Below are 72089 nucleotides of genomic sequence, written 5' to 3'. Positions count from 1 at the left end.
GTTGTGAAGAGGGCACAACAAAACCTATTCCCCCTCAGGAGATTGGAAATTTTTTTGACAGCTTCACCAGAGCATCCTGACGTTGCATCACCACCTGGTATGGCAACTGCTCGGCATCTGACTAAGGCGCTACAGAGGGTAGTGAGTAAGGCCCAGTACATCACTGGGGCCAAGCTTCCTGACATCCAGGACCTCTATACCAGGCGGTATCAGAGGAAGGCCCCCAAAAATTGTCAAAGACTCCAGCCACCCTAGTCATATACTGTTCTCTCTGCTACCGCACGGCAAGTGGTACCGGAGTGCCAAGTCTCGGTCCAAGAGGCTTCTAAACAGCTTCTACCCCCAAGACATAAGACTCCTGAACATCTAATCAAATGGCTACCCAGACTATTTGCATTGCCCCCCCATCCACTCTTTTACACCAATGCATAGTCACTTTAACTCTACCTACATGTACACATTACCTCAATTAACCGGGGCTATAATCAGGGGGTACCGGTACAGAGTCAATGTGGAGGCTATATACAGGGTATTACGGTACAGAGTCAATGTGGAGGCTATATACAGGGGGTATTACGGTACAGAGTCAATGTGGAGGCTATATACAGGGGGTATTACGGTACAGAGTCAATGTGGAGGCTATATACAGGGGGTATTACGGTACAGAGTCAATGTGGAGGCTATATACAGGGGGTATTACGGTACAGAGTCAATGTGGAGGCTATATACATGGGGTATTACGGTACAGAGTCAATGTGGAGGCTATATACAGGGTATTACGGTACAGAGTCAATGTGGAGGCTATATACAGGGTATTACGGTACAGAGTCAATGTGGAGGCTATATACAGGGTATTACGGTACAGAGTCAATGTGGAGGCTATATACAGGGTATTACGGTACAGAGTCAATGTGGAGGCTATATACAGGGGGTACCGGTACAGAGTCAATGTGCGGGGGCACCGGTTAGTTGAGGTAATATGTACATGTAGGTAGAGTTAAAGTGACTATGCATAAATTCTAAACAGAAAGTAGAAGCAGTGTAAAAGACTGGTCTGGGTAGCACATAGAAGTGACAGCACTCTAGCACTGCAGTGATTCAACACTGGGGGTAATTCACCACAATTAAGACAAAAGGCTACTTTCCATGCTGCCAGCGGCCCATGCATCTTTTCATCAGCAAATCTCACTGGCTGGGGATATATAGTTGAAGTCGGAAGTTTACATACACTCATTAAAACTAGTTTTTCAACCACTTCACAAATTTCTTATTAAGAAACTATAGTTTTGGCGAGTCAGTTAGGACATCTACTTCACGCATGACAAGTAATTTTTCCAACACTTGTTTAGTCAGATTATTTCACTGTATCACAATTCCAGTGGGTCAGAAGTTTACATACAATAAGTTGACTGTGCCTTGGAAAATTCCTGAAAATGATGTCATGGGTTTAGAAGCTTCTGATAGGCTAATTGACATCATTTGAGTCCATTGGAGGTGAACCTGTGGATGTATTTCAAGGCCTACCTTCAAACTCTGTGCCTCTTTGCTTGACATTGTGGGAAAATCTAAAGAAATCAGTCAAGACCTCAGAATTTTTTGTAGACCTCCACAAATCTGGTTCATCCTTGGGCACAACTTCCAAACACCTGAAGGTACCACGTTCATCTGTACAAACAATAGTATGCAAGTATAAACACCATGGGACCACACAGCTGTCATACCGCTCAGGAAGGAGACGCGTTCGATCGCCTAGAGATGAACGTACTTGTGCTAAAAATGCAAATCAATCCCAGAACAACAGCAAAGTACCTTGTGAAGATGCTGGAGGAAACAAGTACAAAAATATCTATATCGACAGTAAAACGAGTCCTATATCGACATAACCTGAAAGGCAGCTCAGCAATGAAGCCACTGCTCCAAAACCGCCATAAAAAAGCCAGACTATGGTTTGCATCTGCACATGGGGACAAAGATCGTACTTTTGGGGAAATGTCCTCTGGTCTGATGAAACAAAAATAGAACTGTTTGGCCATAATGACCATTGTTATGTTTGGAGGAAAAAGGGGGAGGCTTGCAAGCTGAAGAACACCATCCCAACTGTGAAGCACAGGGGTTGTGGGGGTGCTTTCATGTTGTGGGGGTGCTTTGCTGCAGGAGGGACTGGTTCACTTCGCAAAATAGATGGCATATTGAGGGAGGAAAATTACGTGGATATATTGAAGCAACATTTCAAGACATCAGTCAGGAAATTAAAGCTTGGTCGCAAATGGGTCTTCCAAATGGACAATGACCCCAAACATACTTTGAAAGTTGTGTCAAAATGGCTTAAGGACAAGCCCTGACCTCAATCCTATAGAACATTTGTGGGCAGAACTGAAAAGGCGTGTGTGAGCAAGGAGTCCTACAAACCTGACTCAGTTACACCAGCTGTCAGGAGGAATGGGCCAAAATTCACAGAACTTTTTGTGGGAAGCTACCCGAAACATTTGACCCAAGTTAAACAATTTAAAAGGCAATGCTACCAAATAATAATTGAGTGTATGTGAACCTCTGACCCACTGGGAATGTGATGAAAGAAATAAAAGCTGAAATAAATCACTATTATTATATTATTACTATTATTCTGACATTTTACATTCGTAAAATAAAGTGGTGATCCTAACTGACCTAAGACGAGGAATTTTTCCTAGGATTAAATGTCAGGAATTGTGGAAAAACTGAGTTTAAATGTATTTGGCTAAGGTGTATGTAAATTCAACTGTATATATACACACACTAGAATAGGAGCTATGTTGGGCCCAGCGATGAGCACAGTGACTGACAGTCAACCTGATGCCAGGCTTTGTGACACTCTTTACATTTACATTTAAGTCATTTAGCAGACGCTCTTATCCAGAGCGACTTACAAATCTTTAGTTGGCATTTTGATTGTTCTCCCTGGCTGTCAGAGGACCCTGGTTTGTATCATGGACCATCATCCCAAACTGTTAGAAATCAAACCAAATTGTCCTCCACTGATTTCTAAAATCACATTTTCACCAGAAAAACACTTTTTTTTTTACATTCTCAGAGGTCAAATGGCAGTGTGAGACCAGGTGAAGTGTACAAGTGTGAATATATGACATAAGCTAACAACATATTATGTTGTAATAGCAGCCATGGTAACAGACTATCAATAAACACATAGGTGCACGATATATGATAGGAGTGAATACTGACATCTACCTGGAAGCTGGAAGGGGCTGGAGGGCCCGGAGCTGGCAGGAGAGTTGGGGTAGGTGCCCACCCCTCCGCTGGAGGCTGGGGAGGAAGGGTAGGGGGAGTTGGGGGAGATTGGGAAGGAGGAGCCGCTGCCCCCGCTGTGCTGCTGGAAGGACTCTGGGAAGGTGGCGTTCAGAGGCATGTGGGGCTCGTTGTGAGTCATGTTCCTGAACTGGACCAGGAGGCTGTGTTGGGGGTTGAACTCACTGTGGCGAGGCACCAACACCGGAGGCAGCACTGGTGGAGAAGATTTTTTTTTAATATATACATTGAAGAGACTTTAAAAAGAAACCTTGAGACACTACAGTATTTAATCTGAAACCAGTGAAAACATGTGTTCTCATCAGCATGACCGGTCGTCATTTGGGACTGTCGTGCATGTCCATTGAAAGGACTTGCATCTAGCCTTCACATTTGAACAAACAATATACTATGATGTAGATCCTATTGATCGGGTCATTTTGAAAGTCCTTGTACTGTGCTCTGCTCCTCCCCCTCCCTGACTGACAGCTCTACATTAACCAATTCAAGGGTAGATATCACGTCACTCACGAGGAGACAAGAGAACACTTCCTATCTCTAAGGAAGCAGCCAGAATGTCCCATATTGTTTTGATGAAATCACCTTGAGGGATATTTATTGGAAACTAATCTATATGTAGCGTGAATAGTCCGTACTCTCCTTCACTTAACTTAAACGGTAACTTAAGACAGATTAGCCTTACTGTGTCCTACACATTTCTTGTTGAAAGACGTGGACAACAGCCACAATTTAATCACACTTTTAGACTAAGGTCTAGCAATGCATTAGATTGAGTCAATACTGTAATGGGAATGAACACATGGCGTACCTGGGCTCTCTACTCTCTTGTAGTGGTAGGGGTTAATGCAGACCTCCTTCTGCTTGGAGCCGAAGGGGTAGTCACACACCTCCAGAGGTTTGAGCTCGTGGTGAGACTGTAGGTCGGGCCACCTCCACACTCTGCAGTAGATTACGTGGGGGAGACCCTTCCTGTGAGACACCTGGAGACGACCGTCCAGAGACCGAGGAATGGTCACACACTTACCTGGCAGGGCAGGAGAGAGACGGGTTTTAGGGAAAGGTGAGAAAATATCTGGACCAAGTATTATGATGATCGCTCTTAGTCATCTAGAATACTCTATGATCTAGAGAGAGAGACACACACACACACACCTGGCCTGAAATGGACCAAGTATTATGATGATCGCTCTCTTAGTCATCTAGAATACTCTATGATCCAGAGAGACACACACACACACACACACACACACACACACACACACACACACACACACAGAGAGAGAAATGGACCAAGTATTATGATGACAGTCATCTAGAATACAGACAGAGAGACACACACACAGAAATGGACCAAGTATTATGATGATCGCTCTCTTAGTCATCTAGAATACTCTATGATCCAGAGACACACACACCTGGCCTGAAATGGACCAAGTATGACACCGCACACACAGACACAGTACACTACAGACAGACAGGTCACTCACTGGGTTGTCCTGGGCTACTGAGGGCTTTCTCCAGGTCCTCCATGGCTCCCTTCTTCTTCTTCAGTTTCTTGACCAGAGCGTCAACAGCCTTCTCAGCCCATTTCTCCTCCTCGTCCCCCTGCTTCCACCCCAGCAGACGCTTCACAGCTGGACTGGTGAAGGAGAACAGGCTGGACATAGAGGTCATGGTGCTGCTGTCCAGGGTGAGAAGGAGTGGAGGGAGGGAGAGAAATGTACCAGGAAGTTAAGGGTCCTCTTCTTGGATCGTGTACAACAGGGAGAGTGTGTGGGTGTTTGGGGAAGGGGAGTGTAGAGAGGAGGCTTAGCCTTGCACACCAAGGACAGGAAATAGAGGCAGGACGCAGGCAGGACACAGCTGCTGCTGCTCAGGAAAGGAAAGCCTGTCGTGAGGTGGGAGGTACCTTGGAGCTGGGTCACAACCAACCCCACTGAGGGGAGTGCAGTTCGGGGAACAAGTTCAGCTGAGATCAGGCCTCTGGGACACAACAGCCCAGAGGATTTACAAACGTAGCTAGTCAATAGGCATAAATAGGAAAAGGACCAATTATCTCTCCTCTTCTCCCTCTGGTTAGGTCCGTACCATATGATGAGGTGGCCAGAGCCTGGGTAAAGGTCTAGTGTGGAACCTGGATGGGGAAAAATAAGAGAAGCTGTGGGAAATATATTGCACAACAGAATCCTCAGATCAGGTGACATAATGTGACTTAATATAATGTTTACATACCCTACATTACTCATCTCATATGTATATACTGTCCTCGATATCATCTACTGCATCTTGCCATCTTTATGTAATAAATGTATCACTAGCCACTTTAAACTATGCCACTTTTATGTTTAAATACCCTACATTACTCATCTCATATGTATATACTGTACTCGATACCATCTACTGCATCTTGCCATTCTGTACCATCACTCATTCATATATCTTTATGTACATATTCTTTATCCCTTTACATGGGTGTGTATAAGGTAGTAATTGTGGAATTGTTAGGTTAGTTGTTAGATATTACTGCATGGTCTGAACTAGAAGCACAAGCATTTCGCTACACTCGCATTAACATCTGCTAACCAGGTGTATGTGACAAATACATTTTCATTTGATTTGATCTAAGACCGGGACGATACCAGTATCACCATACTCCTTAGTATCGTGGCAAGGAAACAAAACACTTAGCGGATTTGACTTGCTTAGGAAAACAGCACTAATGTTGGAAACAAAAGTCATCATGCAGTTGTGTCATTTACCAACCTATAGCAGACAATATTTCACATACAGCCGCTTTTTAAGGACCAAAGAGTTGGTCGACAAAGATGTTTTTTTGTCGAACAGTGGCAAATATTTAAGTAATAAGGCATGAGGGGGTGTGGGTTATGGCCAATTTACCACGGCTAAGGGCTGTTCTTAGACACAAGGCAATGTGGAGTGCCTGGACACAGCCCTTAGCCGTGGTATATTGGCCATATATCACAAACCCCTGAGGTGTCTTATTGCTATTATAAACTGGTTAACAATGTAATTAGAGCAGTAAAAATAAATATTTTCTCAAAACCCATGGTATACAGTCTGATAACATCACAGTTGTCAGCATTCAGGGCTCGAACCACCCAGTTTCTAAATAAAAATATTTTTAGATGCCTGTCTGAGTGGACTAGTCTATAGTGGAGGGCGCAGGGATGGCACACCAGTGAGGAAAGTTACAGTTTATTTCATTCCATTTATGACTTGTTAATTTATTAGTGGTCTTTTGTTTGGAGCGCTCCTGTCAATCTTGAGTAAGGATGTGCACCTGATTAGGCCTACTTCTACGCCCATCGGCTACCTGGCCCGCGTGCAAATGTAGGCCGATAAAAATGTGTCAATTTGGGGATCTGATACTGTTTCTGGATTGGCTTAACGCACCACCACTAATGAGTTGTGGAGCTTCTCAATGTAGTGTTTTCTTTACCTCAAAAACTGGCAAGTAAACTAAGTCGGTCTGTACACCCATTGAGAATGACAATAGTTCCTCAACGTAGCCTATTTGACAAATCTTTCCAGCTCTCTTACCCCTTCGATGACCACCCAGCATTGAAATGGGGGGGGGGGGGGTGTCACGCTCTGATCCGGTGGAAACGTCATAAAATAGGCCTACCTGATTACTTCTTATCCCTTGCACAAATAGCCTACAGCTGTGTCTGTCTGGGACACACTGGTGTTAATAGTTCATACAATGTTTCAGGTTCCGTGAAGACAGGCCGTTGCGTGGCCAAGGTTATTTATAGGATTTTTTTCTTCTATTTTTAAAAGAAAAATCAGGCTATTTTCTACCTGTTAGCTGCAAAGTTATTATTTGTTGGCTTTATGTAGGCTACTTTTACATATTGCCAATGGCAACAGACGTTACATTTAAATAGAATTTTGATTAACCACATGCCATTGATTTTGAGCTATGAAGACTATAAATTAAACTGTTCCACGAAAATGTGCATATGAAAATCATAACTGACACACAGACCAGCGAAAATGCTACGTTAACTTGGCACTCAGTTGCCTATTACCGGCAACTGCAGGAACATAAAAGGCAGAATCTGCAGAGGCCAGCAGCAGCAGGAGGATCGGGAAGAGGTTTATTTGCTATATTGATCTCTGGCTCCCTCTTTAGTCATTTGAGTCTTCATTTTCAATTCGCAGTGCTTAAAGCATCAGACTTGCTCAGTAGCCTACATATAGTTGATTTTATTCAAACACAGGGTGTGTCTACATATGGAAAACCATTATTATTATTATTTTTAATTGGTCGAATCGATTGGTTGAAAGAACAGACTCCCCTCGGTCGACCAAGATTTTTTTTTTGTCTGGGACAGCCATACTGGGTGGACAGAGAGAAAGACAGAAAATACAGGCATTGCTGCACAGCTGTTGAAAACAGCCCTAGCAGAGAGGATATGAGGCCACTGAAAGCTCCTTTCTCATCATATTCCTTCTCTTACGGCACACAGCTGTCCAACAGCACCAGGCAGTTTAGAGCTTCATGTTTCATTGTTACAATAGGGAAAAAAGCAATAGTGGAGTCCTATAGGGCATGAAATATACCCTACACTTCAGTCAACACAGGACAAAAATTGTGAGCTTTCCATGTGTGAAGAAGTGAGATGGCAGGGAATACAAGGACAACAAAATGTAGCAGATACTAGCTAGGCTATTCACAGACTCTCTACAGATCCATGTAGGTGTTTCATTCATGAATCTATGGATAACTTGGTAAGCAAGCTCTCTGGACACAGCCTGTCTGGTTTCTGTTGCTGCGAGGCTGTAATGCCAAGTGAGCGATGACAGCAATACAATAACATTAACGACAGGAAACGAGGTGCACAGAGCCCCGAGTCCAGTGACTGATAAAATCACTTCACACCTAAGTCTTTTCCTGCCTGGCTGGCTGTCCTTGTAAGCAGGGCCAGGAAGCAACAACACAAACAGTGTCTGGATGAAGAGTTTTTGACCATCACCATGGGTACCAGGTTTGGAGAGTGCCTCACTTCAATCACCATTGGGCAGAACAACATAATCTTGTTGAGATGAAGCTGAGAAAGCTCAGCAAAATGTATAGCAACATTCAACAGACTTGAGAAAGAAATAAATACTGAACGTTGAGACAAATCTGACATGGCCATGCTCTGGCATGTTTCTGGTAACTAAGCATGAGATGTCTCCCCATCCCCACCCAAGGTGATACTCGACCCATAATCACAACCATTAAACCACTGAAGCTTGAAATCAACACAACATGTCCCGATTCCCTGGAAGACACCTTTTTTTGTCGACGTTGAACAAAGTAGCCAACTTCCAACGTAGACATTACAGTAACATTACAGTAAACTAGTAAGTTTTCAATTTGATTCAATACACATAGCTAGCTAGCCGGCCATGTGTATTTCGTTTTTCAGATATTCTTCATTAATAATTTTACGTATGTATAGCTAAGTTTAAGTAATTATGGCTAAGAGTGGAAAATATGAATTTTTATATCCATTTCGCTAATTCGTTAGCTAAACTTAGCCAAGTAGCTCCCGTTAGCTAGCTCGACACGCTACAAGTGAAGTAAGTCGGCCAGTTGGGTTACCGAGTTGAACCGAATTGACGGTACAATCAAACGTTGTTCGTGTGGGTTTTATATGGCTCACGTTAACGAAAACACGTCCTATTTCGACCCGCAAATATCGTCTTTATCCCACACCCCCCAAATTCCTAGCTAACTAGCTAGGTTCTCCTTCTCCGACCATTCAAAGAGATAACTTTTTCAATCACTTTCTCCAGCTAGCTCTCTCTGGAAAAGTCCCCAAGCCTAGCTTTACTGATTAAAACTTGGTAATTGTGTCGCCTACCCATGGAAACATGCTTATCTAGTGCTATCATTTCATCGCATACCTTTCAAGAATTGAGGCAGGCTGGTCGCTTCCTTTAGTACTTTTCTCTATTTAAAGCCGGGGGGGGGGGTTTACTTTTTTGTGTGACTTTTTCTCCCCCTCCAAAGCCTTCGCCTAAACTCTCCCGACTCATCTGTCCCAGCGTCAAGTAGACTGGGAGGCGGAGCGCATATCCCTCCGCCAAATGAGTGATACGACTCTCAAATGTTCTTCATCATCTGTTTCTTCTTCTTCTATTTTACACTTTGTCACGAGTCTTCTTCAAATGAGGGCTATGATTCCATGTTAATAGAGTGATGCTGATACGTTTTAAAGTGAAACATCTTAGTATGTCAAACAAAAGCCGACGATTGGAAACATACACAATTCTATGTAAAATTATGACTTTTAAATGATGACTTTTAATTTCCACAGAACATTTTACAAAAACACATTTGCTTAAAGAACAGTGCAGATGCAAAGTTTGGTAACAGAATGACGGTTTGTGCTGTCATTCTGTTACCAGAATCTGCACTGCTCTTTAAGTAAATAATAATAATAATAATTTATTACATTTGTAAAACACTTTATTATATAAAATAATCTCAAAGTGCAGAAAATAACAAATAAAACCAAAAAAAATACTATAAAAATGTGTTTTATCTCAAATGTTCTGTGAATAATCATATTTAATAATAATAATTAAAAGCAGTCCTTGTGCATAGGGTTGTATGATTTGTTTAACTTCGCAATGATTTGTCTTTATTGCACATACATTTTAAAATGAAAAATCTGAGTCTCAGCATCACTCTGTTCTTGTGGAATTGCCCATGAGCAGCTTGTGTAAAAAAATATATTGTAAAGAAAAATGATCATAATCGTACATCAGCAGATGCTGTGATCTGTGGTCCACTGAAGCAGACAATACAGGACTGTTTCGCTAGCACAGACTGGAATATGTTCTGGGATTCATCCAATAAAATTGAGGAGTCACCGGCTTCTTCAATAAGTGCATCGATGACATCATCCCCACAGTGACTGTACGTACATACCTCAACCAGAAGCCAATGAATTACAGACAACATCCGCACTGAGCTAAACGCTAGAGCTGACCCTTTCAAGGAGCAGGACACTAATCCAGACGTTTATAAGAAGTCCCACTATGGCCTCCGACGAGCCATCAAACAGGCAAAGCATCACAAGACTAAGATTGACTACCTGACAATCACGTGTGTTCCCTCTCCAGCATCTAGATCACCAGGCTGCTCGTTAGGCGCACACCTGTCACCATCGTTACTGCGCCAGATTCACCTGGACTCCATCACCTCCTTGACTACCTGCCCTATACAGTGGGGCAAAAAAGTATTTAGTCAGCCACCAATTGTGCAAGTTCTCCCACTTAACAAGATGAGATAGGCATGTAATTTTCATCATAGGTACACTTCAAATATGACAGACAAAATGAGGGGAAAAAATCCAGAAAATCACATTGTAGGATTTTTAATGAATTTATTTTCTCTTTTTTTCTACTGTGTCATTGACTTGTTTGTGTTATTGGCTTGTTTATGGTTTACTCCATGTGTAACTCTGTGTTGTTGTCTGTGTCACACTGCTTTAGTTTATCTTGGCCAGGTCGCAGTTGTAAATGAGAACTTGTTCTCAACTAGCCTATCTGGTTAAATAAAGGTGACATTTAAAAAAATGTAAGACCCATCTCTTCAGTAGGTCCTATGATTGAGTGTAGTCTGGCCCAGGAGGGTGAAGGTGAACAGAAAGGCACTGGAGCAACGAATCACAGTTTCTGTCTCTGCCTGGCCGGTTCCCCTCTCTCCACTGGGATTCTCTGCCTCTAACCCTATTACAGGGGCTGAGTCACTGGCTTACTGGTGCTCTTCCATGCCGTTGTCATGTTTGTCATTTATTATCATGTCTTGTCCCTGTGCTCCCCATGCTATTCGTTTCCCTCTGCTGGTCTTGTTTGGTTCTATCCCTCTCTCTCCCCCTCCCCCTTTCACTCTCTCGCTCTCTCTTCTCTCTGTCGTTCCGTTCCTGCTCCCAGCTGTTCCTATTCCCCTAATCATCATTTAGCCTTCCCACACCTGTTCCCGATCCTTTCCCCTGATTAGACTCCCTATTTATTCCTTTGTGATCCGTTCCTGTTCCGTCGGTTCCTTGTTTTGTATTCCATGCTGTAATTGCGTTTCGCCCTGTCCTGTCGTGTTTTTTTGCCGTGATTGTGTATCACCCTGTCCTGTCGTGTTTTGTGCCTTCTTCAGACGCTGCGTGTGAGCAGGTGTCTCAGTTGACTACGGCCTGCGCCTACCCGAAGCGACCTGCAGTCTGTGGCCGCTTCTCCAGTTGTTTTCCCCTCTACTATCTAGAGGATTTCAGTTATTCGGTTTTGAGCATTAATAAACTCTGTTTCTGTTAAGTCGCGTTTGGGTCCTCCTTCACCTGCATGACAGAAGGAACCGACCAAAGAATGGACCCAGCGACTTCAGACGCTCGTTACACTGCCGTCGAGATCCAAGGAGCCATGCTCGGCAGACACGAGCAGGAATTGTCTGCTGCTCGTCATGCCGTGGAGAACCTGGCCGCTCAGGTTTCCGACCTCTCTGGACAGTTCCAGAGTCTACGTCTCGTGCCACCTGTTACTCCCTGGCCTGCCGAGCCTCCTGAACCCAGGGTTAATAACCCACCTTGCTACTCCGGGCAGCCCACTGAGTGCCGCTCCTTTCTCACGCAGTGTGAGATTGTGTTCTCTCTCCAACCCCACACATACTCTAGAGAGAGAGCTCGGGTTGCTTTCGTCATTTCACTCCTTACTGGCCGGGCTCGAGAATGGGGCACAGCTATCTGGGAGGCAAGGGCTGATTGCTCTAACAGATTCCAGAACTTTAAGGAGGAGATGATTCGGGTTTTTGACCGTTCAGTTTTTGGTGAGGAGGCTTCTAGGGCCCTGGCTTCCTTATGCCAAGGTGAACGGTCCATAACGGATTATTCCATTGAGTTTCGCACTCTTGCTGCCTCTAGTGAGTGGAACGAGCCGGCGCTGCTCGCTCGTTTTCTGGAGGGACTCACGCAGTGGTTAAGGATGAGATTCTCTCCCGGGAGGTTCCTTCAGATGTGGACTCCTTGATTGCTCTCGCCATCCGCATAGAACGACGGGTAGATCTTCGTCACCGGGCTCGTGGAAGAGAGCTCGCATCAACGGTGTTTCCCTGCTCCGCATCGCAACCATCTTCCTCTGGCTTTGAGACTGAGCCCATGCAGCTGGGAGGGATTCGCATCTCGAATAAGGAGAGGGAACAGAGGATCACCAACCGCCTGTGCCTCTATTGCGGAGTTGCTGGACATTTTGTTATTTCATGTCCAGTAAGAGGCCAGAGTCCATCAGTAAGCGGAGGGCTACTGGTGGCGCTACTACTCAGGTCCCTTCATCTAGATCTTGTACTACTATGTCGGTCCATCTACGCTGGACCGGTTCGGGTGCTACATGCAGTGCTTTGATTGACTCTGGGGCTGAGGGTTGTTTCATGGACGAAGCATGGGCTCGGAAACATAACATTCCTTTCAGACCGTTAGACAGGCCTACGCCCATGTTTGCCTTAGATGGTAGTCATCTTCCCAGTATCAAATTTGAGACACTACCTTTAACTCTCACAGTATCTGGTAACCACAGTGAGACTATGTCTTTTTTGATTTTCCGTTCACCGTTTACACCTGTTGTTTTGGGTCACCCCTGGCTTGTATGTCATAATCCTTCTATTAATTGGTCTAGTAATTCTATCCTATCCTGGAACGTTTCTTGTCATGTGAAGTGTTTAATGTCTGCCATCCCTCCCATTTCTTCTGTCCCTACTTCTCAGGAGGAACCTGGCGATTTGACAGGAGTGCCGGAGGAATATCATGATCTGCGCACGGTCTTCAGTCGGTCCCGAGCCAACTCCCTTCCTCCTCACCGGTCGTATGATTGTAGTATTGATCTCCTTCCGGGGACCACTCCTCCTCGAGGTAGACTATACTCTCTGTCGGCTCCCGAACGTAAGGCTCTCGAGGATTATTTGTCTGTGTCTCTTGACGCCGGTACCATAGTGCCTTCTTCCTCTCCGGCCGGGGCGGGGTTCTTTTTGTTAAGAAGAAGGACGGTACTCTGCGCCCCTGCGTGGATTATCGAGGGCTGAATGACATAACGGTTAAGAATCGTTATCCGCTTCCCCTTATGTCATCAGCCTTCGAGATTCTGCAGGGAGCCAGGTGCTTTACTAAGTTGGACCTTCGTAACGCTTACCATCTCGTGCGCATCAGAGAGGGGGACGAGTGGAAAACGGCGTTTAATACTCCGTTAGGGCATTTTGAGTACCGGGTTCTGCCGTTCGGTCTCGCCAATGCGCCAGCTGTTTTTCAGGCATTAGTTAATGATGTTCTGAGAGACATGCTGAACATTTTTGTTTTTGTCTATCTTGACGATATCCTGATTTTTTCTCCGTCACTCGAGATTCATGTTCACACGTTCGACGTGTTCTACAGCGCCTTTTAGAAAATTGTCTCTACGTAAAGGCTGAGAAGTGCTCTTTTCATGTCTCCTCCGTTACTTTTCTCGGTTCCGTTATTTCCGCTGAAGGCATTCAGATGGATTCCGCTAAGGTCCAAGCTGTCAGTGATTGGCCCGTTCCAAGGTCACGTGTCGAGTTGCAGCGCTTCTTAGGTTTCGCTAATTTCTATCGGCGTTTCATTCGTAATTTCGGTCAAGTTGCTGCCCCTCTCACAGCTCTTACTTCTGTCAAGACGTGTTTTAAGTGGTCCGGTTCCGCCCAGGGAGCTTTTGATCTTCTAAAAGAACGTTTTACGTCCGCTCCTATCCTCGTTACTCCTGACGTCACTAGACAATTCATTGTCGAGGTTGACCTTCAGAGGTAGGCGTGGGAGCCATTCTATCCCAGCGCTCCCAGTCTGACGATAAGGTTCATCCTTGCGCTTATTTTTCTCATCGCCTGTCGCCATCTGAGCGCAACTATGATGTGGGTAACCGTGAACTGCTCGCCATCCGCTTAGCCCTAGGCGAATGGCGACAGTGGTTGGAGGGGCGACCGTTCCTTTTGTCGTTTGGACAGACCATAAGAACCTTGAGTACATCCGTTCTGCCAAACGACTTAATGCCCGTCAAGCTCGTTGGGCGTTGTTTTTCGCTCGTTTCGAGTTTGTGATTTCTTACCGTCCGGGTAGCAAGAACACCAAGCCTGATGCCTTATCCCGTCTGTTTAGTTCTTTTGTGGCTTCTACTGATCCCGAGGGGATTCTTCCTTATGGGCGTGTTGTCGGGTTAACAGTCTGGGGAATTGAAAGACAGGTTAAGCAAGCACTCACGCACACTTAAAACGCGCGCTTGGGTAACCTCCTTTTCGTTCCTGTTTCCACTCGTCTGGCTGTTCTTCAGTGGGCTCACTCTGCCAAGTTAGCGGGTCATCCCGGTGTTCGAGGCACTCTTGCGTCTATTCGCCAGCGCTTTTGGTGGCCGACTCAGGAGCGTGACACGCGCCGTTTCGTGGCTGCCTGTTCGGACTGCGCGCAGACTAAGTCGGGTAACTCTCCTCCTGCCGGTCGTCTCAGACCGCTCCCCATTCCTTCTCGACCATGGTCTCACATTGCCTTAGACTTCATTACCGGTCTGCCTTTGTCTGCGGGGAAGACTGTGATTCTGACGGTTGTCGATAGGTTCTCTAAGGCGGCACATTTCATTCCCCTCGCTAAACTTCCTTCCGCTAAGGAGACGGCACAAATCATTATTGAGAATGTATTCAGAATTCATGGCCTCCCGTTAGACGCCGTTTCAGACAGAGGTCCGCAATTCACGTCACAGTTTTGGAGGGAGTTCTGTCGTTTGATTGGTGCGTCCGTCAGTCTCTCTTCCGGGTTTCATCCCCAGTCTAACGGTCAAGCAGAGAGGGCCAATCAGACGAAACTACGCAGCCTTTCCAGGAACCCTGCGTCTTGGGCAGAACAGCTCCCTGGGCAGAATACGCTCACAATTCGCTTCCTTCGTCTGCTACCGGGTTATCTCCGTTTCAGAGTAGTCTGGGTTACCAGCCTCCTCTGTTCTCATCCCAGCTTGCCGAGTCCAGCGTTCCCTCCGCTCAAGCGTTTGTCCAACGTTGTGAGCGCACCTGGAGGAGGGTGAGGTCTGCACTTTGCCGTTACAGGGCACAGACGGTGAGAGCCGCCAATAAACGCAGGATTAAGAGTCCAAGGTATTGTTGCGGCCAGAGAGTGTGGCTTTCCACTCGCAACCTTCCTCTTACGACAGCTTCTCGTAAGTTGACTCCGCGGTTCATTGGTCCGTTCCGTGTCTCCCAGGTCGTCAATCCTGTCGCTGTGCGACAGTTCTTCCGCGACATCTTCGTCGCGTCCATCCTGTCTTCCATGTCTCCTGTGTTAAGCCCTTTCTTCGCACCCCCGTTCGTCTTCCCTCCCCCTCCCGTCCTTGTCGAGAGCGCACCTATTTACAAAGTACATAAAATTATGGACATGCGTTCTCGGGGACGGGGTCACCAATACCTAGTGGATTGGGAGGGTTACGGTCCTGAGGAGAGGAGTTGGGTTCCGTCTCGGGACGTGCTGGACCGTTCGCTCATCGATGATTTCCTCCGTTGCCGCCAGGATTCCTCCTCGAGTGCGCCAGGAGGCGCTCGGTGAGTGGGGGGTACTGTCATGTTTGTCATTTATTATCATGTCTTGTCCCTGTGCTCCCCATGCTATTCGTTTCCCTCTGCTGGTCTTGTTTGGTTCTATCCCTCTCTCTCCCCCTCCCCTTTCACTCTCTCGCTCTCTCTTCTCTCTGTCGTTCCGTTCCTGCTCCCAGCTGTTCCTATTCCCCTAATCATCATTTAGCCTTCCCACACCTGTTTGATCCTTTCCCCTGATTAGACTCCCTATTTATTCCTTTGTGATCCGTTCCTGTTCCGTCGGTTCCTTGTTTTGTATTCCATGCTGTAATTGCGTTTCGCCCTGTCCTGTCGTGTTTTTTGCCGTGATTGTGTATCACCCTGTCCTGTCGTGTTTTGTGCCTTCTTCAGACGCTGCGTGTGAGCAGGTGTCTCAGTTGACTACGGCCTGCGCCTACCCGAAGCGACCTGCAGTCTGTGGCCGCTTCTCCAGTTGTTTTCCCCTCTACTATCTAGAGGATTTCAGTTATTCGGTTTTGAGCATTAATAAACTCTGTTTCTGTTAAGTCGCGTTTGGGTCCTCCTTCACCTGCATGACAGCCGTCCCAAGGAGGGTTGCGTCACTTGAGTGGGTTGAGTCACTGACGTGATCTTCTTGTCCAGGTTGGCACCCCCCTTGGGTTGTGCCATGGCGGAGATCTTTGTGGGCTATACTCGGCCTTGTCTCAGGATGGTAAGTTGGTGGTTGAAGATATCCCTCTAGTGGTGTGGGGGCTGTGCTTTGGCAAAGTGGGTGGGGTTATATCCTGCCTGTTTGTCCCTGAACGGGGGATTCATTACATTTTACATTTAAGTCATTTAGCAGACGCTCTTATCCAGAGCGACTTACAAATTGGTGCATTCACCTTATGACATCCAGTAGAACAGTCACTTTACAATAGTGCAGGATTCATCAGACAGGGCCACAGTATCTCCCGACCCCTCCTGTCTCAGCCTCCAGTATTGATGCTACAGTAGTTTGTGTCGGGGGGCTAGGGTCAGTCTTATATCTGGAGTATTTCTCCTGTCTTATCCGGTGTCCTGTGTGAATTCAAGTATTCTCTCTCTCTCTCTCTCTCTCTCTCTCTCTCTCTCTCTCTCTCTCTCTCTCGGAGGACCTGAGACCTAGGACCATGCCTCAGGACTACCTGGCCTGATGACTCCTTGCTGTCCCCAGTCCACCTGGTCGTGCTGCTGTTCCAGTTTCAACCGGTCTGCCTGTGGCTATGGAACCCTGACCTGTTCACCGGACATGCTACCTGTCACAGACCTGCTGTTTTCAACTCCCTAGAGACAACAGGAGCGGTAGAGATACTTAATGATCGGCTATGAAAAGCCAACTGACATTTACTCCTGAGGTGCTGACCTGTTGCACCCTCGACAACCACTATGGTTATTATTATTTGACCCTGCTGGTAATCTATGAACATTTGAACATCTTGGCCATGTTCTGTTATAATTTCCACCCGGCACAGCCAGAAGAGGACTGGCCACCCCTCATAGCCTGGTTCCTCTCTAGGTTTTTTCCTAGGATCAGGCCTTTCTAGGAAGTTTTACCTAGCTACCGGGCTTTCTTAGGGTTTTAGGCTGTGTTTCTATACAGCACTTTGTGACATCAGCTGATGTAAGACTGGCTTTATAAATACATTTGATTGATTGACGTGCACGTTCTAGCCGTGCAGTCTCTCCAGGTCCTGATTGGCTAGCCAGTCTGCCCCACACTCTCCAAGGGAGTAAATATGGGCTCCCGAGTGGCGCAGCAGTCTAAGGCACTGCATCTCAGTGCTCGAGGCGTCACTACAGATTCTGGTTAGATTGCCGACTGTATCACAACCGGCCGCGATTGGGTTGTTCCATAGGGTGGCGCACATTTGGCCCAGCGTCGTTATGGTTTGACCCGGGGTTGGCCGTCATTGTAAATAATAATTTGTTCTTAAAACCTCTTTGGGATAGGGGGCAGCATTGGGAAGTTTGGATGAAAAGCGTGCCCAGAGTAAACTGCCTGTTACTCAGGCCCAGAAGCTAGAATATGCATATAATTAACGGATTTGGATAGAAAACACTCTAAAGTTTCCAAAACTGTTAACATAATGTCTGTGAGTATAACATAACTCATATGGCAGGCGAAAACCCGAGAAATATCCAACCAGGAAGTGGGAATTCTGAGGTTAATAGTTTTCAAGTGAATGCCTATCAAATATCCAGTGTCTGTGGGGTCAGATTGCACTTCCTAAGACTTCCAGTAGATGTCAACAGTCTTTAGAAGTTGTTTCAGGCTTCTATTGTGAAAAGGGAGAGAATAAGACCTCTCAAGCAAGTGGCTCAGCTGAAAGCCATGAGTTGTTTATCGCATGTGGCTGTGAGCGCGAGCTCCATTCCCTTTCCTTACTAATGAAAACAGTATTGTCAGGTTGAAGCAGTATTGAATATTTATGATAAAAACACCCTAAGGATTGATTCGAAACATCATTTGACATGTTTCTACGAACTTTAATGGAACTTTTTTGACTTTTCGTCTGGACTTTGTGCCCGCGCTTGTGCATTTGGATTACCGGACTAAACGCACAAACAAAAAGGAGGTATTTGGACATAAAGATGTATTTGGACATTAACTTTTTCGAACAAAACAAACATTTATTGTCTAACATGGAGACCTGGGAGTGCCATCAGATGAAGATCGTCAAAGGTAAGTGATTCATTTGAACGCTATTTCTGACTTTTGTGACACCTCTCCTTGTCTGGAAAATGTCTGTATGATTTTCTGTGGCTAGGTGCTGACCTAACATAATCACATGGTGTGCTTTCGCTGTAAAGCCTTTTTGAAATCGAACACAGCGGCTGGATTAACAAGAAGTTTATCTTTAATCCTATGTATAACACTTGTATCTTTCATAAAATTTTATGATGAGTATTTCTGTAATTTGACGTGGCTCTCTGCAATTTCACCGGATGTTTGTTTGAGACAATGCATTTCTGAACACAACACGCCAATTTCAAATGAGGTTTTTTATTATCGAACAAAACAAACATTTATTGTGTAACATGGAGTCCTGGGAGTGCCACCAGATGAAGATCATCAAAGGTTAGTGATTAATTTTAGCGCTATTTCTGACTTTTGTGATACCTCTCCTTGGCTGGAAAATGTCTGTATGGTTTTTGTGGCTAGGCGCTGTCCTAACATAATTGCATGGTGTGCTTTCGCCGTAAAGCCTTTATCTTTAAAATGGTGTATAATACTTGTATGTTTGAGGAATTTTAATTATGAGATTTTTGTTGTTTGAATTTGGCGCCCTGCAATTTCACTGGCTGTAGGCCAGGTGTTCCGCTAGCGGAACCCCCTTCACAGAAAGGTTAATTGACTTGCCTAGTTAAATAAAATAATATTGCTGTACCTGAACGGTGTTATTCTAGTCTGTGAGTGTGGGTGGACATACAGTATGTACATGGGATGTGTGAACACAGATTAAGTTGTTGTTTAGCTTGTCTTTTATATATCACTACGTAGCTATTGCAATGTTATATGTTATTATTATTATTAGTTATTAGTATTGGTCATTAATACCATTTGTGTAATTCTTGCTTTTTAGTTTGCCCTTTTCCTTAGACTCATTATATGGTATTACGTAAGATGTTTACATTAACTCTGCTGTTATAATTGTAGTATTATCTAAAACCTGGTTATTTACAGTCCTTACCTATTGTGCTATTGCAGTTCTGTTCCATTTCATACATTCATCTATAACATCTCCCCCATTGAAATGTTCCTTATTGACTGACCTTCATGTCTTAAAGTAATTTTTATTTGATTTAATTTCACCTTTATTTAACCAGGTAGGCAAGTTGAGAACATACTCTCATTTACAACTGTGACCTGGCCAAGATAAAGCAAAGCAGTTCGACACATACAACAACACAGAGTTACACATGTAGTAAACAATCATACAGTCAATAACACAGTTGAAGAAAATCTATATACGGTGTGTGCAAATGAGGTAAGAAAAGGGAGGTAAGGCCATAAATAGGCCACGGTGGTGAAGTAATTACAATATACCAATTAGACACTAGTGATTGATGTGCAGAAGATGAATGTGAAGTAGAGATACAGGGGTGCAAAGGAACAAGATAAATAAATACAGTATGGGATGAGGTAATTGGATGGGCTATTTACAGATGGGCTATGTACAGGTGCAGTGATCTCTAAGCTGCTCAGAAAGCTGCTTCAGTGATTTTTGCAATTCATTCCGGTCATTGGCAGCAGAGAACTGGAAGGAAAAGCGGCCAAAGGAGGATTTGGCTTTGGGGGTGACTATGATGGACTCTTGTTTCTCTTTGTTTATTTGTGCTGTTCTTGACATAATATGGACTTGGTATTTTACCATAGAGGGCTATCTTCTTGACACAGCAATGCAATTTTGCCTTTACAAACATCGCATGCCACAGATTTAGGACCTGCATATAGAAATTGTGGTCTGCTGGCCAGTGCCAAAATTCATTATGTTCAGTATGTAAATCTTGGTAGGGCAAACTCACATTATTTATTTATATGCATGCTAGCAAAGCCACTACACAACACAACACTACACAACACAACACTACACAACACTAAACAACACAACACAACACCACAACACAACACTACACTACACTACACTACACTACACTACACAACACTACTTAACACTACACAACACAACACTAAACAACACAACACTACAACACTACACTACACTACACAACACTACACTACACCACTACACTACACTACACTACACTACACTACACTACACTACACTACACTACACTACACTACACTACACTACACTACACTACACAACACTAAACAACACAATACAACACTACACTACACTACACTACACCACTACACTACACTACACAACACTACACTACACTACACTACACTACACCACTACACTACACTACACTACACTACACAACACAACACTACACTACACTACACTACACTACACTACACTACACTACACTACACAATACAACACTACACTACACTACACTACACTACACTACACTACACTACACTAAACAATTCTTGGATGGGCACTTCTAATGTAAATCTATGGCAGCACCCAGTGGTGGAAAAAGCAAGGCGGCTTGAACCTCGTAGCTCTCTATGTAGATTTAGCAGTGACATAGTGTCCCCGTGAGTGACAGAACACTGAGCCAATCACGGCGCAACAAGAGAAGCTTACTAACCCCTACACTCTGTATTTTTTGCTGGCTGTCCCTCCTCCACTGCATTTTGTAGCGTCCTTCCTCAAGAAAGCAAAAAGAGACTACTTTATTAACTCGGTACATTTTTTTTTTTTTTTACATTGGCTGTAAACTGTTAAGTGTCATGACTCTCATGTGTGGATCCAAGGATCAGGTTACAGTGGACCAGCGTTCAATAGAGCCCACTCACCCGTGGGGGGGGGGGGGATTAATGTGGGGGTTTTATGACACCTCACGTCGATCGTAAACAGTAATGCAGCAGACCGACTCCTTCCTGGTGTCTAGTTTGGGTGAATGGAATGTTCTGTTTTTTTTTACAGAAGATGTTGTCGCCCAAAACTTCAACATCAAACAATGGACACTGTGACAATATATTTCAACATCCAAATGTTGGGGATGATGAGAGATGGAATATGAAAAATATATTTTTTGTGATGCCATTAAAATAGTTGTAAAGACATTATAATTCAAACATTGTAACTTGAAGAGCATTTACACAGTGTATAGGTTTATATTCTTTACGTTGTGTAGAAAATATCAAGGATATTTTTTTGTGATTGATTATAGGATTGTGATTTTAGTTCTATAACGAGATCATAGTAACTTGGGAAGGTTGAACACCAGACGGGCTGCGGGTGCTTTTACACCTGCATTGTTTGCTGTTTGGGGTTTTAGGCTGGGTTTCTGTACAGCACTTTGAGATATCAGCTGATGTACGAAGGGCTATATAAATAAATTTGATTTGATTTGATTTAATTATGATGCCTTGCCTCGTAACTAGCCACGCCCCCCCCCCCAGAGAGTGTTTTACCCGAGGGTATAAAAGATTGAGTTAAAAAAAAGCATATCAGACTAAAACGGACCACAGCTGCAGCGAGGTCTATGATATAGTCCCGACCCCCGGGAACGCAACACGAGGTTGAAGAAGACAAACGATCCTCTAACGATCCGATGCTACGGTTGAGTACTGTATCTAAGACGGGGAATTTAAGTAGCATCATCCGGTTATTCTCTTCAAATCATCGTCGCCTACCACTGCTCTCATCACCACTGCTTACGTCCCTGCGTATCAGTCCCTTTCAGATGATCCCCGCCCCCCCAATCAATTTTGACTTGACGTTCCCCTTTCAATCCCCATGTTTTAGACGTGAGGTGTGACATGTGGAACATCAGGCTCCTCCCACGAGAAGCAGTGCATGATCAATAACACCCTCAACAATGAGATCTGCTGGAAGTGATGTACTCTCTCATCTGGCATTTACCAGAAAAGGAAGATCCACACACAACAAAGGGGGGTAAGAAATAATTTAAATTTGTATGTAATATAACCTATTCTGGCAGCCTAGTGTGTGTGTGTGTGTGTGTGTGTGTGTGTGTGTGTGTGTGTGTGTGTGTGTGTGTGTGTGTGTGTGTGTGTGTGTGTGTGTGTGTGTGTGTGTGTGTGTGTGTGTGAACAGGTACTGACAGGAGTACCGATGAGAATGCTGATTCAGTGCCCCCCCACACACACACACACAAAAATGTGATGGAGGCTTTGGTGGTCCACACGACGAAGAAGCAAGAGTCTCCTTCCAGTGATGTACACCTGCCTTTGGACCTGGTCTCCTCCTCCTGGATATAGAAGTCCTTCGACTTAAGTGCCTCTGCAATGGTTCAATGGTAAGGTCGCCTTGCACCATACAGACACTTAAACTCCAGCACTGCTGTGGTTCCCACCAGACCGTCCGGTGAGGCACCCAGGATCCCAGACCCCACGACCCAAAGCCCTGACTCCTGCATATCCATCCCCGTAGACATTTTGAATGCCTTTATACCCTCATCTTCATTACATCCGGGTGGCAGGGTAGCCTAGTGGTTAGAGTGGTGGACAGGTTCAAGTTCAAATCCCCCACCTGTAGCACGCGCTCCAGCAAGTATATCTCACTGGTCATCTCCAAAGCTGCTTTGGTCGCCTTTCCTTCCAGTTCTCTGCTGCCAGTGACTCCAGTTCTCTGCTGCCATTGACTCCAGTTCTCTGCTGCCATTGACTCCAGTTCTCTGCTGCCATTGACTCCAGTTCTCTGCTGCCATTGACTCCAGTTCTCTGCTGCCATTGACTCCAGTTCTCTGCTGCCATTGACTCCAGTTCTCTGCTGCCATTGACTCCAGATCTCTGCTGGAGACTTACATTTCCCTCACTAACTTTACTGTACATAGTCCATCTGTAAATAGCCCACCCAATCTACCTACCTCATCCCCATATTGTTATTTTGCACACCAGTATTTCTACTTGCATATCATCATCTGCTCATCTATCACTCCAGTGTTAATCTGCTAAATTGTAATTACTTCGCTATTGTGGCCTATGTATTGCCTTCCCTCCTCACTCCATTTGCACACACTGTATGTAGACTTTCTTTTTTTTCTATTGTGTTATCGACTGTATGTTTGTTTACTCCATATATAACTCTGTATTGTTGTTTGTGTAGAACTGCTTTGTTTTATTCTTGGCCAGATCGCAGTTGTAAATGAGAACTTGTTCTCAACTAGCCTACCTGGTTAAATAAAGGTGAAATAAAAATAAAAATAATGGGGAAAAAAGGATTGGAACCATTACTGGGTTTTAACGCTAGGTTTTATGGGTATTATGACACTTCCGCTGTGCCGGACTACATGGAGGAGGTCAGAGACTGCCAGGACAACAATCTCTCCCTCAATGGCAGCAAGACAAAGGAGCTGATCGCGGACCACAGGAAATGGAGGATCTAGAACGCCCCCCATCAACATCGAATGGGCTGTAGTGGAGCAAGTCGAAAGCTTCAAGTTCCTTGTGTCCACATCACTAAGGAATTAACATGGTCCACATGAACCCACACAGTTGTAAAGGGGGCACAACAGTGTCTCTTCCCCCTCAGGATGCTGAAAAGATTTTGGCATGGTCCCTCAAAGACCTCTATACCAGGCGGTGTCAGAGGAATGGCCCAAAAAATGTAAGACTCCAGCCACCCAAACCATAGACTGTTCTCTCTACCACCGCACGGAAGGCAGTACCAGTGCACCAAGTCTGGAAACCAACAGAGCCCTGAACAGCTTCTACCCCTAAGCCATAACACTGCTAAACAAGACTGCTAAATAGTTAATCAAATGGCTATCATTTTTTGCACTAACTCTCTTGCACTGACTTTGTACACATACTGGACTCTACCCACACACTCACACATACTCACACTGACACCCCAACACACACATACTGGACTCTACCCACACACTCACACATACTCACACTGACATGACACCCCAACACACATACTCACACATACTCACACTGACACCCCAACACACATACTCACACATAATCACACTGACACCCCAACACACACATACTGGACTCTACCCACACACTCACACATACTCACACTGACATGACACCCCAACACACATACTCACACATACTCACACTGACACCCCAACACACATACTGGACTACCCACACACTCACACATATCACTGACATGACACCCCAACACACATACTCACACATACTCACACTGACACCCCAACACACACTCACACATAATCACACTGACACCCCAACACACACACTCACACATAATCACACTGACACCCCAACACACACATACTGGACTCTACTCACACTGACACCAAACATACTCACACTGACCCCAACACACACATACTGACACTCAACCCACACACTCACACATACTCACACTGACACCCCAACACACACATGCATTCTACCCACACACTCAACACACACATTCACACTGACACCCCAACACACACATACTGGACTGACACCCACACACTCACACATACTCACACTGACACCCCAACACACACATGCTGGACTCACCCACACACTCACACATACTCACACTGACATGACACCCCAACACACACATACTGGACTCTACCCACACACTCACACATACTCACACTGACCCCAACACACACATACTGGACTCTACCCACACACTCACACATACTCACACTGACATGACACCCCAACACACACACTCACACATACTCACACTGACACCTCAACACACACACTCACACACACTCACACTGACACCCCAACACACACTCACACATAATCACACTGACACCCCAACACACACACTCACACATACTCACACTGAAACCCCAACACACACACTCACACTGACACCCCACACACACACACTCACACACACACCACAACACACACACTCACACACACACCCCACACACACACACTCACACACACACCCCAACACACACACACACACTGACACCCCAACACACATACTCACACTGACACCCCAACACACATACTCACACTGACACCCCAACACACACACTCACACATACTCACACTGACACCCCAACACACACTCACACACACTCACATTGACACCTCAGGGACACAGCTCATAATAATAACCCTGAATGGCATCAAACACACTGACACCCCAACACCATACTCACACTGATTCCCCTCCAGCCATTCACATGACACCCCAACCCACATTCACACACACTCACACTGACACCCCAACACTCACATTCACACTGACACCCCAACACACACATCCATACTGACACCCAACACACACACTCACACACACATCCACACTGACACCCAACACACACACTTCACTGACCCACCAACAACACACTGTCACACTAGGGATCCTGTTGAGGGAGGACAGCTCATAATAATAACTGAATGGCATCAAACACCTGTGTTTATACTTTCGTACTGATTCTGCTCCAGCCATTAGCATGAGCCCGTCCTCCCCAATTAAGGTCCCACCAACCTCCTGTGATACCCCTACACTCACACACACATCCATACTGTCTATTATCTATCCGTTTACCCACCTACAATACTGCTGTTACTGTCTATTATCTATCCTGTTGTCTAGTCACTTTACCCCTACCTACAGCATGCTGCTGTTACTGTCTATTATCTATCCTTTACCCCTACCTACAGCATGCTGCTGTTACTGTCTATTATCTATCCTTTACCCCTACCTACAGTATACTGCTGTTACTGTCTATTATCTATCATTTACCCCTACCTACAGTATACTGCTGTTACTGTCTATTATCTATCATTTACCCCTACCTACAGTATACTGCTGTTACTGTCTATTATCTATCCTTTACCCCTACCTACAGTATACTGCTGTTACTGTCTATTATCTATCCTTTACCTCTACCTACAGTATACTGCTGTTACTGTCTATTATCTATTCTTTACCCCTACCTACAGTATACTGCTGTTACTGTACATTTACATTACATTTACATTTAAGTCATTTAGCAGACGCTCTTATCCAGAGCGACTTACAAATTGGTGCATTCACCTTATGACATCCAGTGGAACAGTCACTTTACAATAGTGCATCTAAATCTTAAAGGGGGGGGGTGAGAGTGATTACTTATCCTATCCTAGGTATTCCTTAAAGAGGTGGGGTTTCAGGTGTCTCCGGAAGGTGGTGATTGACTCCGCTGTCCTGGCGTCGTGAGGGAGTTTGTTCCACTATTGGGGGGCCAGAGCAGCGAACAGTTTTGACTGGGCTGAGCGGGAGCTGTACTTCCTCAGTGGTAGGGAGGCGAGCAGGCCAGAGGTGGATGAACGCAGTGCCCTTGTTTGGGTGTAGGGCCTGATCAGAGCCTGGAGGTACTGAGGTGCCGTTCCCTTCACAGCTCCGTAGGCAAGCACCATGGTCTTGTAGCGGATGCGAGCTTCAACTGGAAGCCAGTGGAGAGAACGGAGGAGCGGGTGACGTGAGAGAACTTGGGAAGGTTGAACACCAGACGGGCTGCGGCGTTCTGGATGAGTTGAAGGGGTTTAATGGCACAGGCAGGGAGCCCAGCCAACAGCCAGTTGCAGTAATCCAGACGGGAGATGACAAGTGCCTGGATTAGGACCTGCGCCGCTTCCTGTGTGAGGCAGGGTCGTACTCTGCGGATGTTGTAGAGCATGAACCTACAGGAACGGGCCACCGCCTTGATGTTGGTTGAGAACGACAGGGTGTTGTCCAGGATCACGCCAAGGTTCTTAGCGCTTTGGGAGGAGGACACAATGGAGTTGTCAACCGTGATGGCGAGATCATGGAACGGGCAGTCCTTCCCCGGGAGGAAGAGCAGCTCCGTCTTGCCGAGGTTCAGCTTGAGGTGGTGATCCGTCATCCACACTGATATTTCTGCCAGACATGCAGAGATGCGATTTGCCACCTGGTCATCAGAAGGGGGAAAGGAGAAGATTAATTGTGTGTCGTCTGCATAGCAATGATAGGAGAGACCATGTGAGGTTATGACAGAGCCAAGTGACTTGGTGTATAGCGAGAATAGGAGAGGGCCTAGAACAGAGCCCTGGGGGACACCAGTGGTGAGAGCGCGTGGTGAGGAGACAGATTCTCGCCACGCCACCTGGTAGGAGCGACCTGTCAGGTAGGACGCAATCCAAGCGTGGGCCGCGCCGGAGATGCCCAACTCGGAGAGGGTGGAGAGGAGGATCTGATGGTTCACAGTATCGAAGGCAGCCGATAGATCTAGAAGGATGAGAGCAGAGGAGAGAGAGTTAGCTTTAGCAGTGCGGAGCGCCTCCGTGATACAGAGGAGAGCAGTCTCAGTTGAATGACTAGTCTTGAAACCTGACTGATTTGGATCAAGAAGGTCATTCAGAGAGAGATAGCGGGAGAGCTGGCCAAGGACGGCACGTTCAAGAGTTTTGGAGAGAAAAGAAAGAAGGGATACTGGTCTGTAATTGTTGACATCGGAGGGATCAAATCAAATCAAATCAAATTTATTTATATAGCTTTTACTGTCTATTATCAGCTGATATCTCAAAGTGATGTTACAGAAACCCAGCCTAAAACCCCAAACAGCAAACAATGCAGGTGTATTAAAGCACGGTGGCTAGGAAAAACTCCCTATTAAAGGCCAAAACCTAGGAAGAAACCTAGAGAGGAATCCTGTTGTCTAGTCATGTGGGGTACCTACAGTCCTCTTCTGGCTGTCGGGTAGATATTATAACAGAACATGACCAAGATGTTCAAATGTTCATAAATGACCAGCATGGTCAAATAATAATAAGGCAGAACAGTTGAAACTGGAGCCCTAGCACAGTCAGGTGGACTGGGGACAGCAAGGAGCCATCATGTCAGGTAGTCCTGGGGCACGGTCCTAGGGCTCAGGTCCTCCTAGAGTAGAGAAAGTTACTGTCTAGAATTATCCTGTTGCATAGTGGGGTGGCCAGTCCTCTTCTGGCTGTGCTGGGTGGAGATTATAACAGAACGTGGCTGTCTATTATCTATCCTTTTACCTACAGTATACCTGATGTTCAAATGTTCATAAATGACCAGCATGGTTGAATAATAGTAAGGCAGAACAGTTGAAACTGGAGCAGGAGCATGGCCAGGTGGACTGGGGACAGCAAGGAGTCCTCATGTCAGGTAGTCCTGGGACATGGTCCTTTAGGGCCCAGGCCAGTTGAAACTGGAGCAGCAGCATGGCCAGGTGGACTGGGGACAGCAAGGAGTCATCATGTCAGGTAGTCCTGGGGCATGGTCCTAGGGCTCAGGTCCTACCCAGTAGAGCTGAGAAAGAACCTAGAGAAGGAGAGAATTAGAGAACGCACACTTAGATTTACTGTCAGGACACCGAATAGGACAGGAGAAGTACTCCAGATAAACAAACTGACCCTAGCCCCCCGACACATAAACTACTGCAGCATAAATACTGGAGGCTGAGACAGGAGGGGTCAGGAGTTACTGTGGCCCCATCCGAGGACACCCCGGACAGGGCCAAACAGGAAGGATATAACCCCACCCACTTTGCCAAAGCACAGCCCCCACACCACTAGACTGGAAATCTTCAACCACCAACTTACCATCCTGAGACAAGTCTATTATAGCCCACAAAGATCTGTTGTTACTGTCTATTACTATCCTTTACAACCCAAGGGGGGAGGAAACTGTCTATTACATATCCTTTACCCCTACCACAACAGTGAATCAACTATCCACCCAGGTGACTACAGGATCTGAGTGTAGGTTGTCTATTGTCTATCCTTTACCTCTACCTACAGTATACTGCTGTTACTGTCTATTATCTATCCTTTACCCCTACCTACAGTATACTGATGTTACTGTCTATTATATTTCCTTTACCCCTACCTACAGTATACTGCTGTTACTGTCTATTATCTATCTTTTACCCCTACCTACAGTATACTGCTGTTACTGTCTATTATCTATCCTTTACCCCTACCTACAGTATACTGCTGTTACTGTCTATTATATATCCTTTACCCCTACCTACAGTATACTGCTGTTACTGTCTATTATCTATCCTTTACCCCTACCTACAGTATACTGCTGTTACTGTCTATTATCTATCCTTTACCCCTACCTACAGTATACTGCTGTTACTGTCTATTATCTATCCTGTTGTGTTAGTCACTTTATCCTTTACCCCTACCTACAGTATACTGCTGTTACTGTCTATTATCTATCCTTTACCCCTACCTACAGTATACTGCTGTTACTGTCTATTATCTATCCTTTACCCATACCTACAGTATACTGCTGTTACTGTCTATTATATATCCTTTACCCTACCTACAGTATACTGCTGTTACTGTCTATTATCTATCCTTTACCCCTACCTACAGTATACTGCTGTTACTGTCTATTATCTATCCTTTACCCCTACCTACAGTATACTGCTGTTACTGTCTATTATCTATCCTTTACCCCTACCTACAGTATACTGCTGTTACTGTCTATTATCTATCCTTTACCCCTACCTACAGTATACTGCTGTTACTGTCTATTATCTATCCTTTACCCCTACCTACAGTATACTGCTGTTACTGTCTATTATATATCATTTTTTTCATGGATGAAATAAATTCTAATCATATTTCATTCATAGTTTGAACATATGTGTTCAAAATGTTTCGAGATTTGAATTCCTGGGTTGTGCTTCGGCTCTGGTACGTCACACAAATTGGCTCCATGTTGTCTGGAGGTCACTTCACGAGAGAGAGAGAGAGAGAGAGAGAGAGAGAGAGAGAGAGGGGCAACTAATAGAAAGTGTGTACGCAAGTTATGTTGCAATCCCTACCAAATGAATTGACTTACTTGTGTTCCCGTGACACACGTTTTACAGCTGCTATCTTTTCTATGGCACTTATCTTTACACCTTAGAAAAAAATGATCAAGTTATTTGTATCCTAGTGAGAATCACGTCAAGCCGTTTGCACACCCCCACAACAAACTGAAACAAACGCCGTTGAACAAAAAGCAGAGTTGATGATATGTGCGCCGCTCATCTGTGTGGCGTTTTGTTTTGTCTCATTCGACACGTCCAATCGGCGTTTGATAAGACAGTAGCTACAGCTGCTCCGATAGATACAACTGGAAGGATCGGCCACTAGTGGGCAGTCTTCCTTCACACGTAGCAAGTTCTCTTCTTATGATGACAGCCTGACAGAGACAGACAGACAAATTCCCAACAATATATTAAACATTGGAATATTGAAGATAATTTATTTAAAAAATGAAGTATGTAGATTAAATTATATCTTAATCAGACAATGGACATGATACAGCTGTAACCTATGCTGCCCTACCAAGCAAAAAGGAGGAAGTGCACTTTTTTTTTTTTAAACAAGCAAGTCAGTTAATAACAAATTATTATTTACAAAGACGGCCTACCAGGGAACAGTGGGTTAACTGCCTTGTTCAGAAGGGCAGATTTGTACCATATCAGCTCAGAGATTTGATCTAGCAGGGTAGCCTAGTAGTTAGAGTGTTGTACTAGTAACCAGAATGGTTGCAAGGTCAAACCCCCAAGCTGACAATGTACAAATCTGTCTGAAAATAAGAATTTGTTCTTAACTGACTTTCCTAGTTAAATATATAGCAACCTTTCAGTTACTGGCCCACTACACTAGGCTACCTGCCACTCACAGCATGGATCTGAGAAAAATTGCTTTCATTACCTTTAGTTTTACACTAACTTTGCAGTTACTGCAAACATGACCCCCATTTTCTCCAAAACACAATACAATAGAGGCAGGATACTTGTCCACATGATTAAGCATATATTTAATGTAGCAAAAAATGACATTAACTAATTTTCGACCATTTTCGACCAGTTACAGTCTTTTTTGCTTGGTAGGGCAGTTTGGGAGAATCATGCCCTTTCACAATAACGCAAGAGATACAATACCTATTTGATCTGTTCCCTAAATTACCGTCCGCATCTTGGGTGTTCTCTTGACATAAGTGGAGCATTGTAGGTCAAGCCTGGCCAAGCCTGGCCAAGCCTGGTCAAGTTAATAGGGTGTATCAGGGGGCAATAGGTGGACCACAGATCAACCATGGTACAGGGAGGCTGGAGGCCTTCCGTTCTGGGGAGAAAAATCTGCCTCTATCAACACAGAGAGAAGGACATCATCCTATGTAACAAGTCTCTGAGGAGCAAAAGCTTAGTCCCAGATCTGTTTGTGCTGTTTTGCCAACCTTTTTGATCATCAATATGGTGATCAATGACCTTTAGGAGTTGGAAATACAGTATAAACTGACCTGGGCCCCACAAGGGTGCGTTCTCAGCCCCCTCCTGTACTCCCTGTTCACCCATGACTGTGTGGCCATGCATGCCTCCAACTCAATCATCAAGTTTTCAGACGACACTACAGTGGTAGGCTTGATTACCAACAACAACGAGACGGCCTACAGGGAGGAGGTGAGGGCCCTCAGAGTGTGGTGTCAGGAAAATAACCTCGCACTCAACGTCAACAAAACAAAGGAGATGATCATGGACTTCAGGAAACAGCAGAGGGAGCACCCCCAATCCACATCGACGGCGCAACAACCTCAGGAGGCTTGACGAAATTTGGCTTGTCACCAAAAACACTCACAAACTTTTACTGATGCACAATCGAGAGCATCCTGTTGGGATGTATCACCGCCTGGTACGGCAACTGCTCCACCCACAACCGTAAGGCTCTCCAGAGGGTAGTGAGGTCTGCACAACACATCACCGGGGGCAAACTACCTGCCCTACACCACCCGATGCCACAGGAAGGCCAAAAAGATCATCAAGGACAACAACCACCCGAGCCACAGCCTGTTCATCCCGCTATCATCCAGAAGGCGAGGTCAGTACAGGTGCATCAAAGCGGGGACCGAGAGACTGAAAAACAGCTTCTATCTCAAGGCCATGAGACTGTTAAACAGCCATCACTAACATTGAGTGACTGCTGCCAACATACTGACTCAAATTTCCAGCCACTTTAATAATGAAAAAATAGATGTAATCAATGTATCAATAGTCACTGTTAACTATGCCACTTTTTAAAATGTTTACATAACCTACATCTCATATGTATATATTGTACTCTATACCATCTACTGCATCGATATGTATATACTGTACTCTATACCATCTACTGCATCTATATGTATATACTGTACTCTATACCATCTACTGCATCTATATGTATATACTGTACTCTATACCATCTACCATCTATATGCATCTTGCCTATGGGCATCACTCATTCATATATTTATATGTAATATTCTTATTCATTCCTTTACACTTGTGTGTGTATAAGATAGTTGTTGTGAAATGGTTATATTACTTGTTAGATATTACTGCACGGTCGGAACTAGAAGCACAAGCATTTCGCTACACTCCACATTAACATCTGCTAACCATGTGCATGTGACCAATAAAATTTGATTTGATTTGGCACCAGGCTATTAAAAAAAAACTTTAGGTATAACCAGTGAATGTTCGGTCAAGACACCCTCTTCACTGATGTCGTGAAACATCCTGCTCTGTCAGAGATGAGTGAACAGGGCGGCAGGGTAGCCTAGTGGTTAGAGCGTTGGACTAGTAACTGGAAGGTTGTGAGTTCAAACCCCCCGAGCTGACAAGGTACAAATCTGTTGTTCTGCCCCTGAGCAGGCAGTTAACCCACTGTTCCAAGGCTGTCATTTGTTCTTAACTGACTTGCCTGGTTAAATGAAATAAAAAAATGGTTGTAATTTCAACTTTTAATATAGGAAGAACAAAGATCTTAGGCTTTATTAAGCTCCCTGACTTTCCTAGGAAGGGTAACAGCTGTCTTCAGGGATGATAATGTTATGGCTAGGTGTCTCGTAGAATTGTTAAAGCCACGGGAACAGGACCAGTAGAGGAATACATGAGGTGAAACACCATGGTGTTTTTAATAGTACCACACGTGCTCCATGTTACAGGGCTAATAACGGGTGCTAGGCCGACTTCATCATAGTCCGGGAGGGAACAGAACAGAACGGTTTGAACTTAAACAATGGGCACATTGACATAGAAACCCTCTGAACTTGCATGACTTTTGCTTTTAAAATGGTGTGCCAATCTACCATGTCTTGCTAAAACAATATACTATAGGCTACTAGTAGCAATAAATAACGTAATAAACTACATGACATCCAGCAACAACATTAAGTCTCTACATGTTTGGTTACGAATGTAATAGTAGAGATGTAACAGCAGTATTATTCTCCCTGACGGTCTTTGCTCCATCTATTACCTTGAGCTCTAAGTCTCGTATAGAATCCGAACTCTGACATTTGAGAGAGTTCTAGAATCCGGTGGGAATTCCAGAGCTCTAAAGAGTGCCGTGACCTTTTGCCTTCTCCATAATCTGTCTCATAATATTTAGACTTGTTAAATTGTTTCTTGGCATCCAGACCAGTCAGTGGCCTTCAGTTCCTGAGCAGGGCTCCTAGTCAGTGGTCTCTCTGCCCCCTGTAGCTCCAACAGCTTGGTAGTGTCTGCTCCAGAGTGTAAAACACTTTTGGAATGTTTCATTCATTGTTACGGATCATTTGCCGGGAGACCTGCCAACTGGGAGCTAGCTATTGCATGCATATATCTGTCTCCCCCTCTCTCCCTTACAACACTCCTATACACGGCCCTTCCCAGGCGCTCAACCAAGAAACTGGAACTCACAGTAGGGGTTCCTATGTTCTAAATTTCTTTACAAAGAACAATCCCCCCCCCCCTCCCCAGAGAAAATACAGAAACAAACTTCAAAGAGTTTTTCAAACTTAACATTAAAGTCAATGTTAGTGAGTGGTGAGTTGAAGGTATCGGTCTTGGATTCAATTAGTATTGATATCACATGGATGAGATTAACTTTAAAAAATGTCTCAATTCAGTTTTCAGTTCCTGTACAGTGAAGTGTTGACGTTGTTCTACAGATGGACCTGTGTCAGTGGTTTTCAGCAGTCTAATTCAAACAAAAGAAAGACATTGTTCTTAGACATTTTTGCACATCCTACCATTCCAGTGTTTAATTGCCATATTGTAATTACTTCTCCACCATGGCCTATTTATTGCCTTATCTCACCTCATTTTCACTCACTGTATATAGACTTTGTTTTCTTTTGTTCTACTGTATTATTGACTGTATGTTTTGTTTTATTCCATGTGTAACTCTGTTGTTGTATGTGTCGAACTGCTGTGCTTTATCTTGGCCAGGTAGCAGATGTAAATGAGAACTTGTTCTCAACTAGCCTTCCTGGTTAAATAAAGGTGAAATTGATAAATAAATAAAACATTGAGTATGGTACGTCCCAAAGGCACCCTATGTCCTATACAGTACACTACCGTTTGACCAGAGCCCCTATGGACCATGGTCAAAAGTAGGACTTTAAAACAGGGAATAGGATGCCATTTTTGATGCAGATAATATAGACAAGTGCTGTGCCAATATCTTGAAACACTTAGGTATCGTCATGGACAGAACTTGAATAAAGCCCAACAAACTACAAAATGAACATTTAATTTTTTGGGATGTGCAGACATTGCTCTTTGGTTTCCACACATAAATATATTGCTACAGTGTGTTACAAATGGAAAGCATGTGACATAACTATTGGTGCATTATTGTTTTTAACAGGTTTAATGGAAGAGAAAATAATATCAAAGAGAAGCAGAACTTATTTGCATATGCCCGAATAGCTTTTCCGTTCCAGCCTAAATATGAAAACATACTACATCTGTCATATCAAAACAAAATACAGTATATATTTCTCAAGAAAATCCACTCTGCGTTTACATTTAAAATCAGAAGTCACGTGTGAACATTTTTCATGAAACTACAGTATATGTAGTCATAGCTAGTTGCTGTGCTTTGGTTGTCCATTTTTTCACATCAAATAAAATACACAAGTAATTAAATTCTTTGGTCTTTGGTATATGAAAGCAATTATGGAAGATATTCCACTAAAATATACCCCAACTCTGTCTTCATCTAGAGATTGGTTAATATTTGACCATCTTTGACAAAATGTGATCCATTACACTTTCTTTTTTTTCCCCAGATAAGAATATATTCCATAAACAAACAGGAACAATCCACTGATTTGTGTTGCTGTTGATGTTTCTCTCTTCATTTACTGGATGCGAGTCATCGTTCTGCTGGAGAGACTTTTCCTGACCTTCTGGAAGAGATCATCTGAAACAAAAGATCAAAACAACATTTAACACCAGTTCAACAGTAGTTGGTTTTGTGGAATGCACCACACGAGACTGTGAGAGATCCAAGAATGGTTACCATTTTTGACTCCTATTCTTGAGTCCGTCTGTGAATAAAGGAATACAACAACATTTACAGTTGAAGTCGGAAGTTTACATAAACCTTAGCCAAATCGATTTAAACTGTCTTAGGTCAGTTAGGATCACCACTTTATTTTAAGAATGTGAAATGTCAAAATAATAGTAGAGAAAATGATTTCTTTCATCACATGCCCAGTGGGTCAGAAGTATACATACAGTCAATTAGTATTTGGTAGTATTGACTTGAAATTGTTTAACTTGGGTCAAAGATTTCGGGTAGCCTTCCACAAGCTTCCACAATAAGTCGGGTGAATTTTGTCCCATTCCTCCTGACAGAGCTGGTGTAACTGAGTCAGGTTTGTAGGCCTCCTTGCTCGCACACGCTTTTTCAGTTTTGTCCACATATTTTCTATAGGATTGAGGTCAGGGCTTTGTTATGGCCACTCCAATACCTTGACTTTGTTGTCCTTAAGCCATTTTACCACAACTTTGAAGTCTGTTTGGGGTCATTGTCCATTTGGAAGACCCGTTTCGACCAAGCTTTAATTTTCTGACTGATGTCTTGAGATGTTGTTTCAATATATCCACGTAATTTCTCTTCCTCAAATATGCCATCTATTTTGTGAAATGCACCAGTCCCTCCTGCAGCAAAGCACCCCCACAACATGATGCTCCCACCCCCGTGCTTCCTGGTTGGGGTGGTGTTCTTTGGCTTGCAAGCCTCCCCCTTTTTCCTCCAAACATAACAATGGTCATTATGGCCAAACAGTTCTATTTTTGTTTCATCAGACCAGAGGACATTTCTCCAAAAAGTACGATGCAAACCATAGTCTTGCTTTTTTATGGCGGTTTTGCAGGAGTGGCTTCTTCCTTGCTGAGCGGCCTTTCAGGTTACGTCGATATTGGACTCGTTTTACTGTGGATATAGATACCTTTGTACCTGTTTCCTCCAGCATCTTCACAAGGTCCTTTGCTGTTGTTCTGGGATTGATTTGCACTTTTCGCACCAAAGTACGTTCATCTCTAGGAGACAGAGCGTGTCTCCGTCCTGAGCGGTATGACGGATGCATGGTCCCATGGTGTTTATACTTGAGTACTATTGTTTGTACAGATTAACGTAAGTACCTTCAGGCGTTTGGAAACTGCTCCCAAGGACGAACCAGACTTGTGGAGGTCTACAATTTTTTTTCCGAGGTCTTGGCTGATTTCTTTTGATTTTCCTATGATGCCAAGCAAAGAGGCACTGAGTTTGAAGGTAGGCCTTGTAATACATCCACAGGTACACCTCCAATTAACTCAAATTATGTCAATTAGCCTATCTGAATCTTCTAAAGCCCTGACACAATTTTCAGGAATGTTCCAAGCTGTTAAAAGGCACAGTCAACTTATTGTATGTAAACTTCTGACCCACTGGAATTGTGATACAGTAAACTATAAGTGAAATAATCTGCTGTAAACAATTGTTAGAAAAATTACTGTCATGCACAAAGTAGATGTCCTAACCGACTTGCCAAAACTATAGGTTTGTTAACAAGAAATTTGTGGAGCGGTTGAAAAACGAGTTTTAGTGATTCCAACGTAAGAGTCTATAAATGTCTTACTATCATGGAAGAGGCAGTCCTGATGGGGTCATCAGCCTGTTCCCTGTCAACCTTAGGAGCTGGAGGAGAGAGAACAAGACAGGGTTAGAATGACAATTGGAGGATAATACAGTATGCCATATACAGTAATGTGAGATGGTTTATTCAGTATTTATGGACAGTGAAGCGATTGCTCTTACACAGTGGCTTTATGATGGCTCCCACAGCATGGACAACTCCATTGGTGGCCATCAAGTCGGCTTCAACCACTGGGACCTTGTTGATGTACACGGTCTGGTTCCTCTGAAGAAGAAAAAGATACAGGGTATATATAAGGTGATACTTAATATTTTCATAACAGGGGTTCACGACAATCAAGTCATGTTGAAAGAATGTACAGTACCAGTCAAAAGTTTAGACAAACCTACTCATTCCAGGGGTTTTCTTAATTTTTTTACTATTTTCTACATAGTAAAGAAAATTGGGTTTTTCTTTATTTTCTACATTGGCATACATTACATTGTGAGATGGTTTGGGATGACTCGGACCGCAGAGTGAAGGAAAAGCAGCCAACAAGTGCTCAGCATATGTGGGAACTTTTCCAAGACTGTTGGAAAAGCATTCCAGGTGAAGCTGGTTGAGAGAATGCCAAGAGTGTGCAAAGCTGTCATCAAGACAAAGGGCGGCTACTTTTAAGAATCTCAAATATGAAATAGATTTTGATTTGTTTAACACTTTTATGGTTACTACTATATGTGTTATTTCATAGTTTGATGTCTTCACTATTATTCTACAATGTAGAAAATAGTAAAAAATAAAGAAAACCCCAGGAATGAGTAGGTGTGTCCAAACTTCTGACTGGTACTGTATATCAATACATTGTGCACAATGTAAATTATGTAAGTCATAGTACACAATAAAAAAAGTTGCATTTTCTCCACTGAAAACAAAATCATAAATAGTAGACTGGTTTCATAAACTGGTAGTACATGTTAATACTGGTAGTACATGTTAATACTGGTAGTACATGTTAATACATGTTAATACTGGTAGTACATGTTAATACTGGTAGTTCATGTTAGTACCCTTATTACATGTTAATACATGTTATAGCAGTACTAACATGTACTACCAGTATATGTTAGTAGCCTTTCAGTTCAGATCATGTTAGTACATGTTCATATTGTTATTACATGTTAGTACTGGTAGAACTGGTGGTACACATGTTAGTAGTATCAATATCAAACATTGTGTTGCAGGATCAAATTTTTCCAGGATCGTGTGTTCTAGAATCGTGTGTTCCAGGATCGTGTGTTCTAGGATCATGTGTTCCAGGATCGTGTGTTCCGGGATCGTGTGTTCTAGGATCGTGTGTTCTAGAATTGTGAGTTCCAGGATTGTGTGTTCCAGGATCGTGTGATCTAGGATTGTGAGTTCCAGGATCGTGAGTTCCAGGATCGTGTGTTCTAGGATCGTGTGTTCTAGAATTGTGAGTTCCAGGATCGTGTGTTCTAGGATCGTGTGTTCTAGGATTGTGAGTTCCAGGATCGTGAGTTCCAGGATCGTGTGTTCTAGGATCGTGTGTTCTAGAATAGTGAGTTCCAGGATCGTGTGTTCTAGGATCGTGTGTTCTAGAATTGTGAGTTCCAGGATCGTGTGTTCTAGGATCGTGTGTTCTAGGATTGTGTGTTCCAGGATCAAACAGTCATGAGGGCCTACTGTACCATGTTCAGCTCCAGCTTGTCTCCCTGCAGAGGCTTCAGTCTGGTATGGGAGCCCACTCCTCCACTGACCAGAATCTCCTTAGCCATGTGGTACTTCAAAACACTGGCCAGCTCCTGGGGGTTGCCTAGACAACAAGCTGATATTAGAACACCTACCAAATCATGTTGTATCTCTATGGTCTAGACGTTTACAAACAGAGGAAACTGAGGAACACTGCTGAGGAATGAATGCTTAAAAAGTGAAAAGGAATTGGTTCTGCAACATGGAACTGATGAGCTAAGGTACTTCGCATAACTTTAGCATTACAGCTACATTCTCAAGTCATTGAACATGAAGTCATTGAACATGATGCCATTCAACATTAAGTCATTCAACATTAAGTCATTGAACATTAAGTCATTCAACATTAAGTCATTCAACATGAAGTCATTGAACATTAAGTCATTGAACATTAAGTCATTGAACATGTCATTGAACATGAAGTCATTGAACATTAAGTCATTCAACATTAAGTCATTCAACATTAAGTCATTGAACATTAAGTCATTGAACATGAAGTCATTCAACATTAAGTCATTCAACATGAAGTCATTGAACATTAAGTCATTGAACATGATTCTATTTGTCTAAACGTGTCCTGCTCATCTAAACAGTTGTTGTTGCAAAATCATTAACAAACAGCAGTGTTTATTCATTACACATTATTTTATATACCCAAAAAACAGTAATCGTAGCTGCAGTATACTGTAGGTAGGTCATACTGTAACTGAACACCTGGCTCCAGTTAACCACAGCTGTTTGGCATTCATACGTGTGCTAGCATCCAGGATGCATTCTACCATGTCATCATTTCCTGCGTGTAGATAGGTTATTAGGTTCATTCAAACAGTTCTGTCTGTCTGCCGAACATATTTTCACTGTGGGACAAATCAGATTGTCCTTAGGTATCATTGATTTTTCTTTGCTGGAAAAGTACAGTGTTTTACAAAGCCAGTCATGTGAAACCTGTTCACAGTTTGGTTGTTTGTAAGGCAGGATGCCAGTCACCCAAATACACCACATACATTATATACACTACACACATGACATACACTACACACATGACATACACTACACACATGACATACACTACACACATGACATACACAACATACATGACATAAATGATATACACTACATATATGACAAATTATATACACTACATATATGACATACACAACATACATGACATAAATTATATACACTACATATATGACATAAATTATATACACTACATATATGACATATACAACATACATGACATAAATTATATACACTACATATATGACATACACAACATACATGTGATAGAACACATATGACGGAGAGGTATCTGTTATAATTATCCTAGTCTTACATTACCAGACCTCAACCCTGTATTCTCGTTTGAGACTGGCTTTTTTCTAGAAAAACTAGAATGTCTGGAGCCAGGGATATCCTTACCCATGAGCTTGTTGAGGTCAGCCTTTGGCAAGGCGCTGAAGGCATCGTTGGTGAGAGCGAACACGGTATGGGGACCGGCCTGGTTCATCAGCTCTGTCAAGCCAGCCGTCTGGATGGCACCTACCAACAGACTGGAACAGAAGAAGGGAACACACACTTAGAAAGACCACCCTCAGAGCAAGAAGACTTGACAACTGACTGATTTCCAACACACAGTTTGGACTTCAGTTGACTATTGGGAAAGTTTTTACCACATCGAAGAGTTTCTGATGTGCCAAATATACCAAACATGTATCAGTTGAGTCATGGAAGAACAGAACAGATCATTGGTAGTAAAAACACACAGTAAACGGAAAAGAACCAGGATGCTGAACGTGGGTGGAAATGAAGCAGCATATTGCCTTTTGAGCCTTTCAGTTCTGGAAAAACCATTAAGACGCTTGGAGGCCTATAGCTACAGAAGAAGAACACACGCTGCGCTACGTAGGCAGAAGATACACTGTTAAAATGAAGTGTATTGTAACACCAAAACCAGTGGCAACTGAGCTGCCACCAACTTGAAGGAAACAAAAACCTTCACTTTGCTACAGTATTTGAAACACACCATCCAGAGATGTTCTGAAACATGACAAGGTGTGTCGTAACACAACTTAATCAAGTGTTGTGCAACACCTCGCCAGGGACGAGGAGCACTAACCGAAAAAAGGTTGAAAACACAATGATGGTGTTTCGTGTCCTGTTCAGCGCAGAATTAGATACCGTCTCTTTTGGTGTCGTTTCCTCTCTCTAAAGCTTCTAAACCCCATTATGATGTTTTGAGTCCTGTCTAGTGCAGAATTAAATCCCCATGTCTGGTGTCTTAATGATAACATTGTTTTATGTATTTGATAATTTGCCATTTTGTACCGGTTTGGCAGGCACTGTGTTTAAAACCACCGGCACAAACTGGATGTAGAACTGCAAGACATGAGGATTCTGTGCTTGCCTCTTCCACTGACAATCGTGAATGTCGGAATGTGTACTGTGCTCATTGAACGTCAATTTGTCTTGACGGTTTCGATATGCGTGCATCACGATCCATTACACCTCGTGGCACAACAAGCTTAATACTCATTTAGAAATATACTTTTCTTTCATCAAAACATTCATACCACATTGTGTGTAAGAATCAAAAAGTTTTAAAACATTTTTTTTTTAATAAACCACAATCCTCTAAAAACAGAATCACGTGGCAAGATAAAGAAATGCAATGTGGTTTAAACAAATGATTTCCAATGAGTTCAATCTTGTTGGTTATACTCATGAAAGATAATTCTGTTTTTAACAACATATTCAGTTTGATTCATTTTTACATTATTTTTGGTAAATTGAAATGAATAAATCATTGAAACGACTAGCATACATTATTTTTGGTAAATTGAAATGAATAAATCATTGAAACGACTAGCATACATTCTTTTTTTAAAGAAGACAGTTGTACCAGAGGGGCAGATTGGGAAAGAAAGGCAGACCGTTCAGGTCCATGTGGAAGAGTGGTCAGGTCAACTCCCTGTTCGTTCCTCTCCAGGAAGGATGAGACCGTCCGTGCCTTCTCTAATTCCTTTATGGCTTGATGGTACGCTGCTGGGCCAGGTCCTTGGCAATGAATTCCCTTTCCTGTAGAGCTCTACGGGCCTGCACATCCAATTGGTGACATCGTTCGTCAGCCTGTCGTTCCTCCTCAATCTGACGCTCAATTTCCTCCAAAGCTAATAGTTTCATCCTCTCTTGTACGACAGCGGTCTGTGAATCGCTGAGGGCTAGTGAATGGCGGCTGCCATGGCCACTCCCAAAGTGGTATCCACTGGTTGAACTCCCACTCCGTCTAGAGTGATTCGACGATTTCCCATTAGTTAAGGGGTGAGCGGAGCCTGCCTCTGGAAGCTGGTCGACCTGTGCAGTGGGAGTTACCTCCTCCATAGATTCTTCACGTAGACCACTTTCCTGCTCCAAAGCAGTTTCCGGTCCTTGGCTCAGAGGGGATGGTTGATGGCTGAAACGTATAGTTGATCCATCAACTCTTTGAGCTCTGGTGGGCTTGCCCTTTGATGTCGGAACCTCGACCACATAATCCTTAAGATAATCCTCTTCTGGTGCTGCTGGTAGTTGAGGATGAAGCCTTTGTTGCTTTAGGCTTAGCTCCTGGATATTTCCTTTGTTCCAAGACCTTTCCCTCAGCTGCTCTCTCCTCCTCTCTTCTTCCTTCCAGTGGAGACAATTCTTGCCTCTCCGCCTCCATTTCCTTTTCACCTGTCTTTGGTTCAGTCATCATCCGGCTCAAAGGACCATTGAAAGATTATTGGAATCTGTGTGGGTAGCTGGACAGGTAGGATGACTGACAGTGAAGGTGAACACGTGTCAGGTGACAGAGGAATGGATGAGACTGAGGCAGGAATTCCTTTAACCATATAGTGGTATATTTACTGAGTAGTGTGGATTCATGGACGCACAGAACTTCTGGATCAGACGGAGTTAAGGAAGAGAAAGCAGCGAGATCAGGCGATGGCAATTTCCTCCTTTTATGGAGTTGAGATCTGTCGGACATTTCCACCTGACCTAATTAAAGCGCCCCTGGCCCAGCTGAGCAAATGGCAATGAATTAAAGGAGTATTCCACCAACTCCATGGGCCTTTTCTACAATTCAGGTTGAAGAACCACTTTGGGTGTTTCGGAGCACTTCTGTTTTAAAATCTATGATGTGTTATCATACCATTTACATTGGGTTTACATTCAAACATCATCCAAACACCAGATTTCAGGTCAGGTTCTCTACTTGGCACGTTTTCATTACACAACCATGGTGTTTTGAGACTTTTTATTTTTACACTGTACCCTCTTTTGTGCATATGCTGTTCTTGTTCTTCTGAAATTGAATCATATTACCTCAAGATATTATTAAGGAAAACCTTGGTATTGAATCATTCACTGATTCATTCACTGATTCATTGACTCTCACCTGAATCGGTCATCAGCCTTCAGGACATCCATGATGGTGCCCATTGGAGGAGTCAGGACCTTGTCGACTGTGAACATGCTGCCAAAACGTCCGGTCTTGTCGTGGGCAGCGATACAGGAGTTCTCTATGCACAGGCTCTGGTATTGAGAGAGTGAGAGATAGAGAGAGTGTGAGTGAGTGAGTGTGAGTGAGTGAGTGAGTGAGTTTGAAGTAATATTTGCTCTACCATCACCATGATTGCATCCCATTACCTCAATCAACCAAATATATTTATAAAGCCCTTTTTACATCAGCCGATGTCACAAAGTGCTGTACAGAAACCCAGCCTAAAACCCCAAACAGCAAGCAATGCAGGTGTAGAAGCACGGTGGCTAGGAAAAACTCCCTAGAAAGGCCAGAACCTAGGAAGGAACCTAGAGAGGAACCAGGCTATGAGGGGTGGCCAGTCCTCTTCTGGATGTGCCGGGTGGAGATTATAACAGAACATGGCCAAGATGTTCATTTAGGAAGAGAGTAATCTACATAATGAGTTAACGTTTGGGAAAAGGGTAATCTGCATAATGAGTTAACCTTTAACCTTTAGGAAGAGTATTGTCTTCTCTTAATTCAGCTCTTTTGCATCATGGGATGCCCGCTGTAGGTCCTCTAGAGGGATTTGATCTGTGGTACTTACGTTACGGTAGACCAACACTCTGAGTTTGATTCCTCCCAGAGTCTCTAGCTCTTGTCTGTGGTACAGTACACTGGAAGACAGCTGCTCCTTCAGGATGTGGTTCTTCAACAGCTTCTTCAGCTCACCAGTCATCGTCACACCCTCTGTTAACAATGGATACAGAAGTTATCAGATTTATGAAATGGCTCACGAATCATGGCTCAAGTCACTCCTGTTTGTTAGAGAGAAGGAGACAGAGAGAGCGAGAGAGAGAGCGAGAGAGAGAGATGGAGATGGGGGGAGAAAAATATGGAGGGAGCGCCATCGATCAATGATACCTTTGAAAGCTTCATTCTGAGGAGTCAGGATGGTCAGAGCCTCTGAGCCAGAAAGGTGGGAGCCAAGACCAGCATCAACAAACAGCTTGGTCGCTGTGGTAACGGCGGATCCCTGGGCCAGCTCCAACAAGGTTTTAGCTTAAAAAAGAGATCAGTACATAAATGAACATTTCTCATTGAACAGAGATGGAGAATACTCTTCATTAAGTAGCCTTGAGGTCTTGTCTCAACATGAACCATTGAGTTGAATCTACTTTATATTCGTTGCAGTAGCATTCCATATAGACACACGTAGACTAGACTATCAACTCCTATGGCAGTTAGAGACCTTCTCAGACTCTCAACTCCTATGGCAGTTAGAGACCTTCTCAGACTAGACTCTCAACTCCTATGGCAGTTAGAGACCTTCTCAGACTCTCAAATCCTATGGCAGTTAGAGACCATCTCAGACTCTCAACTCCTATGGCAGTTAGAGACCATCTCAGACTAGACTCTCAACTCCTATGGCAGTCGGAGACCTTCTCAGACTAAATCACCCTGACTAATAATCTCCTAAAAGAAGGCAGAAGTCCAATAGTTTGAATTACAGCCTTATATTTTGGCATTGACACAACAACTCTCAACCTAAGGATCTGACTCTGATTTGAATACCCGAGTCTGGGATGAGGAGCTCGTTGATGTAGTGGACGACTCCGTTGGTCCCCAGCTGGTCTTTCTTCTGGATGATGGCCTTCCCGTTGAGGGTCATGTCACTCCCATCACAACCAACCTCTAGCACAGTCCCCTGTAGGGTCTCCAGGGGAGTACCAGATGTGATGGACTCTGCACACTGCATGTTCTTCAGGATGTGGTAGTTCAGCAGGTCTGGATGGAGAGTACAGACACAAGTAGAACTTAGTTCACGTTAATAAGTCATTGGGTTCCCGTCTCCGATATATATCTTCCTGTTCTATATCCAATATCTATCTCCCGGTTCTATATCCAATATCTATCTCCCGGTTCTATATCCAATATCTATCTCCCGGTTCTATATCCAATATCTATCTCCCTGTTCTATATCCAATATCTATCTCCCTGTTCTATATCAAATATCTATCTCCCTGTTCTATATCAAATATCTATCTCCCTGTTCTATATCCAATATCTATCTCCCTGTTCTATATCCAATATCTATCTCCCTGTTCTATATCCAATATCTATCTCCCTGTTCTATATCAATATCTATCTCCCTGTTCTATAAATATCTATCTCCCTGTTCTATATCAAATATCTATCTCCCTGTTCTATATCCAATATCTATCTCCCTGTTCTATATCCAACTGTCCTTAGATTCACCTCTCAGAGCCACGGGGTCTCCTAGGATCCTCTTGAGCATTTCAGGGGGGATCTTCTCGAAGGCTTCGTTGGTTGGAGCGAACACCGTGTAGTGACCATCGCTCTCCAGCATTTGGGTCAGACCAGCAGCATCAACAGCAGTCTAAAAAACATAGAATCACACACTGAATCAACACCCCGAATCAACACTGAATCAACACTGAATCACAAACTGAATCAACACCGAATCAACACTGAATCACAAACTGAATCAACACCCCGAATCAACACTGAATCAACACTGAATCACAAACTGAATCAACACCGAATCAACACTGAATCTCAAACTGAATCAACACTGAATCAACACTGAATCAACACCGAATCAACACTGAATCATATCATATGTTCAACATGTATAAAATGGTAAGAGAGTTCTGTATGATATACTTTTCTGTGAATGAATGAAATGAATGGATGAATGGATGGATGAATGAATGAATGGATGAATGGATGAATGGATGAATGAATGAATGGATGAATGAAGCGACAAACTGTTAAAGTCGTTTACTTACACGAAGAGTCTCCAGATCATCGTCGGTGTCGATGAAAGTGTGCACGTTGTTGGTAACCGCGGTGATGACTCTGTCCACGACGTGCACGATCCCGTTGGTCGCATGCTGGTCTGTTTTCACCAGACGAGCACAGTTCACTGTTACAATCTGCAATGACAAGAGAACATTTTGTGATCTTTTGTGCAGCTGGCTTTTCGATCGATGGTCTACGTGACCATTTGAAAGATTACCAAAACAACCTATCTGTTCATGTCTCGTTTGTTGTTGAGCTGTCTCTCTAGAGGTTCCAACTTGCTTGGTCATATTGCACAAATAGATCTGGGACCAGGCCATGTCACAACATCATATACCTTCCAATCACAGGAGGCTGGTGAGGGCATGGGTGGCTCATAATAATGACTGAAATGAAGTGAATGGAATGCTATCAAACAGATGGAAAACCCTGTGTTTGATCTGTCGATACCATTCTTCTACCATTCAATACCATGCAATTCCAGTCATTACTATGAATCCGTCCTCGCCCAAATGAAGGTGCTACCAGCCACCGGTGCTTCCGACAAATTGCAACATTAACATTGGACAGATGCTACTCACTCCGTTGGGGTAGTGGTGGATGTGAACGTTGAAGTCTTGGTACATGGAGGGGAAGGCCGATCCGTGCTTCAGGTCCTCAGAGGTCAAACGGCGGTTCACCATGTGGTAGTGGAGCGCGTTGAGCAGCTCAATATTCACGTTGCTCACCAGAGCATCCAGGATTTCCTACATAAAAACCAGAGTCAGATTTTCATCAGATTAACAATCAGTCACAAGTTAACAATATATACTGAACAAAAAATATAAACGCAACATGTAAAGTCCCATGTTTCATGAGCTGAAATAAAAGATCCCAGAAATGTTCCATATGCACAAATTTGTTTACATCCCTGTTAGTGAGTATTTCTTCTTTGCCAAGATAATACATTCACCTGACAGGTGTGGCATATCAAGAAGCTGATTAAACAGCATGATCATTACACAGGTGCACCTTGTGCTGGGGGACAATAACAGGCCACTAAAATGTGCAGTTTTGTCACAGAACACAATGCCACAGATGTCTCAAGTTTTGAGGGAGAATGCAATTGGAATGTCCTCCAGAGCTGTTGTCAGAGAATTTAATGTTAATTTCTCTACCATAAGCCTCCTCCAATGTTGTTTTAGAGAATTTGGCAGTACATCCAACTGGCCTCAACAGCAGACCACTTGTATTGTGTCGTGTGGATGAGCGGTTTGCTGATATCAACGTTGTGAACTGAGTGGCCCATGGTGGTGGTGGGGTGGTATGGGCAGGCATAAGCTACGGACAACGAACACAATTGAAGTTTATCGATGGCAATTTGGATGCGCAGAGATACCGTGATGAGATCCTGAGGCCCATTGTTGTGCCATTTATCCACCGCCATCACCTCATGTTTCAGCATGATAATGCACAGCCCCATGTGGCAAGGATCTGTACACAATTCACGGAAGCTGAAAATGTCCCAGTTCTTCCATGGCCTGCATACTCACGAGACATGGTCACCCACTGAGCATGTTTGGGATGCTCTGGATCGACGTGTATGACAGAATGTTCCAGTTCCTGCCAATATCCAGCAACTTCGCACAGCCATTGAAGAGGAGTGGGACAACATTCCACAGGCCACAATCAACAGCCTGATCAACTCTACACGAAGGAGACGTCGCACTGCATGAGATAAATGGTGGTCACACCAGGTACTGACCGGTTTTCTGACACACGCCCCTACTTTTTATTTATTTTTTAAGGTATCTATGACCAACAAATGCATATCTGTATTCTCAGTCAAGTGAAATCCATAGTCTAGGACCTAATGAATTTATTTCAATTGACAAATTTCCTTATATGGACTTTTGTTGTATGTAGCGTTTATATTTGGTTCAGTATACACAGTGCATTTGGTTCAGTATACACAGTGCATTTGGTTCAGTATACACAGTGCATTTGGTTCAGTATACACAGTGCATTTGGTTCAGTATACACAGTGCATTTGGTTCAGTATACACAGTGCATTTGGTTCAGTATACACAGTGCATTTGGTTCAGTATACACAGTGCATTTGGTTCAGTATACACAGCGCATTTGGTTCAGTATACACAATGCATTTGGTTCAGTATACACAGTGCATTTGGTTCAGTATACACAGTGCATTTGGTTGAGTATACACAGTGCATTTGGTTCAGTATACACAGTGCATTTGGTTCAGTATACACAGTGCATTTGGTTCAGTATACACAGTGGTAAGTATTCAGACACCTTGACTTTTTCCACATTTTGTTACATTACAGCCGTATTCTAAAATGGATTAAAACATTTTTCCCCTCTCATCAATCTACACAATAATGACAAAGTAAAAACAGGTTTTTAGATGTTTTTGCAAATGTATAAAAAGAAAACTGAAATATCACATTTACATCAGTATTCAGGCACTATCCTCAGTACTTTGTTGAAGCGCCTTTGACAGCGATTACAGCCTCGAGTCTTCTTGGGTATGAATGACGCTACAGCTATTTTCAGGTCTTACCAGATATATTCGATCGGGTTCAATTCCGGGCTCTAGATGGGCCACTAAAAGACATTCAGAGATTTATCCCGAAGTCACTCCTGCGTTGTTTTGGCTGTGTGCTTAGGGTCGTTGTCCTGTTGGAAAGTGAACCTTCGCCACAGTCTAAAACTCTAAATGCTCTGGAGCAAGATTTCATCAAGGATCTCTGTATTATGCTCTGTTCGTCTTTCTCTTAATCCTGACTAGTCTCCCAGTCCCTGCTGCTGAAAATTATCGACACAGCATGATGCTGCCACCACCATGCTTCACCGTAGGGATGGTGCCAGGTTTTCTCCAGACGTGACGCTTAGCATTCAGGCCAAAGAGTTCAATATTGGTTACATTAGACCAGAGAATCTTGTTTCTCATGGTATGAAAGTCCTTTAGGTGCCTTTTTGACAAACTCCCAGCAGGCTGCCATGTGCCTTTTACTGAGGAGTGGCTTCTGTCTGGCCACTCTACCATAAAGGTCTGATTGGTGGAATGCTGCAGAGATGGTTGTCCTTCTGGAAAGTTCTCCCTTCTCCACAGAGGAACTCTGGAATTCTGTCAGAGTGACCATCGGGTTCTTGGTCACCTCCCTGACCAAGTCCCTTCTCCCCCGATTGCTCAGTTTGGCCGGGCGGCCAACTCTAGGAAGAGTCTTGGTGGTTCCAAACTTCTTCCATTTAAGAATGATGGACTATGTTCTTGGGGACCTTCAATGCTGCAGAAACATTTTGGTACCCTTCCCCAGATCTGTGCTTCAACACATTCCTGTCTCCGGGCTCTACAGACAATTCCTTCGACCTCATGGCTTGTTTTTTGCTCTGACATGCACTGTCAAATGTGGGACCTTATATAGACAGGTGTGTGCCTTTCCAAATCATGTCCAATCAATTGAATTTATCACAGGTGGACTCCAATCAAGTTGTATAAACATCTCAAGGATGATCAATGGAAACAGGATGCACCTGAGCTCAATTTCGAGTCTCATAGCAAAGGGTCTGAATATTTAAGTAAACAAGGTAAACCTGTTTTATATTGTTGATACATTTGCAAAATTATTTTTTTAAACTTTTCGCTTTGTCATAATGGGGTATTGTGTGTTGATTGATTAGGAAAATGTAATTAAATGTAATCCATTTTGTAATAAGATTGTAACATAACAAAATGAGGAAAACATCAAGGGGTCTGAATACTTTCAGAATGCACTGTATATATTAAAAAAGACATGAACTTGGTTATAGCTACTGCTCCTAAAAAGGAACATTGAAATGCTTGTGTGGTTGGTTCGGCTGATAACACGTAGTCTGAGGTCAGAATAATACAACATCTCTAGATGCAACAGGATTGGGGTGAATTATATTTCATTTTCTGGTTTCTCTCTCAGTGTATCCCTCTCCTGTGGAGATGAGACTCACAGTGGGTAGGGCCGCCCAGGCCTGGTTGCTGGGGGCGAAAAAGGTGAAGCTCCCTGGTCCCTCGATCTCCTCCCTCAGCTGAGCCCTCTCTGAGTACATCTTGGTGGTGGCGGCTCCAACCATACCCAGTGTGTTGTAGATGTTCACCAATGGCAGGGCTGGGAAAGAAATACACTCTTAAACGTCATAATGGGGGAAATGTATGAAAATCAAATGTTGACTTGATGGATATATATTTCACAACCAAAGTGAGGTGCCATGTTTTGTTTGACAGGCCTCTTGTCAGGCCTCTTAATTATCCCAAATTGATAACTAGATGTTGCATCATACGGATAGTAAGTGACTGAGCTATAACTTGATTTGCATATGTCTTCTTACCAGCAGGACAACCCTTCTCTCCTGAAAGCTTCTCGTAACCGGGGCAACACTCGTAGCTGATCACCCTGTCGACCAATAAGAACACAGGTTGAAGATGACTGCAGCCAATCAGAGATTAAAACAACAGGTCAGTTTCTCATTACCCTTTCAAATCAAAAGACTCTAGCCTTGTCCCAGATATTGTTTGTGTTATCTTGCCACAAACAGATCTGTGACCAAGCAAAAAAAGATTGAGCAATGTGTCTTAGGCTAAATGATTCAACCACATGCAATACACAAAGTTCTGCCATTTTGTGCATTTAAGATATTTCCACAATAAATCTAAACTGGGCTCAGCTGGAAGGTCATAAAAGCTCATTTCCTCAGAGAGAGACAAAGAGGGAGCAGAGGAATCCACTGACCCAGGGTTGGCCAAAGGAAACTCCAAAAAGGGGACTAAGGGACCGATACTGAGGCTCCGGTCCAGTAAAAACAAAAGGAGAACAGACAAGCAAAGGTGTACCACTAAGCTACCAGATAAAAATGTGAACCTTAACATTACGTAAACAATAAGTGGTCTATCTCCACGAAAAGGAAGCTTTTAACTAGCTACAGTTGAAGTCGGAAGTTTACATACACTTAGGTTGGAGTCATTAAAACTTTTTTTTTTAAACCGCTCCACAAATTTCTTGTTGACAAACTATAGTTTTGGCAAGTCGGTTAGGACATCTACTTTGTGCATGACGCAAGGAATTTTTTTCAACAATTGTTTACAGATGTCACGCCCTGACCATAGAGTTCCTTATTATGGCAGGGTAGCCTTGTGGTTAGAGCGTTGGACTAGTAATCGGAAGGTTGCAAGTTCAAATCCCTGAGCTGACAAAGTACAAATATGTTGTTCAGTTAACCCACTGTTCCTAGGCTGTCATTGAAAATAAAAATTTGTTCTTAACTGACTTTCCTAGTAAAATAAATAATACAAATAAAAACTATTCTCTATGTTAGGTCAGGGTGGGAAAGTCTATGTTTTCTGTTTCTTTGTGTTTGGGCGAGTGTGGTTCCCAATCAGAGGCAGTTGTCTCTGATTGGGGATCATATTTAAGTTGTAATTTTCCTTTTTTTGGGGGGGGGGGTGTCTTGTTTTCTGTTTAGTGTTTTTGCCTGACAGAACTGTGCGCTTTCGTTTTCCCTTTTTGTCATTTTGTTTGAGTGTTTTTTGAACATTAAAATCATGAACACTTCCCACACTGCACCTTGGTCCACTCTTCATTCAACAAACGAGAGCCGTTACAACAGACACTTATAATCACTTATAATTCACTGCATCACAGTTCCAGTGGGTCAGAAGTTTACGTACACTAAGATTACTGTGCCTTTAAACAGCTTGGAACATTCCAGAAAATGATGTCATGGCTTCAGAAGCTTCTGATGGGCTAATTGACATAATGTTAGTCAATTGGAGGTGTCCCTGTGGATGTATTTCAAGGCCAACCTTCAAACTCAGTGCCTCTTTGCTTGACATCATGGGAAAATCAAAAGAAATCAGCCAAGACCTCAGAAAAAAACATTGTAGACTTCCACAAGTCTGGTTCATCCTTGGGTGCAATTTGCAAATGCCTGAAGGGACCACATTCATCTGTACAAACAATAGTACGCAAGTATAAACACTATGGGACCACACAGCCGTCATACCGCTCAGGAAGGAGACGTGTTCTGTCTCCTAGAGATGAACGTACTTTGGTGTTAAAAATGCAAATCAATCCCAGAACAACAGCAAAGGACCTTGTGAAGATGCTGGAGGAAACAGGTACAAAAATATCTATATCCACAGTAAAACAAGTCCTATATCGACATAACCTGAAAGGCCGCTCAGCAAGGAAGAAGCCACTGCTCCAAAACCGCCATGAAAAAGCCAGACTATGGTTTGCAACTGCACATGGGTACAAAGATCATACTTTTTGGAGAAATGTCCTCTGGTCTGATGAAACAAAAATAGAACTGTTTGGCCATAATGACCATTGTTATGTTTGGATGAAAAATGGAGAGGCTAGCAAGCTGAAGAACACCATCCCAACCGTGAAGCACGGAGGTGGCGGCGTCATGTTGTGGGGGTGCTTTGCTGCAGGTGGGACTGGTGCATTTCACAAAATAGATGGCATATTGAGGGAGGAAAATTGTAGATATATTGAAGCAACATCAAGACATCAGTCAGGAATTTAAAGCTTGGTTGCAAATGTGTCTTCCAAATGGACAATGACCCCAAGCATACTTCCAAAGTTGTGGCAAAATAGATTAAGGACAACAAAGTCAACGTATTGGAGTGGCCATCACAAAGCCCTGACTTCAACCCTGTAGAAAATTTGTGGGCAGAACTGAAAAAGTGTGTTCGAGCAAGGAGTCCTACAAACCTGACTCAGTTACACCAGCTCTGTCAGGAGGAATGGACCAAAATTCACCCAACTTATTGTGGGAAGCTTGTGGAAGATTGAAAGGCAATGCTACCAAATACTAATTGAGTGCATGTAAACTTCTGACCCACTGGGAATGTGATAAAAAAAATAAAAGCTGAAATAAATCATTCTCTCTACTATTATTATGACATTTCACATTCTTAAAATAAAGTGGTGATCATAACTGACCTAAAACAGGGAATTTCTACTGGGATTGAATGTCAGGAGTTGTGAAAAACTGAGTTTAAATGTATTTGGCTGAGGTGTATGTAAACTTCTGACTTCAACAGTACATTCGGTGTCAAGTTCGTCATACAACCAGAAAACAAGCAAAATGATGACAAAGGATGCTAGTCAATCGTGTAAACATTAGTATTACTAATCCACCAGTGGGACACACAGTGGCAATATTAACAATACATAACACATACAAAAAGACAAGGCAAAAGCTGTGGAAAGCTACACAAAAATAATTTGGCGTTTTGCAGCCCCTTGCAGGCCCTACACTCCAACCCAAGCACTCCGAAGGGAGGTCAGATCCCACTCAGATCAGTCAAAGCTCTTTAGCAGAGTACCTGCCTATCTTCTGAAAACATCTGAAACCCTCTCTTCAAAATGTAGCCCCCCCCCATAGCTTCTTTACTGAGGAAAATGTAAAGGAAAGGGAGATACCAGTCGTACAACTGAATGCCTTCAACTGAAATGTGTCTTCCACATTTAACCCAACCCCTCTGAATCAGAGAGGAGCGGGGGGCTGCCTTAATCAACATCCACAGCGCACAGGGAACAGTGGGTTAACTGCCTTGCTCAGGGGGGCAGAAACAGATTTTTTACCTTGTCAGCTTGGGGATTCAATCCAGCAACCTTTTGGTTACTGTCCCAATGCTCTAACCACTAGGCAATTTACTATGACTGAGATATGTGATTGTCACTGATTGAATACACCTAGTGTAAGTCACTCCGGATACATGACTAAAATGTCAAAGAAGACCAACTCTGAGTCCGAACATTGATGAAAGTCAATGGAAAACTACCTGAGCCAGATACAGTCTATACCCACATGTTACGTCAACCCTAGTTAACCACACCGTCCCTACAATCCCCTTCAAGCATAATGAACTATACTGTATAAGCTGTTTAAGAACAGACAATGATCTGTAGCTCAGTTGGTAGAGCATGGCGCTTGTAATGCCAGGGTAGTGGGTTCGATCCCCGGGACCACCCATACGTAGAATGTATGCACACATGACTGTAAGTCGCTTTGGATAAAAGCGTCTGCTAAATGGCATATATTTTTATTATTATTATCTGAGCAATCAGCTACTGTTAAACTCCTAAGGAGAGGGTAGTTGGCAGCTCGGAAACATGGTTAGGGGACAATCCTAACATTCAGCGAGGGGGGGAGGGGGCGAGGGGGACGACGACCCCTGTAAAACACAGTAGCCAGGAAACCAGCCCAGACTGATTATCAAAACAGATGATCACTCAACTTAGATTTTTTTTTCTCCGCAAGTATAAACAAAGACAGTAGCCATGGATATCTGTCAAAATAAACAGCAAGGTTGTATAATTCCAACACTGTGTACATTGAGATGTCTGAGTGTTGAAGCAAGCTGTCCACCATGTAGAAGTACTAAAGAAGTACACTGAAGGTCCATTTGACTTTACGGGGTCCATGTTGAAATCAGCTGCTAGATAGATTTGGATTTTCCCACACAGTCATCTCTCACTTTGGCTTTATATTCATAAGTACTGTATCAACAAACCAAAAAATATATGTGTTTTCTTGCTTTATTGATTAAGAATAGACAACCAAAAACGTTTCTTTCCCAGACAATATAACAAGATGTAATTTGTTGTAAAAGTTAACGTGTATAAAACTTTACAGACTAGTTAGTTCTGCGATTCACCTTTAGTCAAATGTTACTACTTCAAAACATAGTGTGATTGCTGAGAAAAACAGAAGAACCAATGCATTGGTGTTGAGAGTGGGGCTTTGGGAGGTAACTAAGGGGTATTGTTAGGGTTATTGGTGACTCAAGAGTTATGGGTTTCTCCACTCAAGTGACCTGTAACCTCTCTAGCACCAGCAGCACCATGTCCCCATGGCCTACATCTGAACGCATTACCTTTCGGCTGCTAGTCCAACACTCTAACCACTAGGGTAGCCTAGTGGTTAGAGTGTAGAGGCGGCAGGGTAGCCTAGTGGTTAGAGTGTAGAGGCGGCAGGGTAGCCTAGTGGTTAGAGTGTAGAGGCGGCAGGGTAGCCTAGTGGTTAGAGTGTAGAGGCGGCAGGGTAGCCTAGTGGTTAGAGTGTAGAGGCGGCAGGGTAGCCTAGTGGTTAGAGTGTAGAGGCGGCAGGGTAGCCTAGTGGTTAGAGTGTAGAGGTTGGCAGGGTAGCCTAGTGGTTAGAGTGTAGAGGCGGCAGGGTAGCCTAGTGGTTAGAGTGTAGAGGCGGCAGGGTAGCCTAGTGGTTAGAGTGTAGAGGCGGCAGGGTAGCCTAGTGGTTAGAGTGTAGAGGCGGCAGGGTAGCCTAGTGGTTAGAGTGTAGAGGCGGCAGGGTAGCCTAGTGGTTAGAGTGTAGAGGCGGCAGGGTAGCCTAGTGGTTAGAGTGTAGAGGCGGCAGGGTAGCCTAGTGATTAGTGTGTGCCTAGTGATTAGGGTAGCCTAGTGGTTAGAGTGTAGAGGCGGCAGGGTAGCCTAGTGGTTAGAGTGTAGAGGCGGCAGGGTAGCCTAGTGGTTAGAGTGTAGAGGCGGCAGGGTAGCCTAGTGGTTAGAGTGTAGAGGCGGCAGGGTAGCCTAGTGGTTAGAGTGTAGAGGCGGCAGGGTAGCCTAGTGGTTAGAGTGTAGAGGCGGCAGGGTAGCCTAGTGGTTAGAGTGTAGAGGCGGCAGGGTAGCCTAGTGGTTAGAGTGTAGAGGCGGCAGGGTAGCCTAGTGGTTAGAGTGTAGAGGCGGCAGGGTAGCCTAGTGGTTAGAGTGTAGAGGCGGCAGGGTAGCCTAGTGGTTAGAGTGTAGAGGCGGCAGGGTAGCCTAGTGGTTAGAGTGTAGAGGCGGCAGGGTAGCCTAGTGGTTAGAGTGTAGAGGCGGCAGGGTAGCCTAGTGGTTAGAGTGTAGAGGCGGCAGGGTAGCCTAGTGGTTAGAGTGTAGAGGCGGCAGGGTAGCCTAGTGGTTAGAGTGTAGAGGCGGCAGGGTAGCCTAGTGGTTAGAGTGTAGAGGCGGCAGGGTAGCCTAGTGGTTAGAGTGTAGAGGCGGCAGGGTAGCCTAGTGGTTAGAGTGTAGAGGCGGCAGGGTAGCCTAGTGGTTAGAGTGTAGAGGCGGCAGGGTAGCCTAGTGGTTAGAGTGTAGAGGCGGCAGGGTAGCCTAGTGGTTAGAGTGTAGAGGCGGCAGGGTAGCCTAGTGGTTAGAGTGTAGAGGCGGCAGGGTAGCCTAGTGGTTAGAGTGTAGAGGCGGCAGGGTAGCCTAGTGATTAGTGTGTAGAGGCGGCAGGGTAGCCTAGTGGTTAGAGTGTAGAGGCGGCAGGGTAGCCTAGTGGTTAGAGTGTAGAGGCGGCAGGGTAGCCTAGTGGTTAGAGTGTAGAGGCGGCAGGGTAGCCTAGTGGTTAGAGTGTAGAGGCGGCAGGGTAGCCTAGTGATTAGTGTGTAGAGGCGGCAGGGTAGCCTAGTGGTTAGAGTGTAGAGGCGGCAGGGTAGCCTAGTGGTTAGAGTGTAGAGGCGGCAGGGTAGCCTAGTGGTTAGAGTGTAGAGGCGGCAGGGTAGCCTAGTGGTTAGAGTGTAGAGGCGGCAGGGTAGCCTAGTGGTTAGAGTGTAGAGGCGGCAGGGTAGCCTAGTGGTTAGAGTGTAGAGGCGGCAGGGTAGCCTAGTGGTTAGAGTGTAGAGGCGGCAGGGTAGCCTAGTGGTTAGAGTGTAGAGGCGGCAGGGTAGCCTAGTGGTTAGAGTGTAGAGGCGGCAGGGTAGCCTAGTGATTAGTGTGTAGAGGCGGCAGGGTAGCCTAGTGGTTAGAGTGTAGAGGCGGCAGGGTAGCCTAGTGGTTAGAGTGTAGAGGCGGCAGGGTAGCCTAGTGGTTAGAGTGTAGAGGCGGCAGGGTAGCCTAGTGGTTAGAGTGTAGAGGCGGCAGGGTAGCCTAGTGATTAGTGTGTAGAGGCGGCAGGGTAGCCTAGTGGTTAGAGTGTAGAGGCGGCAGGGTAGCCTAGTGGTTAGAGTGTAGAGGCGGCAGGGTAGCCTAGTGATTAGTGTGTAGAGGCGGCAGGGTAGCCTAGTGATTAGAGTGTAGAGGCGGCAGGGTAGCCTAGTGGTTAGAGTGTAGAGGCGGCAGGGTAGCCTAGTGGTTAGAGTGTAGAGGCGGCAGGGTAGCCTAGTGGTTAGAGTGTAGAGGCGGCAGGGTAGCCTAGTGGTTAGAGTTTAGAGGCGGCAGGGTAGCCTAGTGGTTAGAGCGTTGGACTAGCAGCCGAAAGGTTGCAAGTTCAAATCCTGAGCTGATAAGGTACAAATCTGTTGTTCTGCCCCTGAACAGGCAGTTAACCCACTGTTCCTAGGCCATCATTGAAAATAAGAATTTGTTCTTAACGGACTTGCCTAGTTAAATAAAGGTAAAAAAGAATCATTTAAAAAAACTCAGTGGCCACTCACAGTCACACAGACAGGGTTCAGTTCTGGACGATGAAAGCTGCTACACAGCACAGTGTTCAAAACTGCCCTCCATCCAGACCTGGGTTCAAATACTATTTGAAATTAGAGATGCACGATGTATCGTGCAGATATCGGAATCAGGCGATATTTGCTAAAAAAAAATAAAACATCGGCATCGGCCTGATGTCTAGTTTAACGGCGATGTGCAAAACCGATGTCAAAGCTGACGTGCGTACCTATATAACGTAAGAAGATGGCGCCGAGGACAATACAGCGCTACACAGAACATATACTAAGCGCACACTTCCAACTAATAAATAACGCCAAGATAATGGAATTCATTGCCCTTGACAATCAAACGTCCTCTGTCGTGGCTGATGTTGGCTTTCGCCGACTGGTCGAGCACCGGTACACACTGTTTTCCAGATGTTGCCCTACCAGAGTTACACAGTATTGTTGAAACGTACATCTTATAAGCTGCTATTAGCTTCACGACTGACACTTGGACCAGTGATGTCAGCCCCACGAGCATGCAGAGTCTGACAGCACTGCGGGTCGACGAGGATCTCGTACTGAGGAAAGACGTATTGCTCAAGAATGTGCTGGTTCTCATACCGCTGCTGCCATTTCAATGGCATTTGAGAATATGTTTAAAACTTGGAAACATGAACACACTCCTGGCTCCATTCAAACAACTGACTGGAGAAATAAGCTCGCATCAACAACAGACGTGACTACATGCCTCTGTCGTGGCATTGAAACGCCTGCTCAACACAACTGCCCACACAGACCGTGGGGTTAAAACGTACGAAAGTACTCGAGCGCGTGAACAAGCGATCCGGTGGCATTCTCTCTGAGCCTCTTTACTGTGTCGCCACCACGTCCATGCTATTGTTAGATTACTTGTTAGATTTGTATTTATTAGGTAGTTGTTGGGGAATTGTTAGATGACTTGTTAGATCTGTGTGTATTAGGTAGTTGTTGGGGAATTGTTAGATGACTTGTTAGATATTACTGCACTGTCGGAACAAGAGGCACAAGCATTTCGCCACACTTGCATTAACATCTGCTAACCGTGCGTATGTGACCAATAGCATCTGCTAACCATGTGTCTGTGACCAATAACATCTGCTAACCATTTGTATGTGACCAATAACATCTGCTAACCATTTGTATGTGACCAATAACATCTGCTAACCATGTGTATGTGACCAATAACATCTGCTAACCATGTGTCTGTGACCAATAACATCTGCTAACCATGTGTATGTGACCAATAACATCTGCTAACCATGTGTATGTGACCAATAACATCAGCTAACCATGTTTATGTGACCAATAACATCTGCTAACCATGTTTATGTGACCAATAACATCTGCTAACCATGTGTATGTGACCAATAACATCTGCTAACCATGTGTATGTGACCAATAACATTTGATTTGATTTGCTAAGTACAAGGACCGCTACTTCGATGCAGACAAGAAACAGGGTTTACGTGAAATGTTACAGACACGGACAGACAAGATGGAAACAGACACAGTGACCGTGGGCACAGAGGAAGAGAGGCTACAGACAGACAGACAGACAGCTGGACAAGATGGAAACAGACACAGTGACCGTGGGCACCGAGGAAGAGAGGCTACAGACAGACAGACAGACAGCTGGACAAGATGGAAACAGACACAGTGACCGTGGGCACCGAGGAAGAGAGGCTACAGACAGACAGACAGACAGCTGGACAAGATGGAAACAGACACAGTGACCGTGGGCACCGAGGAAGAGAGGCTACAGACAGACAGACAGCTGGACAAGATGGAAACAGACACAGTGACCGTGGGCACCGAGGAAGAGAGGCTACAGACAGACAGACAGCTGGACAAGATGGAAACAGACACAGTGACCGTGGGCACCGAGGAAGAGAGGCTACAGACAGACAGACAGACAGCTGGACAAGATGGAAACAGACACAGTGACCGTGGGCACCGAGGAAGAGAGGCTACAGACAGACAGACAGCTGGACAAGATGGAAACAGACACAGTGACCGTGGGCACTGAGGAAGAGAGGCTACAGACAGACAGACAGACAGCTGGACAAGATGGAAACAGACACAGTGACCGTGGGCACCGAGGAAGAGAGGCTACAGACAGACAGACAGACAGCTGGACAAGATGGAAACAGACACAGTGACCGTGGGCACCGAGGAAGAGAGGCTACAGACAGACAGACAGCTGGACAAGATGGAAACAGACACAGTGACCGTGGGCACCGAGGAAGAGAGGCTACAGACAGACAGACAGCTGGACAAGATGGAAACAGACACAGTGACCGTGGGCACCGAGGAAGAGAGGCTACAGACAGACAGACAGACAGCTGGACAAGATGGAAACAGACACAGTGACCGTGGGCACCGAGGAAGAGAGGCTACAGACAGACAGACAGACAGCTGGACAAGATGGAAACAGACACAGTGACCGTGGGCACCGAGGAAGAGAGGCTACAGACAGACAGACAGACAGCTGGACAAGATGGAAACAGACACAGTGACCGTGGGCACCGAGGAAGAGAGGCTACAGACAGACAGACAGCTGGACAAGATGGAAACAGACACAGTGACCGTGGGCACCGAGGAAGAGAGGCTACAGACAGACAGACAGACAGCTGGACAAGATGGAAACAGACACAGTGACCGTGGGCACCGAGGAAGAGAGGCTACAGACAGACAGACAGCTGGACAAGATGGAAACAGACACAGTGACCGTGGGCACCGAGGAAGAGAGGCTACAGACAGACAGACAGACAGCTGGACAAGATGGAAACAGACACAGTGACCGTGGGCACCGAGGAAGAGAGGCTACAGACAGACAGACAGACAGCTGGACAAGATGGAAACAGACACAGTGACCGTGGGCACCGAGGAAGAGAGGCTACAGACAGACAGACAGCTGGACAAGATGGAAACAGACACAGTGACCGTGGGCACCGAGGAAGAGAGGCTACAGACAGACAGACAGACAGCTGGACAAGATGGAAACAGACACAGTGACCGTGGGCACCGAGGAAGAGAGGCTACAGACAGACAGACAGACAGCTGGACAAGATGGAAACAGACACAGTGACCGTGGGCACCGAGGAAGAGAGGCTACAGACAGACAGACAGCTGGACAAGATGGAAACAGACACAGTGACCGTGGGCACCGAGGAAGAGAGGCTACAGACAGACAGACAGCTGGACAAGATGGAAACAGACACAGTGACCGTGGGCACCGAGGAAGAGAGGCTACAGACAGACAGACAGACAGCTGGACAAGATGGAAACAGACACAGTGACCGTGGGCACCGAGGAAGAGAGGCTACAGACAGACAGACAGCTGGACAAGATGGAAACAGACACAGTGACCGTGGGCACCGAGGAAGAGAGGCTACAGACAGACAGACAGCTGGACAAGATGGAAACAGACACAGTGACCGTGGGCACCGAGGAAGAGAGGCTACAGACAGACAGACAGACAGCTGGACAAGATGGAAACAGACACAGTGACCGTGGGCACCGAGGAAGAGAGGCTACAGACAGACAGACAGACAGCTGGACAAGATGGAAACAGACACAGTGACCGTGGGCACCGAGGAAGAGAGGCTACAGACAGACAGACAGACAGCTGGACAAGATGGAAACAGACACAGTGACCGTGGGCACCGAGGAAGAGAGGCTACAGACAGACAGACAGACAGCTGGACAAGATGGAAACAGACACAGTGACCGTGGGCACCGAGGAAGAGAGGCTACAGACAGACAGACAGACAGCTGGACAAGATGGAAACAGACACAGTGACCGTGGGCACCGAGGAAGAGAGGCTACAGACAGACAGACAGACAGCTGGACAAGATGGAAACAGACACAGTGACCGTGGGCACCGAGGAAGAGAGGCTACAGACAGACAGACAGACAGCTGGACAAGATGGAAACAGACACAGTGACCGTGGGCACCGAGGAAGAGAGGCTACAGACAGACAGACAGACAGACAGACAGCTGGACAAGATGGAAACAGACACAGTGACCGTGGGCACCGAGGAAGAGAGGCTACAGACAGACAGACAGACAGCTGGACAAGATGGAAACAGACACAGTGACCGTGGGCACCGAGGAAGAGAGGCTACAGACAGACAGACAGACAGACAGCTGGACAAGATGGAAACAGACACAGTGACCGTGGGCACCGAGGAAGAGAGGCTACAGACAGACAGACAGACAGACAGCTGGACAAGATGGAAACAGACACAGTGACCGTGGGCGCCGGTTGTGATACAGCCTGGATTCGATCCAGGGACTGTAGTGACGCCTCTTGCACTGAGATGCAGTGCCTTAGACCGCTGCATCCATGAGTGTGTGTCAACTATTTAACTGGACTGGATTAAAAGGCAGCTCAAATTTTAAGTATCGGACAAAAATGTCATATCTGTGCATCCCGTTTAGATTATTTTTTTTTTTTACGTTCTGTGATTTGTTTTTTGCTTGCCTGGCCTAACATGCCAATCTAATAGTCCCGAAAGTGCAAACTCCTGCACATCCGGCAATACAGACAGGCTAAAGGACACAAGTATTAGAAATATTCTACATAGTATTTTAACTCAACTCTCTCTTGTCTGTCTCTGTCTGGAAATGTAATTAAATCCAAACTGATAAAAGCTTTTTGAAACCTTTGTTGACACAAGCCCAGGTTTGTCCTTTCGAGCGCAACTCTCAATCTCCCAGTCCCAGCCCTCTCAAATTGACACAGTTTGGCCTGGCTTGCTATGGAAAAAGTACATTTTTCATGGCTCCCTTATGAATGATTAGTGTGCGTTTAGGGACGGAAGTCCCTCAACAGTACCCTCTAAAGCCATCATTTCCTCCAAACATCCAGCGCCCACAGCAAAGTTTCACTTCCTCTTCAACTTTCATGAGATTTCCAATGAAAGAAACACTGTTCTGAATCGCCAGCAAACGTCTCCCGTTACGAAGGCATCAAGTTTGTGTTTGTGGTAAAAACAATTCTACAGGAAACATCATGATCATTTCACAATACTCATCAAGGGAGATCAAATAACAAGAAAAATCCAGGAACAGAAGACTGTCTCTCACAACTCACACTCAGACTCTCACACAACTCACACTCAGACTCTCTCTCTCACACAACTCACACTCACACTCACACAACTCACACACTCACACTCAGACTCTCTCTCACACACTCACACTCAGACACTCACAACTCACACTCAGACTCTCTCTCACACACTCACACTCAGACACTCACAACTCACACTCAGACTCTCTCTCACACACTCACACTCAGACTCTCACAACTCACACTCAGACTCTCTCTCGCACACACTCACACTCAGACACTCACAACTCACACTCAGACTCTCTCTCTCACACACTCACACTCAGACACTCACAACTCACACTCAGACTCTCTCTCACACACTCACACTCAGACACTCACAACTCACACTCAGACTCTCTCTCACACACTCACACTCAGACACTCACAACTCACACTCAGACTCTCTCTCACACACTCACACTCAGACTCTCACAACTCACACTCAGACTCTCTCTCGCACACACTCACACTCAGACACTCACAACTCACACTCAGACTCTCTCTCACACACTCACACTCAGACTCTCACACACTCACACTCAGACTCTCACACAACTCACACACCAAGACCCACTTATTTTAAATAGCAAATGCCTGTTTTCTTAACACACCCATTCCCATGCACTGCAGGACAAGGCAGTATAATGGTGCATTGGTCGACACATGACTTTCCCAAAACCTACAACACAATCTCAGAGGAATGTTAGACAGAGCAATAACCAATAGCATCTTGCCCCCTGCAGGGATGTTAACATTGACGTCGATCAAACCACCGCTACTGTGGAAGGCTGTCAGTGCCTTTACTGCCCAGGGTCCAGGACAGGGCCTATCTGGAAGATTGATGTTGGTAACCTGAGTTATCCTCAGAGGTGGTCAAGCTATTTAACACGACCCGGACTGATTGAATAGAGACACAAGGTATCCATTATCTACTGTTTAACACTACCCAGACTGATTGATTAGAGAGACATTACATTACATTTAAGTCATTTAGCAGACACTCTTATCCAGAGCGACTTACAAATTGGTGCATTCACCTTATGACATCCAGACGCAAGGTATCCATTATCTACTGTGTAACTACCTAGCTAACCCAGCTATTTATCTCCCCAAAACTAACTACCTAGCTAACCCAGCTATTTATCTCCCCAAAACTAACTACCTAGCTAACCCAGCTATTTATCTCCCCAAAACTAACTACCTAGCTAACCCAGCTATTTATCTCCCCAAAACGAATTACCTAGCTAACCCAGCTATTTGTCTCCCCCAAACTAACTACCTAACTAACCCAGCTATTTATCTCCCCCAAACTAACTACCTAACTAACCCAGCTATTTATCTCCCCCAAACTAACCCAGCTACTTATCTCATCCAAACTAACTACCTAGATAACCCAGAATTTCTCTCCTCCAAACTAACTATCTAACTAAGCCAGCTATTTATCTCCTCATACGAACACTAAAACGTATGTACTTCCAGTCCATGTCAACGTCACAGAAAGAGAAGAGGACTCAGCAACAAAGCGGATGACACAATGATTCATGGACGAGTCATTTCCTAAGTCATTTCGCAATTTTACATCAAATCAAAGATTTTTGGTGCAGTATTTCTAAATGAAAAAAATGTGATTGAAAACGAGTCGTCTCACGTTGAATGACAACAACGTCTTTATTGAAGAATCGCTACCGTTGACGAATCACCAACGGAGGGGTGTACACCTTGGCTACTGACTTCGGCTTACTTCAAGAAAAAAATGTTGTGTGCTCGAAACAAACCCCTCCCCCCCAAACAAATACCTTACCGAAGTCCAAAACGTCATCATAATATATGCACAAACTCTTTCGGCTGGGAGGTGCCTTTCTGTTGTCAAATTCACCATTTATTATTTTATTATTTTATTTAACTAGGCAAGTCAGTTAAGATCAAATTCTTATTTACAATGACGTTAACGGGTTAACTGCCTTGTTTAGGGTCAGAACAACAGATTTTTACCTGGTCAGCTCTGGGATTCGATCAAGCAACCTTTTAGTTACTGGCCCAATGCTCGAACCACTAAGCTACCTACCGCCCCTACACTCTAACCACTAGGCTACCTGCCGCCCCTACACTCTAACCACTAGACTACCTGCCTCCTCTACACTCTAACCACTAGGCTACCTGCCGCCCCTACACTCTAACCACTAGGCTACCTGCCGCCCCAACGCTCTAACCACTAGGCTACCTGCCGCCCCTACACTCTAACCACTAGGCTACCTGCCGCCCCTACGCTCTAACCACTAGGCTAACTACCGCCCCTACACTCTAACCACTAGGCTACCTGCCGCCCCTACACTCTAACCACTAGGCTACCTGCCGCCCCTACACTCTAACCACTAGGCTACCTGCCGCCCCTACACCCTAACCACTAGTCTACCTGGACCATTAAGTCATTAACATTTTCAGAAGATATTATCTCTCCCAGGACTGTTGGGACATCTTGCATAACAGCAGACTATACATCCCTAATGGAACTCTAGGGTCCCTGGTCAAAATTAATAGGTTTCTGGTTTAAAGTAGTGCACTATATAGGGAATAGGGTGCCTATTGGGACACATTCACTGTCTCATCTACACTGGCATCAGACTGTCCTGGCAGGACCCAACGACCGAAGGAGAAGTTCTCTCCCATTACGAACACACTCACTGTCTCATCTACACTGGCATCAGACTGTCCTGGCAGGACCCAACGACCGAAGGAGAAGTTCTCTCCCATTACGAACGCACTTACTGTCTCATCTACACTGGCATCAGACTGTCCTGGCAGGACCCAACGACCGAAGGAGAAGTTCTCTCCCATTACGAACACACTTACTGTCTCATCTACACTGGCATCAGACTGTCCTGGCAGGACCCAACGACCGAAGGAGAAGTTCTCTCCCATTACGAACGCACTCACTGTCTCATCTACACTGGCATCAGACTGTCCTGGCAGGACCCAACGACCGAAGGAGAAGTTCTCTCCCATTACGAACGCACTCACTGTCTCATCTACACTGGCATCAGACTGTCCTGGCAGGACCCAACGACCGAAGGAGAAGTTCTCTCCCATTACGAACACACTTACTGTCTCATCTACACTGGCATCAGACTGTCCTGGCAGGACCCAACGACCGAAGGAGAAGTTCTCTCCCATTACGAACGCACTTACCGTCTCATCTACACTGGCATCAGACTGTCCTGGCAGGACCCAACGACCGAAGGAGAAGTTCTCTCTTACTGTCTCATCTACACTGGCATCAGACTGTCCTGGCAGGACCCAACGACCGAAGGAGAAGTTCTCTCCCATACGAACGCACTTACTGTCTCATCTACACTGGCATCAGACTGTCCTGGCAGGACCCAACGACCGAAGGAGAAGTTCTCTCCCATTACGAACGCACTTACTGTCTCATCTACACTGGCATCAGACTGTCCTGGCAGGACCCAACGACCGAAGGAGAAGTTCTCTCCCATTACGAACGCACTCACTGTCTCATCTACACTGGCATCAGACTGTCCTGGCAGGACCCAACGACCGAAGGAGAAGTTCTCTCCCATTACGAACGCACTCACTGTCTCATCTACACTGGCATCAGACTGTCCTGGCAGGACCCAACGACCGAAGGAGAAGTTCTCTCCCATTACGAACGCACTCACTGTCTCATCTACACTGGCATCAGACTGTCCTGGCAGGACCCAACGACCGAAGGAGAAGTTCTCTCCCATTACGAACGCACTCACTGTCTCATCTACACTGGCATCAGACTGTCCTGGCAGGACCCAACGACCGAAGGAGAAGTTCTCTCCCATTACGAACGCACTTACTGTCTCATCTACACTGGCATCAGACTGTCCTGGCAGGACCCAACGACCGAAGGAGAAGTTCTCTCCCATTACGAACGCACTTACTGTCTCATCTACACTGGCATCAGACTGTCCTGGCAGGACCCAACGACCGAAGGATAAGTTCTCGTAAAATGATGAAGAAAAAGCATTTCCCACTTCAACATTCTGGTTACCAACTGAACCAATCTTAACAAGGTTTTGAAACCTCAATCCCAGCAGATGATTGAAAACAGACCTCACTGCATGTCACTTTTACAACAGTGAGTCATTATGGTTAGCGACTTAAATAGTTGGGCTACTGATTCAGAAAGGAATTTCACTAATGTGCTCTTTAAAACTGTCACCTTCATCATACTTAACTCTTTGAATATGGAGATTTTATGCAAGCTGATGTTTGGGACTAATTAGAGCATAACTCAAAGTCAAAATCAATTCCTTCTCACTGTATGTCATTTACTGCACCTCTATGCTATGGTTAGGTCCCAAATCGGTTGGTTTCTGTCCTTACCCCCTGCTGCTTCCAGCAGAATAGAGGTGAAGGTTCAATGTTTTCACTTGACAATCTTAGTTGGGAGTTCTCCGTTATGAAACCCACACGAAATGAAAATTCCTAATTTAAACCAGTGGAAAACTCCGAAATCCTTCTTAAAATCTATTGTTTGCCTATCTAAATGAACAATAAAGGCAGTGGTCTGCTCAGCACAAATTACAAAGAAATGTTTGGGCTCCTCATCCTTTCTGATGAAGGACATCCTATCCATCCACACTAGATTTATAGTCTACACCAGTAGGCTAAAATACTAAATAAATTGACGCAACATGTTATAATAAATCAACTCACTGTCAACCATTTAAAATGAACACGCACGTTAATAACATGTTTATATTACACTCACGTTGGTTTGCCGCAGATCTTACGATGGTACCATTGCTTGCAGTTGGTGAAATATTTCTTGTCGGTCCCCTGTATCTTTTGCATCGCACACACGTTTGGTCTAAAAAGAGATGAGAGAATATTTCATTTCATTGCATTTTATTTATTTTTAGCGGCACATTACAGTAGACAATTGTGAGTTTGCCCATCACATCGAATTACTTGTTCACTGTACTTACTACAAAGCAGTTGTGAAGCACAACAAAGTATGCCATTAAAAATCAGTAGGCGTAGTAAGTCATATATTTTCTAACATAAAACATTAATCATCCTTCGTGATTATACGAATAAAAGTAATGTTTGCTTGAAATTCCATAGCGCAAAACGTTCTAAGGGCACATCATCATTTGAATAAGTAAGCAGCCTTACCCATGCTGCCTGCCTCTTATCCTGCTGTGTTGAAGAACTGATTGATAGGGTGACTTTGCCAAACAAATCGTTGCAATCAAGGTGATCGCCAAAGTGAATAAAGTTAGGTGCTGCATTTTTTGCCCTTTTCCCCTTATACCGTCCGCCTCCGCACTCCAGACAAGACCGAGGACGACGCGACCATGAATATATAGTGAAGGAAAACGTTCTGGGGAGGGGCGTGGGGAGTGAGCCAAGATAGGCGTGGGGAATATAAAACCTTTTGCACAAAAACATTAAATAAGAAAATAGTCAATCTTATTTTACCACAAATACAGTAATGATATGGAAAGAAAATAGATGAATTAATGTGAACAAATATATTTTTTGAGATACATTTTATTGGTCATCAAATTAGTCCCAAATGCAATGCCATCCCTCAAATTAGTCCCAAATGCAATGCCATCCCTCGTCTGAGACATGAAAACGAGCATCAGCTCCTCAAGCTAATGCCTGGGTCAGGCATTAGATACATGGATATTTCACCTTCTGAGGACATCTACTGTAGAGAGTATCATCACCAGGACATCTAGCCTTCTGAGGACATCTACTGTAGAGTATCATCACCAGGACATATAGCCTTCTGAGGACATCTACTGTAGAGAGTATCATCACCAGGACATATAGCCTTCTGAGGACATCTACTGTAGAGAGTATCATCACCAGGACATATAGCCTTCTGAGGACATCTACTGTAGAGAGTATCATCACCAGGACATATAGCATTCTGAGGACATCTACTGTAGAGTATCATCACCAGGACATATAGCCTTCTGAGGACATCCACTGTAGAGAGTATCATCACCAGGACATATAGCCTTCTGAGGACTTCCACTGTAGAGAGTATCATCACCAGGACATATAGCCTTCTGAGGACTTCCACTGTAGAGTATCATCACCAGGACATCTAGCTTTCTGAGGACATCCACTGTAGAGAGTATCATCGCCACGTCATCTAGCCTTCTGAGGACTTCCACTGTAGAGAGTATCAAAGCCAGGACATCTATTTTACCACAGAAATTCTCAGTTTGACCTGAACAAAGTTTCTCAGCCAATAGTTTCAGTCATTGGCTTGGACTGGGAACCCTGGACTGGGAACTCTGACAAAACTGCTTTTTGTTAATACATCTGTCTCACCCACACCCAGAGTGTTTCAGCAGGGATGAGTTCATTGCTAACTTGTATTGTCTTCCTCTGACCCTATTGCGTGGGCTGAGTCACTGGCTTAATGGTGCTCTTCCATGCCGTCCCTAGGAGGGGGTGCGTCACGTCGTGCCAGGTTTTTTTCACCATACACGACTTTGAGTGGGTTGAGTCACTGACGTGATCTTCCTGTCCGGGTTTTGCGCCCCCCCAGGGCTCGTGCGGTGGGGGAGATCTTTGTGGTCTATACTCAGCCTTGTCTCGGGGTAGTACGTTGGTGGTCTGTTGATATCCCTCTAGTGGTGTGGGGGCTGTGCTTTGGCAAAGTGGGTGGGGTTATATCCTGCCTGGTTGGCCAGGTCCAGGGGTGTCGTCAGACCACAGTGTTCCCCGACCCCTCCCGTCTCAGACTCCAGTATCTATGCTGCAGTAGTCTATGTGCCGGGGGGATAGGGTCAGTCTGTTATATATGGTGAAATTCTACACTTGAAGGCAATAAAATCACAGATGAATGATTTCTAGTAATGTTATGCACATTTACGAAAAATGCATCAAACTATTCAAGAGTGAATCCAAATATGTTTTAGTAAAAGGATAATGATGACACAAGCTAACAGTGATAGGGAACATACTAGATTACACTACCAGGGTTAGTTACACTGCCAGGGTTAGTTACACTGCCAGGGTCAGTTACACTGCCAGGGTCAGTTACACTGCCAGGGTCAGTTACACTGCCAGGGTTAGAGTTAGTTACACTGCCAGGGTTAGTTACACTGCCAGGGTTAGTTACACTGCCAGGGTCAGTTACACTGTCAGGGTTAGTTACACTGCCAGGGTCAGTTACACTGCCAGGGTCAGTTACACTGCCAGGGTTAGGGTTAGTTACACTGCCAGGGTCAGTTACACTGCCAGGGTTAGGGTTAGTTACACTGACAGGGTTAGTTACACTGCCAGGGTTAGGGTTAGTTACACTGTCAGGGTTAGGGTTAGTTACACTGCCAGGGTTAGTTACACTGCCAGGGTTAGTTACACTGTCAGGGTTAGGGTTAGTTACACTGCCAGGGTTAGGGTTAGTTACACTGCCAGGGTTAGTTACACTGCCAGGGTTAGTTACACTGTCAGGGTTAGTTACACTGCCAGGGTTAGTTACACTGTCAGGGTTAGTTACACTGCCAGGGTTAGGGTTAGTTACACTGCCAGGGTTAGTTACACTGCCAGGGTTAGAGTTAGTTACACTGCCAGGGTTAGTTACACTGCCAGGGTTAGGGTTAGTTACACTGTCAGGGTTAGTTACACTGCCAGGGTTAGGGTTAGTTACACTGCCAGGGTTAGTTACGCTGCCAGGGTTAGTTACACTGTCAGGGTTAGGGTTAGTTACACTGCCAGGGTTAGGGTTAGTTACACTGCCAGGGTTAGTTACACTGCCAGGGTTAGTTACACTGACAGGGTTAGTTACACTGCCAGGGTTAGGGTTAGTTACACTGCCAGGGTTAGTTACACTGCCAGGGTTAGTTACACTGCCAGGGTTAGTTACAATGCCAGGGTTAGTTACACTGCCAGGGTTAGGGTTAGTTACACTGCCAGGGTTAGTTACACTGCCAGGGTTAGGGTTAGTTACACTGCCAGGGTTAGTTACACTGCCAGGGTTAGTTACACTGACAGGGTTAGTTACACTGACAGGGTTAGGGTTAGTTACACTGCCAGGGTTAGTTACACTGCCAGGGTTAGTTACACTGTCAGGGTTAGTTACACTGCCAGGGTTAGTTACACTGCCAGGGTCAGTTACACTGTCAGGGTTAGTTACACTGCCAGGGTCAGTTACACTGTCAGGGTTAGTTACACTGCCAGGGTTAGGGTTAGTTACACTGCCAGGGTTAGTTACACTGACAGGGTTAGTTACACTGTCAGGGTTAGTTACACTGCCAGGGTCAGTTACACTGCCAGGGTTAGTTACACTGACAGGGTTAGTTACACTGCCAGGGTTAGGGTTAGTTACACTGCCAGGGTTAGTTACACTGCCAGGGTTAGGGTTAGTTACACTGCCAGGGTTAGTTACACTGCCAGGGTTAGTTACACTGTCAGGGTTAGTTAGACTGCCAGGGTTAGTTAGACTGCCAGGGTTAGGGTTAGTTACACTGCCAGGGTTAGGGTTAGTTACACTGCCAGGGTTAGCACACTGCCAGGGTTAGTTAGACTGCCAGGGTTAGTTAGACCGCCAGGGTTAGAGTTAGTTACACTGCCAGGGTTAGTTAGACTGACAGAGTTAGTTACACTGCCAGGGTTAGTTACACTACCAGGGTTAGTTACACTGACAGGGTTAGTTAGACTGCCAGGGTGTCAGCTTCAGGATCTAGACCACATTTCAACTAACTGCACAGAGCTCTGCTGTCTGCCCTGTCTGTCCGGTCTGCCCTTGATGGGTAGAATTTGGGCAAATGGAACAAGACACATTCCAAGGTGTTTCCCTCAGACACGGCTTCAGCTTTTATGCCAAACAGAAAACTTTTATAGCCCTCAAGATCCAGCGAGGGAGACTGGGAGTGGCTGCAGCTTTGATGCCAACCCTGAAGTTGACTTCGGCTGCTGTAAAGTAATACCTCTCTACCGCTACAGCCTCGGTTCTTCCTCACACTGGAGCTAATAATTAAATTAATGTTGATTTAGGTCTACCACACAAATATTTGACTGAACACACAGGAGGTCTTGCCAAATCGACCAAGG

General features: G+C 44.7%; 2 protein-coding genes across 5 annotated transcripts in view; both read right to left on the bottom strand.

The window, feature by feature from the left end:
- Positions 1-9374, bottom strand: part of smad5 (SMAD family member 5) — an 18682-nt gene extending 9308 nt beyond the window's left edge. Inside the window, exons 1-5 of one of the 3 annotated variants that reach the window (XM_046296174.1) lie at positions 9223-9374; positions 5213-5437; positions 4791-4984; positions 4112-4327; positions 3220-3498 (exon numbers count right to left, since the gene is read on the bottom strand). In XM_046296174.1, coding sequence (XP_046152130.1) covers positions 3220-3498; positions 4112-4327; positions 4791-4977 — 682 coding nt within the window. In that variant the 5' untranslated portion in view covers positions 4978-4984; positions 5213-5437; positions 9223-9374. Of the gene's footprint in view, positions 1-3219; positions 3499-4111; positions 4328-4790; positions 5438-9222 lie in introns of all 3 variants that reach the window. The other 2 variants (XM_046296175.1, XM_046296176.1) reach the window with 2 other exon arrangements.
- Positions 9375-34981: 25607 nt separating this feature from the next.
- On the bottom strand, positions 34982-68359 carry tgfbi (transforming growth factor, beta-induced). Of its 2 annotated transcripts, XM_046296172.1 has the most exons (17): positions 68187-68359; positions 67780-67878; positions 50813-50877; positions 50435-50592; positions 47029-47193; positions 46435-46581; positions 45881-46022; positions 45197-45409; positions 44546-44683; positions 44229-44371; positions 43556-43692; positions 40561-40691; positions 39078-39202; positions 37554-37656; positions 37375-37433; positions 35772-35799; positions 34982-35672 (listed from the first exon to the last, which is right to left on the bottom strand). In XM_046296172.1, exons 1-17 carry the CDS (start codon positions 68300-68302, stop codon positions 35611-35613), a joined length of 2031 nt encoding a protein of 676 aa, XP_046152128.1. In that variant the 5' UTR covers positions 68303-68359; the 3' UTR covers positions 34982-35610. The 2 variants fall into 2 exon arrangements, with proteins under 2 accessions (XP_046152128.1, XP_046152129.1); XM_046296173.1 differs by lacking the exon at positions 35772-35799.
- Between the last annotated feature and the right edge of the window lie 3730 nt (positions 68360-72089).

This window comes from Oncorhynchus gorbuscha, linkage group LG13, assembly GCF_021184085.1.
Source record: "Oncorhynchus gorbuscha isolate QuinsamMale2020 ecotype Even-year linkage group LG13, OgorEven_v1.0, whole genome shotgun sequence".
NCBI lineage: Eukaryota > Metazoa > Chordata > Actinopteri > Salmoniformes > Salmonidae > Oncorhynchus > Oncorhynchus gorbuscha.
The sequence above is the reverse complement of the archived record's forward strand: the minus strand, read 5'-3'. Positions and strand labels throughout refer to the sequence as shown.

Bases quoted from the DNA above. Each gene is read 5' to 3' on its own strand.
- tgfbi (XM_046296172.1), bottom strand. From the start codon at position 68,302: ATGCAGCACCTAACTTTATTCACTTTGGCGATCACCTTGATTGCAACG. The intron at 50,878-67,779 runs GTGAGTGTAATA...ATTGGTCGACAG, and splicing joins AAGATCTGCGGCAAACCAAC to GGTGATCAGCTACGAGTGTT. The intron at 37,657-39,077 runs GTACAGTAGGCC...TTTCTTCTTCAG, and splicing joins ACAAGCTGGAGCTGAACATG to AGGAACCAGACCGTGTACAT.